The sequence below is a fragment of the Vicia villosa genome, linkage group LG7, assembly GCF_029867415.1.
Source record: "Vicia villosa cultivar HV-30 ecotype Madison, WI linkage group LG7, Vvil1.0, whole genome shotgun sequence".
Classification (NCBI taxonomy): domain Eukaryota; kingdom Viridiplantae; phylum Streptophyta; class Magnoliopsida; order Fabales; family Fabaceae; genus Vicia; species Vicia villosa.
The window spans coordinates 118,583,533-118,655,621 of record NC_081186.1 but is presented as its reverse complement, the minus strand read 5'-3'; the positions used below and the strand labels follow the sequence as shown (position 1 = coordinate 118,655,621).

Genomic DNA, 72,089 nt, shown 5'->3' with positions numbered 1-72,089 from the left:
TCACCTTCAGGTTTAGGATGATTAAATAGGGGCATCTATTGCACCCCAAAATTTGTCCACCCCTCATGTATTTGCAAATATCATTTTATTTAGAATAAGTGCAATGGTCTAGTGGTTAGTGAGGTTGAGCGTAAGGCTGACAAGTACAAGGTATTGGGTTCAAATCTCACTTCTAACATTTTTTTTTCTTTTATTTGTTTCTATCTTTAGTTCTAACTTTATTTCCATTTATATTCAAAAACCACAAAATTAGTTTTTTTATAATTTAAATTAAATTTTTCGTTTTTTAAATTAAGCATTTTTTAAAATATTCAATTTTTAACTTTTATTCACTTTTTATTCAAAAAATAACCAAAAATAGTATAAAAAATATATAAGATAATTTTTTATTTAACTTTTGCACCAAGACAATTTTCTTGAACCTTTTGATTTGATTTTTCTAATTTTAGCAAAAATTAAAACAAAATATTTTTGATAATGATTTTGTTAAATAAATTTTGATATTGAATTGTTTTATTTCTTTTTAGTTGACCTAAATTTTTAATATAAATATGACACCCTTTTTCTATAACCACACCCAACAATTTTCCACCAAATAACCTAGTCTCCGTTCAAGTACATACACCACAAAAGAGACCACTTTTGATTCACCAATAACTTTTCCATCATTCTAACTCGGGAAAATAGCTTTTTCGCCTCCTGCCATATAGGCGATATTTGAAAACCCCCCGTAAAATTTTGTTTGCATGGATTGCCCTAACATTTGAAAATTCTCTCATTTTTTACCTTCATCACATTCAGTCATAAAAAAACTGATGTGGCTTGTATATTAATTATTAGTTAATATGAGAAAATATGTTATGGCCTTAAAAATTTAGTAGAGATGGGAATCGATCCCATGCCCTCTACTGCACAAAGCCAACGCCTTTCCACTGGGCTACCTGTTTCCTTTTATAAAATTAGTGCTTGGAATAATATACACAAAATGACTTCTGCAAACAAATCAAATAAAAACCTCTTTAACCTTTAAAAACAGCAAAGCGTGGAATGAAGTAAACCACCACCCATTGTCTCTCTCATCTTATCAATTTAAGATTTCTAGCCAAGTTTCTCTCTCTATTTCAATTTTTCATTTTTCTTTTCACCATTCTCATCTTCTCTCAATACAACAACAATGGCTACAGAAAGAGTTAAAGAAATTAAACTCATTCTTCTCTCTTATTTTTTTCACACCAAACAACAACATCCTTTTATGAATCAAACCACCTGCACCAAAATCAAACTCATGAATAAAGGAAAAACAAAATAGATTATCGAAAAAAGAGATGGCGACAATAGAGGAAACGGCGGTGCGTTTGTGTCGGTGATTCGAGGAATTGCATTTTTGAAACAGGGCTTCTATCTCTTCTTTCTATGGTTTTGTTTGAAACTGCTGATAGAGCTTGTATTATTCATGGACATGGTTTTGATGTAAATCAATTTAGATTAGGGAAGATTGAATGGAGATTGAGATTTGCTCATGTCTTAGTGACCAAGATAATGAAATTGTAAATGAAAATAACAGTGCATGTTATTAATACCATTCTAAGCGTGGAGAAAACAAAATATAGCAGGCAGCATAGTAGGGATGACAACAGATCGGGTCGGGTGCGGGTTTCACACTACCCAAACCCGCACCCGAATCCAAACTCAAATGTTGTTCGGGTGGCAAAATAACACCCACGCCCACACCCGTTGGGTACGGGTTTTTTCACCCAAATCCGAATCCGCAGCAAAATACATAAAATACATTTTTCCTACAATTTTCCTAGAACTTTCCACAATATATATATATATATATATATATATATATATATATGTATAAGCGGGTGTGATTTCGGGTTTCGGGTGCGGGTTTCACACTACCCAACTCGCACCCGAAATATCGGGTGGCACCCGAACCCAAACCTAGTCAACTCGGGTTTTTACCCGTTGACTCGGATTCGGTACGGATGGGCCCCGCAGGTGCGTGTCTACTTGCCATCCATACAACTTAGTGGAAAGGTGTTGGACCTGAGAACAAAAGGGTATGTTAACATTTTGAGTGTTAACATGTTTTCATTTGTTAACAAAAAATTAATATAATATAAAATGTTTACGTGGCATTAAAATTAATAAATAAATAAAATAAAAAGCCACATGGGTCATCCACATCATATGAAGAAAAAAACAAAAAACTATCTGTCACGTCAGCTTTTTGTTGACTGTATGTGATGAAGGTAAAAAATGAGAGAATCTTTAAATGTTAGGGCAATTCATGCAACTTTTTTTTTCCGGAGATTTTTCAAATATCGCCTATATGGGAGGGAGCGAAAAAACTATTTTTCCTTCTAACTCTTTTACTCACAAACCATATTTAAACCATATATTACACAAATCCTGACTCTAACCATCAGCATCATCCTTATTGGTTTTTCACAACAATGCCATAATCAGAAACATTTTAACAAGTACTTGGTATGCAAAAATAATCAAAATAAGTGTCAGCAACAAGGAAAGAAAATAAAAATCTCATTCACCAAGGTTTTCCACCATTGAACCATAAATGACAACAGCCATCGGAAGATAGAAGGAAAAGAGATTGTGCGACCCTGCCGGTACAACATGTTAGCCCTCTTTCTCTCCTTTTAATTTTATGATTTTTTTGCTTCTGTTTGCATATATTTGTTTTGTTTGTATTATGAAAAAGTGATAGAGATAGGAAGAAAAGTTATATAAAAAAAGATGTGAGTATTGTCCCGTTTTTCCTCTTTTGCATAATAATTTCAAGTATTTATTTTTTATTGTTTTTTTAATTCTTTAGCTTGTCACGTGTCATTGTATCAGTGGTTCACATATAAACTTAAAATTTAGATAGTAAAGAGATACTATTACGTGATTAATATTTTTTTGTTTAGATTGTATAATTGTTTTTTTAAGTTAATATTAGTAATAGAAAAAAAATTGGCAGTAGGTAATATTTTTGAAAACGTTTATATTAAAAGAGAAATAACAACAAAATTACCTAAAAAAGATGACGAAGAAGAAAGATATGCTGGAAAAAAAAGATAAACAACGTAAAATAAAGAGAGAAGGGATAGAGAAATTCCATCCGAGATTTATACAAGTTCTCCTTAATCACTTAGCCCATTCATGTCCTACGAGTTTCCTCTTAAGAGCTCAACTAAAATCAAACTTGAGTTTTTACATGATTAGCACATAAAACTTCAACATCACTTGGAGCTTTTACAAAGGATCAACCCACGAACCTTCAACAACTACCACAACTTTTACACAATTTTAACTCAAGAATGTTCAACAACAAGCATGATTTTTACACATGCTTAACTCAAGAATCTTCACCCAACCTTTTTTTTAAGTATAGCTTGCAACCTTCAAATTCTTTACAAATATATTCTACAGAGAATCACATTCATGAATAAAATAGATTAAGCACATCACTAGTACAACGCAACTCTCATAAGGGTTTTTCAATCTTCCAGCACTACAAAAAACTCTAGTGAAAAAGAATTTTAGAACGAAAGAGAGTAGAAGAATAAAAAAAGTTTTCTACTCAAACATCTAGTGTAAAATCAAATGAGGAGAAACCTCCTTTATATAGAAAAAATTGTTTTGAAAAGGAAATAATTCATGGGTCAAATAAATGAGTTAATAAATTAAGACATATTTTAATTAATTAAAACAACCTTAAAAATATGCCATCACTAGAGGTTGTTGGACCATAGCTCATCTAGGAGTTCATGAATATATAGTTTGACCTTAGGTCTTGTTATCATTGAATTTGGCTTCACATTTTGACCTTACAAAGAAACATCTTGATCTTAATAGAACATCTTGATCCTTGATCCTTCTTGAGAGATTAAGACTTCACATATTGTTGTTTGACATACATTGTTTTTATCATCAAAATCATCATGATCATCTAACTGTTGCAGACAGTTGTACTGATTACAATCCGTCATTGCATGTATTTTGTCGAAGAAACAGAGAAAAACAAGTCAAAGTTGATCAATTTTGAAGAATAATGGCCACATATCGATGCAAAAATGACCAATTATGAAGTAATAGGGACTTAGAGAAATTTGGCTGAAAAGGGAGCAAAAAGCAAGCAACTTTTTGGAAAAATCGTGCAGGGCATCACGCACCATCGCTTGCATGACAGGGCTCCAAAAGTTGCATCGCGCGCGATGTAGTCCATGACACGCGGGATGGGCCTTTTTTGGGTAAATTCTGACGCATTCTGGTAGGATTTGAAGGCTTTTAAAGGGGAATTTTGCATCTTTTCAAGGGTCCTACGATTTTAGATTGCAAGTGACAAATTTCAACACTGAAAGTGAGATTTTTAGCGCATTTCAAAGCCATTGGAGGCCAAATCTTCAAGGATTTATTATGCAACTTTCTTCTTATTATTTAGTATTGTAATTTAATTAGTATGAATAGCTAAATTCTCTTAGGTTAGATTTGGTCTAATGAATTTATTTCAAACCTGTTGGGACACATGTTTAATTTGATATTGCATGATTAATCTTTCTTATATTTCTATTTAATTGCCTCTTTTACTTAACGTGTATTACTTGAGATACTCTGTTAATGTGATCATGGACGTATAAGGAATAATGACCCTTAGCCTATGCGTTTGAACTAGGGCAATTATTGTATTTACGTCGGTTGAATAAGGATAAGAGACCTCTAGTAGTGGCATTAGAATTAACGTACTGTATTATTGCCTGATTTCACTTACATCGGTTGAATTGGGATAAATACCTCTAGTAGAAATTAATGAGCTATATACCAAGGGATTGTGTATAGTGGTTTTTTTATTCACCATTTAAATATATCAAAGTTTCATTCATGTAATGAATTAGACATCAATAAGGGAGAAATAAGGGATTCTAGGCAAAACCTGACTGCTTTCTCATAATTATCATAACACTTTTATTTTCTCGTAAATTAAACTCGAAAACCCCTCATTTGTTACTTTGTTAACATTGCACAATATTGTCTAGTTAAATAGAATTCCTTGTGGATACGATCTTATTTATTACTTCAACACTATCGGTACACTTGTCGAGAAGTCATCAAGTTTTTGGCGCCCTTGCTGGGGACTGTTCATAATTTCAACAAGGCAACACTTGTACAATATTTTTGTTTAGTTTTAATTTTTGTTTTTTTTGTTTTTATTGTTTAATTTTAATTTTTTTCCGCACCACTACTAAGGTGTTTTGTGTGTGTATGCGCAGTTGGGAATCCGAGTTGATATCCCTTGGTCTAGAAATTGAAAGAACCACACGAGCAAACCAAAAAGTTGTTAGAGAAGCCACTTTAACACAGGAAATATTAATGGAGGAGAATTTACTTGTTTCTTCAAATAGTGAAATCGACGAAGAAACAACCGTGGCACTCGTACCACCATCTCCCACCATGGGAGACTACTGTAAGTGAACTGATACAGAGCAGATTTCTAAGGATTTTGTGCCCGCTAACCCAACTAACATTGATATTATGAATTATGTGCTTTCAAGTTTAAGGAACAACCCTTTTGATGGAATTACATTTCGAGATCTGTGGGAGCATCTTGCTTGCTTCTACGAAATAACTTCAATGTGCAATCCAAATGATGTTATTGAGATCAGGTGAATCCGAGGTTGTTTAGTTTTTCTGTAACTGGAAGAGCAAAGGATTGGTTACAATGTCCTCCTTAGAACTTGGAAGGAGTTAGAGGATAAATTTCTGGAAATATTCTTCACTACCACACAATTCACGGAAAAATGAGAACCAAAATCACTAATTTCGAGCAACAAGAGACTAGATCTCTTTATAATTCCCGGGAGAGATTTAAATTGTTATTACATAGGTGTCTGAATCATAATCTAAGCAGCATGGATCAAATGCAGTACTTTATAAAAGGGCTCGAGAGTCAGACACATATTTTTTTGGATGCTTCCGCGGGAGGCACAATCAAAACTATGACTGATGCTCAAATAAGAGATTTAGTTGAAAAGATATGCCTGAACGGATATCGTTCAAAGAGAGAAAGGGAGGTAAAGATTGAAAGTGAAGCTACACAGAAAGGTATGATAACTTTAGATGCTCATACAACCTTATTAACTCAAATTGAATTACTAAACAAAAATTTAGTTGAAAGCACCTTAAATCAAGCTAACGTGAGTCAGGTACAAGCACTAAAATGTGATTTGAAAACTTTCAGAGAAATAATTTGTACTCAAACACTTATAATCTAGGTTGCAAAGATAACCCAATTTTCAAATGGAGGAATAATCAACTTTCAAATGCAAACAAGAGTACTCAACAAACTCAACAAGCTCTAGTTCAGAGGAAACCTTCACCCCTAGAAGAGACTCCAAATAAGTTCATTCAAGCAACCCAGAGTAGCTTTTAACAGGTAAGAAAACAACATGAAACCATGAGTAAGAACCATGATTCATCAAGAAAAAATTTAGAGATGCAAATTGTCATCTTTGCCACCAAGTGCCTGCTTTACTTGGTTCTAGCGGAGGATTCATTAGTAATACTGTTGATAATCCTAAGAACGAAATTTGTAAGGCTTTAGAGTAAGGGTTTGAAAAGAACACCCATTTAGATGAGGATGAAATAGTAGAAGAGGTAGAAGTCACAAATGAGAAAGAGGTGAGTGAAAACACTAGTGATTCCTCTGAGAAAGGAGTCACTATTGATAAGCTTATAGATAAAAACTCATCCTTGAGAAGGACTAAGAAACATATCTTAAATGACCCTAGTCCTGAGCTACCCTACTATATGAAACCACCTTATCCCATCCTCAAGAAGAAACCAAAAGAGGAAGACGAAGCAAAGCTATTTCAAAAGTTTAAGGAGATGATTGCTAAACTTCATGTAAGTATTTCTTTTAAAGAAATTTTGGAACTAATGTCTAAATATGCTAAGTTTTTGAAGGAATTTCTATGCGGCAAAAAGAAAGAGTAGGAAGGTGAACAGGTGGATGCACCAGACAAGTACAATTCTATATTGCACAGAAATATCCCTCCTAAGCTGAAAGATCCAGATAAGTTCATTATCCCTTGTAATATAAGGGAATTTAAGTTTCTACATGCTTTATTTGATTTGGGATTGAGCATCAATCTGATGCCTATGAAAATAGCTAAGGTACTAGATTTGAGAGAGCCAGATCCTACTTATATGACTCTCACCATATTGTGTTGCCAATAGAAATTGACACACCCATTTTACAACGCGAGCACTTAAATGAATAATGTAGAATACCCATTGAATTTCTTTACCATATTTATTTCTTAATATACTTTTTAACCCTCCCAGATCACCCCTAATATTTATAAGCATTCTAACTTCTTGTGTTTGTTGATTTTTTTATGAATGAATAAAAGAAAATGAGACATACCTTAAATGCGTTGCATATCTGCTAGACGAAACCCATAAAATGATCCACATCCAAGAGTTCGCAACAAAGCAAAGAGCTACGGGGAGGTACAACTATCGAGTGGTACAAAAAATAAAAAAAGAAGGTGACCTGATACTCAAACAGGTAGTGTCGCTTACTAGGATCAAAAACTATTTTCAAATTGGGAAGGACCTTATAGAGTACATGAGAAGTTATCATGTAGCACTTATACAATACAAGTATTTAATGACGATGAGCCCCTAGATACAACAACTTAGTAGATATGAGAAACTACTACAATTAACATTAATTTTTGAAGTTAATAGGCGACGATGTAAGCCCCTATTACTTATTTTCTTGTTCTTTAAATCCAAAATATTAATAAAGTGGTAGGGTGTCACTCTTTTCCCCTACAAGGGCATACATTTTTGACGAGGATCCCTATTCACTAAATTTTTCTTCTTTACAAGTAAATTATTTATCACATATTAAACTCAATTTATTGCGTCTTGGGGTATCATTGTGCCCTTCAGGCATCGTTGTTCCCTCTGATGTATCATTGCACCGTCAAGGGTATTTCTATGCCCTTCAAGGTATCATTACGCCTTTCGTGGTATCATAACACCCTATAAGTTATTGTTATTCCTAAAGCTCACTTAGATATCGCAAACTAGACTGCCAAAATAATGTTGTACTTGATATGGCTTGCCCAAAACATAAAAATACGAATACATATAAATATGGTGAAACTCTAAAGTAAGTTACTCAACAAGGGTGAAAAGAAAATGATTCATTAATGTTAAAACCCTAAAAAGGTCCTAATTACGAAAGTCAAACAATTACAAAATTATGATACACAAGACACCATTCAGTTTTCTAGAGCAATGGGTGTGGTCTCCTAACTTGGGGTGGGCCTAGTCTCATAAGGAATGGGCATGATCCTAAACTGGAATGAACATGTCATATCCTCTAAAGAGTTGGGTGACCTCATCTTCAACTTCATCTATCAACTTTCCATTCTAAATAACCTTGAATAAAGTGAGCTCGCTCAAGCCAAGATCATGGTACAAAAAGAGAACCCACATCTTCGCCATTTCAAAATATTGGTCAAAAAGAGGATTAACTCATTATGAGACTCTTCTAGGTCGGCTTATATCACACTCTTAGTAGCAACTTAAGTATCAACCTCTTTCTTCAAAGTAATCACTTCCTCCATCGCCCACGACAGTTCATTGCCCAACAAATTTGAAGCTCCTCTTTCTCCTTCTTCTTCGCCTCCAACTTCTCCTTAAAAGGATATGCCTTCTTAGACTTTTTCTTCATGGAAGAGATAATTTCATTAATAGATTCTAGCAGGATCTTGTCCATGTCAATAAGATCGTGTTTAAATTTATTCCCGCTATTTATCACCAAGTAGAATTCCTGAAACATAACCTTGGTTAAAAAAGAACTTATGAGAATATAGGTCCCCGCCGTCTAGAAAAACTTATTTGAACCTATTGAAATTTACTTGGAGCCTCACTGTGGTCATAGATGAATCCGACCTAGAAGAGTTGCGTAGCAAAGAAGGACACCTTTTGACCTTCGAAAGGTTGCGTAGCAAAGACACCTTGAGAAGAACCTGCTACACTGTCATCTATGGAAGCCCTCTTTTGTAGAATTATAGAGATATCTGCCTACAAATTAATATGAACCTTCCCCAATCCAACCTTATGCTTTTTGGCCTTGGATGGGGATATAATTTCATTAACCTGGGGAGGCCTCACAATGGAGATAGGAATGGCTTGGATAACTTTGCTTTCGTCCACTGAATTATTCTTCATAGAGACATAAATCAACATTCCAGAGGGATCACTCTCTTAAATGGAAGCCCATACCTCACTTCTCTTTTCTTTCACCCTCTCCATGTACACTTTTCTCTTTAACATTGATAAAAGGGTCATTCTCTATGCATAAAAGCAATATTAAGAAGTTAGAGAAAAGATACATATGTAGAGATAAAAACAAATAAACAAAACAAAGTTACGCAATTCCTTAAGCACCACCTTGCCCCATTCAAATTACATGAACTACCTAACATTTAAAATGCAAATCTATTCTAAAAAAATCAATTCCATCTTTCTCCACATCATTGAGCTTATCATAATCAAAGCTCAATATTGATAGGGTATTTACCATATAATAAAGAGGAAAAATATGAGCCCTATTGTCCTAAAAATCATCCCAAAACAATCAACACCCCTCGCACTCAAAGAAATTATCTTTCCAATTCTTGTTGTTTTTACGAGAAAAGGGAAAGTAACCCTCTATTAGTAAGGGCATTTATGGAAATCTAAATCCCATTTCCGACTCCCTTCATGTCATTAAATGAGAAAAAGTGCTCACAATAGGCGCAATCTCAAGGGAACCAGAATTTTTTTGAACCCTCTCACAAAGGCCCAATTGTTTGGCTGAAGTTTTGAGGGTGATGTTGACTAATTTCAAAATGGCGACCTGCAAAATGGTAAAGGGAATCCCCATCCTTAGATCAAATATAATGCAGGCATACATGAAGAAATATTTTAACCCTCTTGTGGATGCCTCATGCTAGCTTTCTCGTTCTCAAAGTAGGGCCCAAGCAAGACATATTCTTTGCTTCTAGTTTATGATAGGTACAAATCATTGTGAAACATCTTTACCCCTATTCTGTTACTAAATAGGGAGTCGACATTCACCACCTAGCAAATAAACAAGTAAAGCTTGTGTCCAAAGTCACCATCAGTAGTCTCGTCGGACATGGGTAAGAATAAACCAAAACAACATCATTATCGACGCACTCATCACTATTAGAGGTACTAATAGAACTATTATCATAACTTTCAAACATCTCCATTTTAATGAATCTCTAATTTAATTTACTGTCTACTCGCCTTGAACTCTTAATACACCAGTGCTAAAACTCCCACCTCTACCGTAGGTGTTAGGCTTGATTATGTTACTACAAGCATCACAATCCCTTAGGAATACCATCCTCCAATTATGGAAATACAAATATAGAAAAGGAAAATGTAAATACATGTAGTTAGGCTTCATGAGAGGATGAGTAAAGCTGAGTTTGCAGGAACAAATAAAATAGAAAGATGAAGCGATAACTTAGTGAAATGGTTGTTAGACAAGAGAACGATAAAAATGTGATGAACACATTCTAGTGTTTATAAGAAAAAAGTAACCCTAATAGCCTAATAATGACCATTAGCGTGACAGAACATGAAGGGCTATACTCACAAGCATGTAAATCAATGGATGGCCCAAATTAATTGGTCTTTTCTAAGACATTTAATCATTTCCATAAAAATGTCATACTTTAAGGTTTTTCACAAATCACTTTTTGATCAACCAAGTGTCCACTCAAATCAGACAACCACAATCAAACCCAAACTTATCCATTCTAATGGCATAATCTTTACATACTACACCGCCCTCAACCACTTATCTTTTACATGCCTTGTGCCTGAAGGAACACAGACTATTATGTCTCTTACTTAACAACTTTTTCCCTTAGATGTCTCATGCTTCAGGGAATGTGGATCGTGGAGCTATAATCCAAGCCCAACAAGTATCAATACTTTCAGTCCATTAAAACCCCATCTTGTAATTGAGACGAAAAAAGGAATACAAAGAGGTGGGATGAGGTCAATCACGTGGACTGAGTCATCCATGCTTCCTTTTCTTATAAGGGGTGACTCGCTAAACACGTTCTTGAAGGATAGAAAAACACTTAGAAAGGGGGGGTTTGAATAAGTGTAGCTTTAAAAAACTTGACAGATAAAAATAAGTTGCACAGTTATTTTTATCCTGGTTCGTTGTTAACTAAACTACTCCAGTCCACCCCCGCAGAGATGATTTACCTCAACTGAGGGTTTAATCCACTAATCGCACGGATTACAATGGTTCTCCACTTAGTCAGCAACTAAGTCTTCCAGAGTCTTCTGATCACACACTGATCACTCCAGGAACAACTGCTTAGATACCCTCTAAGACTTTCTAGAGTATTCTGATCCACACGATCACTCTAGTTACAACCTGCTTAGATAACCTCTAAGACTTCCTAGAGTATTCTGATCCACACGATCACTCTAGTTCCTTACAACTTAATGTAATCAATTCTAAGAGTATTACAATTGCTTCTTAAAAGCTATAATCACAAACTGTGATATTTCTCTTAACGTTTAAGCTTAATCTCACTAATATATTACAACAGCAATGTAGTGAGCTTTGATGAAGATGAAGATTCTGAGCTTTGAATAGAACAGAGTTTCAGCAAGTTAATATGAGTTGTTTTGTTCAGAATCGTTAACCTTGCTTCTCATCAGAACTTCATATTTATAGGCGTTGGAGAAGATGACCGTTGAGTGCATTTAATGCTTTGCGTGTTCCGTACAGCATCGCATTTAATGTTATACGCTTTTGTCAACTACCTCGAGCCTTGTTCACGCTGTGTCTACTGACGTTGCCTATAATAGCTTTTAACGTTCCTTTTGTCAGTCAGCGTAGCTTGCCACTTGTACTTCCTTCTGATCTGATGTTTGTGAATACAACGTTTGAATATCATCAGAGTCAAACAGCTTGGTGCAAAGCATCTTCTGATCTTCTGACCTTGAAGTGCTTCTGTGCGTGATACCATCAGAACTTCAGTGCTTCTGATCTCATGTTCTTCTGATGCTTCCATAGACCCATGTTCTGATTCTGCTTCGACCATCTTCTGATGTCTTGCCAGACCATGTTCTGATGTTGCATGCTGAACCCTTTGAGACAAAGCTTCTGAGCGCTGAATTATGCATACTCTTTATATATTTCCTGAAAAGGAAATTGCATTGGATTAGAGTACCATATTATCTTAAGCAAAATTCATATTATTGTTATCATCAAAACTCAGATAATTGATCAGAACAAATCTTGTTCTAACAGTTCTAACAAATAATGAGATTTTCTTGGTCATAACCAAACAATCACGTGTCTCGTTGGTTGACTAACCACATCTCTTATATTGAAGATATGAGTCATCCACCACATTCTCTAATGGGCCAAGGTCAGACTTTACGTGGCCGAATTTATAGAAAAAGTACTAACATCCCTCATGCAAGGACTGAAGCTATACATACTTAACTCAATAGTGGTCAAAGTGTCACTTTTTCACATATCAGAAACCTAAGAGTCTTTGCTTTACCGATTGCATATAGATTGTACTTAACATAAATTCGACCTGAATATCTAGAAAAAGGGGCGGAGCTACATAAGGACATGACCACCCCAATCCAAATATCATTTTTATCACTTTTAATGAATACCCCCACACGAATACAAATATCACTTTTATCCAACATAAGAGATAAAAAGGTGTTTACTAACCCATTTATATATGTTTTATTAGGTGTTTGAAAATTAACCAGTTTTATGATTGAATCTATATCCATATCTAAAATCATATTAAAAAAAAATTAGATTTATGTTCAAATGGTTTAAACCGGGTTATTTAAATTTATTTGGATTACATAGCTTTTACAACCAGTTATAAAATGGATACCCAAACCATGTTCATTGCCAAACATGATTGCCATTTTGCTGTTGGAAACAAGAATTTAATATTTCCCACAAAGAAAAGGAAGGGATACAAAAGAACATAAATTTCATAAGCAAAAAGTATTTTTTTAAAAACACAAATTATTGAAATTAGTATTTTGTGTATAGCCTTTGATGGATGTTGCTCCAATGAAGAAGTTGGATACACGCTAAATTACAATGGCAAAACAAGTTGTGCACGATGCTTCACGGAACAAATATGGAAACACCAACAAATGTAAATCACAATTCCAATGAAGGAAGATGGAAACGCCGATAAATATAGATTGGTATTCCATATCTACGGTTGCAAGGAAATGTTGACACAACCTATGCTCTAAAAAACGACAAAAGAACCTTAATGAACGACGACCGAGCAAATCATTTATGCACAGACGTTGATTTGTAGATCACAAATCTTCTAGATTATAACCACACACTGCAACGACATCAATAAAACCTATGGGGCATGAAGCCATGTTGATTGAACATACAGTTGCGACAAGTGAATCTCCTCCCACAATTATGGTGATGACAAGACAACAAGTGGATTTCGTCCCACGAAGGGGGTGACCGCAAGTGATATTATTTGTTTACTTTGCCAATTTTTATTTTCCCTATTTTTTTTCTTGTATTTTGTTAACCTACAGAGGTAATCATTTTTTGTTTGGTTAATGTTAAAAATTAATTTTTCATATTTTAACCGATTTTAAAATTGGTTTAGTCTTTTTTGTAATTGGTTTTATTATTATGGTTTAATATCCAAACTATTTTAATGGGTTTCATGTGGATATGGATTGGATATTGATAAATCCAAACCATGAACACCCCTACATTTTGCCATCTTAAAATTTTAAATATGTAAAATTATATTTTGTAGAAATATTTAAGTTTTAATAAATAAAAGTGTGTATTGAAAATAAGAAAGTTTCTCAACCAACCCCATGGATCTCTTAAACACCACACGAAATGTTAGAACAAGAAATGTTCTGATCAATATTCTTAGTTTTGATGATAACATTATGCTTGAATTTTGTATAAGACAATGTGGTACTCTAATACTTTACATTTTCCATTTCAGTAAATATTTAAAGAGTATGCACAAATCAGCGCTCAAAAGCACTGACTCAGAAAGTTCTGGATGGCTTCATCAGAACATGCTCTGGAAAGACATCAGAAGATGGTCATGCAGAATCAGAAAATGAACTGGAAAGCATCAGAAGAATGGAAGTCAGAAGTACAAGCTCTGAAGTTCTGATGGTATCACGCTCAAAGCTCTTCAAAGTCAGAAGACAGAAAATGCTCTGCACCAAAGCTGATGACTCTGATACTCAAACATTGTTATTTACAAATCTGAGTCCAGAAGAAAGTACAAGATGAAAGGCTGTAACGTTAAATCTCTGACTGACAAAAGGAACGTTAGAAGCTACAAAAGGCAAAGTCAGTGAAAGCAGCAAAAGCAAGGCTCAAGGTAGTTGACAAAAGTGTGAAACATTAAATGCAGCATTGTAAAGCATTAAATGCATCCCAACGGTCATTTCCTCTCAAGCGCCTATATATAGAAGTTCTGATCAGAAGCTGAATACAACACTTGCGCAAAACTTACAGAAACGCTGTCAAATTCAAAAGCTAAAGAGCTTCATCTTCAACCTCACAAACTCTTTGTAATATTTAGTGAGTGTTAAGTTTAGAACTTAAGAGAAATATCACAGTTGTGATTTCAGCTTTATTAGAAGCATTCAAACTCTTGTAAACTTTATTTTATATTAATTGTAAAAGGATTCCTAGAGTGATCAAGTTGTGATCAGGATACTCTAGAAGACTTAGAGTGTTTCTAAGCGGATAACCATTGTAATCAATTGGATTAGTGGATTAAATCCTCAGTTGAGGTAAATCACCTTGTCAGGGGTGGACTGGAGTAGTTTGGTTAACAACGAACCGGGATAAAAATAATTGTGTTCATTGTTTTTATCTTCAAAGTTTTTGAGTTACACTTATTCAATCCCCCCTTTCTAAGTGTTTTTCACTCCTTCATGAAATTCCATTTTTGCCCCTAGTTTTCGTAGATGCACATCCAAAAGCACCCCATATTTTGAAAAAATTTGATTCCTTTCGTAGATACATCTACAGAAGCGTAATAAACTAGTGTATATGGGGAAAAATACACATAAAATCAGTTCAGGGATGTTTCCGTAGGTGTATCTACGGAATATCTTAGCGTCACATTGTTCCGTAGATGCATCTACGGAAGTATCTGATATAGTTTGAACCAGCATGATCATCCCCTCCATTGTTTCATTTCTTCAAACTTTTCATATTCCACACTCTAAAAACCCTACATCATCAATACCCTATTTCACTCCAACACTCAAACTTTTTGGTGTAACAAATCAAAGGGAGCAAGAAGAGTCTGAATTTCAGGTAAATAATCACTTTCAATCACTACATTGTTCACATTATCAATGATTTTTTCTGCAAAAATGTTACGTAGCTTTCGTAGATCCATCTACGAAACGCGTTGAGGAAGAACACTTTCGTAGGTGCATCTACGGAATAATCCCTGTAGTTTTTTTTCCAGCATTTTGTAATTCTGTGTGATTTTGGTAAAATAGGTATGGTGCACCCCAATAATATTTCAACTTTAGTCGATGTTTGTACAAGTATCGATGGGGTAATTGCAAATGTGGTAGATGTCGGAGGTGACTTTAGTAGCAAGCAAGACTTTGATGATCGTGAAAGCATGCTAACATGGATTCGTAGGAATGCAACTAACTTTAGTTTTGGTGTGGTAATAGGAAGATCAGATAATGGTACGGAAAGAAGAAACCCTTTTGTTCCAATGTTGTGTGAAAGAAGCGGGAAATACCATCCTCCTTTAAAGAATTTTAAAAGAGACGACACGGGTACTAGAAAATGCGAGTGTCCATTTAAAATCGGTTGTTACATGTTGGCTAGCAAGAAGTGGAGATGCTTTATTATTTGTGGTTTGCATAACCATGATTTGTGCGCAAAATCACAAGGCCGCTCAATCCGGTTGAGAAGGCATCTATTAAAGACATGTCCTTGAATTTTGTCCAATCGAAAAATATACTTGCCACATTGAAAAGGAAGGAACCCGACAACATATCAAATATAAGGCACGTGTAGGGGAGATATGAGCGAGATGCAACAATTGTTGAAAATGTTGGATGATAACAAATACGTGTCGCGGTACAGAAATTACGATGACGAGGTTACGGTCTGAGATATTTTTTGGACTCATCCGGATTCGATAAAGTTGTTCAATACTTTATCGACAGTATTCCTTCTCGATTCTACCTACAAGACCAACAAGTATCGACTCCCATTATTTGAGATGGTCGGTGTTACATCTACCGGGAAAAAATTTACCGTTGGTTTTGCTTTTTTGGAGTGTGAAAAAGAAGATAATTTTAGGTGGGCATTGGAGGTGTGTGTCTCACTTTTGAAGAAACAAGTCGGAATACCTAAGGCGATTGTTACGATCGCGTCCCCGCTTTGATGAATGCGGTTGCAATGGTATTTCCTTCTTCTGATGCATTACTTTGTCGATATCACATATCATGTAATGTGAGAAGTAAGGTTAAACCCGCTGTGGGGACGAAACAAGTAGCGATCGGAGGTGGGAAAGCAGTGAAGCCCAGAGTGATTGTTGACCAAATAATTGATGCATGGGCTCGTATTGCAAAATCGTCGACAAAAGAATTATACGCCGATGTCGTATTGCAATTTCGAAAAATATATGAAAAATATTCCGATTTATTGAAATACGTTGAAAGCACCATTCTTGACAAGGTGAAGGAGAAATTTGTTTGTGCGTGGACGGATAAGGTCCGACACCTTGGGAATACAACCACCAATAGAGTTGAGTTGGCACATGCTACTTTGACAAATTGTTGTGTGATAGCAAGGGTGATTTGTGTAAAGCATGGGACACCATAAATCACATGATTTCGAACCAACACAACAAAATACAAACCTCGTTCGGTCGGAGCATTACGGTTTTGGAGCATCGACAATATGTCTCGAGCTGGATTGAATTATATCTTTCACGAGGCGAAACAAGGTGAAACCTTTGGTGGCAATAACGCAAAATGTGGTTGCACTATTACTAGCACGTATAGTCTCATGTGTGCTTGTGTTATTGCTAAAAAAGGTGAGATTAGGTGAGCCAATAAGAATGGATGAAGTCACTCCTCATTGAAAGAGACTTAGTTTTGATGATGATGGTTGTATCGAAGAAGATTCGAATATCTCTATTATTTCCGAATTGGAGGCGTTACAAGAGAGGTTTTCGAAGGCCGATGACAACATGAAATTAAACATCAAAGAATCAATGCATGAGTCTTCTATGCATCTACGAAAGTCTTACGTAAGTACATCTACGGAACAAAACAACGTTAAAAAAAAGGGGTGCTTCTGGAGATGCATCTATGGAAGCACGAGGGCATTTTTGTCAATTCGATGGTGTGTGAGAGATGCATGGAGTGGGTTAAGAAATTCTCGAAAATAATGTGTTGTAATAATTTATTTTGAATATTTAATTAATTTTTTAATCACTTAAAATGTTATAAATTTATAAAAAAATTTAACCCCTTTTTTATATCATATAATCCTCTTAATTTCAACCACGGGATATGTTATCCATCAAGTGGGAGCCTTTTCCTATGAGTTAACTTAAACTTAATACAGACAGAGCGAGAAACATCAATGGTAATGCAGGATGTAGAGGTTTAATTAGAAATCATAAAGGGGATTGGCCAGGTGGCTTTACGAAAAAATTGGTGACTGCTCTGCTATGCATTCATAGCAAAGTTTTGGAGTTTGTTAGAAGGATTGAAGCTCGCGAAAACCATGGGTCTTACAACTGTTGAAGTTAATCTTGATTCACAGTTAGTAGTGAATGCCATCATTATCAACGACAATGATTGTTTAATGGGAAGGAACCCAATGATGAAGATTAAAGGCCTTTTATCGCATGATTGAAATGTTCAAATCAAACATGTTTATCGGGAGGTCAACTACTGTACAAATACTTTAATCTGAAGAGAAATTAATCTCCATGAATTTATATGTACCTTTGATGCTTATCCAACCTCTATCTCTTACTTATTAGAAAATAATCGCGTGAAATCCTCTGTATCCCGACCTTTACCGGTATAACTTTATCTTGCTTGGGCTCTAAGCCCTCCTTGGAAAAAAAAGGTGTTCTAAAATTGTTAAAATCTCACATATCATTTTAAAGTTGACAAAGTATTCATATCTATATCCTAATTTTTCATAAAAATGTCAAGCAATATTAAATAAGACTTATTCTTCAATATTTTTATAGAACTAATTAACAATTTGATTTTCTTTACATAAAACAAAATTTGAACTTTTCAAAACTAAATATTTAATAGTGTGATAGTTAATAAATGTGATATTTATTCAAAAAAATATAGTGATACATTTTCTTTGAGCAACTAGTTATACATTTATTAAAATATATTATCCGGTTTTCCCTCATGTACAAAAAAACTGAAAAACACGAGTTCTACATTTCGCCGGTGATCTGCATTGACGTGAAAACCCATAACTATCCCTAATTTATTCATCATTTTTATCCAGTTAGCGTATCATGTCAAAACGAAGAAAGGGGTTCTTACGTCAATTCACTTCATAACGAGCAAGCAAACCCAAAAAACGCGATCTCAACACCTTTCCCGCAATTCAGATCCCGGAACTTCACTCGCTTCCTCCCAACTCACCGAGTCAACTCGCTTCCATTGTCAAACTACAACAACGAGTTCCACCAGATATCTCTCTGAGCTCATGGCATCAAGATCCTAACGGAAAATTCGCTCGCATTCTGTCTCTCCCAAAGATATCAATATCACCGAGTCACACCTCGCTCTTAACTCGGGAATGGCTTCCTCGGAAGTCGATTCCCGTCTGAGTCAGCTTGTCGTTCCTGCACTCGACAAGATCATCAAGAACGCTTCCTGGCGAAAGCATGCGAAACTCGCTCACGAGTGCAAATCTGTCCTCGAGAGGCTCAGTCTCAACAACCAGCAGTTACATCCCGATTCTCCATCTGACACTGAACCGGAAACGCCCGGTCCACTCCACGACGGAGGTTCGATTGAGTACTCGCTCGCCGAATCGGAATCGATTCTCGTTCCTCTCATCAATGCCGCAGGTTCCGGCTTCCTCAAGATCGCTGAACCTGCCGTCGACGCCATCCAGAAACTTATTGCACACGGATACCTCCGTGGAGAAGCAGATCCTGGTGGGACCGCCGGTGAGGCAAAGTTGCTTTCCAACATGATTGAATCGGTTTGCAAATGCCACGGTTTCGGTGATGACGCGATGGAATTGCAGGTTCTGAAAACGCTCTTATCCGCGGTAACTTCAATTTCGCTACGAATTCACGGTGATTGTTTGCTTCTGATAGTTAGAACGTGTTATGATATATATCTTGTAAGTAAGAATATGGTGAATCAGACTACGGCAAAGGCATCTTTGATTCAAATGTTAGTGATTGTGTTTAGGAGAATGGAAGCTGATTCTTCCACTGTTCCAATTCAGCCAATTGTGGTGGCGGAATTGATGGCTCCTGCTGAAAAATCTGACGTGGATAATTCCATGACTCAGTTTGTGCAAGGGTTTATTACAAAGATAATGCAGGATATTGATGGAGTTTTGAATCCTGTTACACCTAATACTAAGATTTCTATGTTAGGTGGACATGATGGTGCATTTGAAACCACCACAGTGGAGACTACAAACCCTACTGATTTGTTGGATTCTACTGATAAGGATATGTTGGATGCTAAGTATTGGGAGATTAGCATGTACAAGACGGCATTGGAGGGAAGGAAAGGGGAGCTGGTTGATGGGGAGTTGGTGGAAAGGGATGACGATTTGGAAGTTCAGATTGGGAACAAGTTGAGGAGGGATGCTTTTTTGGTGTTTAGAGCGCTTTGTAAATTGTCCATGAAGACACCCCCTAAGGAGGCATCTACGGATCCACAGTTGATGAGGGGGAAGATTATGGCTTTAGAGTTATTGAAGATTTTGTTGGAGAATGCTGGAGCTGTCTTTCGGACTAGTGAAAGGTATCTCATTTTACCGGAGTTTCTTTTTAGGACTTTTAGAGGTGGATATTTTTGTCAGTTAGGGAGAATATGTACCTGTCTTTGTCTAATTTTGCTGAAATTGTAGTTTTTGCATTAAATATAGTAGTAAAGTCGGTAAAGATGACAAACAACATTATATAGGGATTTATAATCTGTTGCAGTTTTATCAAATATCGGCCATGGTAGATCGCGGTGCCTGATTAATCACCATGGTCAATTTGTGAAGAATAGAAGTGGCATGGCATTTTATGACTTTCCACCATGGCCGGCCATCCACTATTGATGACACTGATCTGTTGACACAAATATGAAAATTAAATAAGTACTTACAACATCTAATAACTTATAACTCCCTTGTAGGAAATTATTACAGCCAATTTGGTTATTGAGTTATACCTAGTTATTATGGATATTTTGATTGCTTTGAAATCACTTTATTCCTTAGTATCAATATAAGGTGGCGGATAAAAAACAATCTTGGATTAATACAAAACTTTTTTAGCATATGTGAGAAGTTTACTTTCAATAGGACTGCAGACTACTTAGAGAATTCATCCTATGAAAATCATTTTTGTTGGTTTAGCAACCAGAATAAATATAATTATGTTGACATCAGTGTCAGCACATATTATCGCCAGGTTTATATGAGGATCCTAGCCCTAGGTCTAGGTCTATGAGGGTTCCTAACACTTTCTGTAAGTCTTCACTTACTTACACTTACACTTTTTAATAACCTGTTATACATGATGGATTTAATCAATCTGTCTGTTAAGTTGAAAGTTCTTATAGAGTAGGTCAAGACTAAAAAATTTCATATAGTTCAAAACCTAATTTTGGAATATTATTTTTACTGGGTACTCTACTATATTTTGGGTTGATTGATATGGTCATCAGTAGGGGTGGTGGTCTGTTCAATATAAAATTTGAAGTGATTTGGTAGTTGTCTGTGTAATGGAATCTTTGTTGCTGATGACATCTCGATCCTTTATGAACATTCATTTCTTTAAAGCTTTTTAGTCAGGACCTAATGCAAGCTACTTATCATATTTGAGATCCTATTCCTTTGTGAAAACTGAAAATACTCTGTTAGATTGTCTTTCATTTTCAACTTCAATAAAAATAAAGATAGAATTGCCACTTGTATTCACTCGTAGTATTTCCATCTTAATACACAAGAATGAATACGCATGTCAACATTAAGTAAAATGGAGACTTTGTTGTTATTCTAGTCTTTTCAATTTTATGGAACTTCTGGATTCAGCTGTATCTGAGGTTATTTTATTTATTTATTTTTCTATTTCCTTGCTGTTTGTGGCTTTGGGAACAAGCAATCTGGATTTTTCTGAGCATATGGTAGATGCATATGATGTGCACTAGCAATGTAAAACTTTTTCTCGTCTTTAATCATCGAGAGGTACTTTAACATAAATGATAGTGAAGATTTTTCGCCTTTCCTAGGTATTTGGAATTAATTAATATACATAGACCAACAACAACCAAGTCTTATTCCACTGAGTGAGGTCTGTTATATGGATCAATTTCCGCTATAATCTTGTATTCAAGATTATGTTTCTATCCAAATTGATAGTCTCAAGATCTTTCTTAATGACTTCTCTTATAGTTTTTTTCGGTCTACCTCTACCTTTAGCTGTTTAACTCTTCTCCATATGATCTATTCTCCTTATTACATAATCTACAGGTTTTATCTCTACGTGTCCAAATTACCTAAGTTTATTTTCCACCATCTTTTCTACCATAGGTGCTACTCAAATGTTGTCTTTTCTAATCTTATCATGTCTAGTTTTACCACGCATCCAACGCAACATCTTAATTTCTGCTATACTTACTTTATTCTCGTGTTGATTCTTAAATGTCAAACATTCTGACCCGTACAACATCGCAGGTCTTACCGCAGTCTGATAAAATTCTCTTCAGCTTGAATGGTACTTTTGTGTCACATTAAACCCCTAAAGCCCTCCTCCATCTCAGCCACCTAGTTTGAATTCGATGGTTTACATTCTCTTCTATTTCTTCATCATTTTGTATTACGGACCCAAGATATTTAAACTGCATGGCTTGTTGGATGATATGGTCTCAAACTTTCATCTCTAGGCTATAAATGCTTCTCCTTTTGTTGAACTTACATTCCATATACTCCGTCTTACTTCTAGTTAGGCCAAAGCCACGCGTTTCTAAAACTCATCTCCTAGTCTCCAACCTTTCATAAAAATCTCCCTCCGACTCTACAAATAGGATTGTATCATCTGCAAAAAGCATGCATCTCAGTGCTAGCTCTTGAAAAATATTTTCTACATTGAAATCTAAATGCTATTCAAATTTTCCCGCATGGATATTGATTTTTGGTAACTTTGCTTTACTTGCATCTATCAGTTTTGTGTTACGGTTTTGTTTCTTTTCACAATAGTTTATGCTTTGCATGTCTTGGTTTTTGAATTTCCTGTATCTTAAGCATTATTTTATTGAATATTGACATAAACTGAATAATGGGTTTAAGTGTGAGGTAACCGTCACTTTAAAAATCGATTTTGCAGGGTTTAGTTTGGTCAAACCGTAATTCTAATATGGTATCATCAGAGTCTATCCAAGATTCATTGAGCCACTCATTATTAGACTACTCGGGTCATGCTCCAGATATGTAGTCATAATCATAAGGGGTGCATGTTGAGGGTCCTACAATGTATATTGTCTTGGATAGTCATGATCATAAGGGGTGCAAGTTGAGGGTCCCACAATGTATATTGTCTTGGCCTGGATAGTGGTTGTACGAGGAAGTCACCTTACATTAAAAGCCAATTTTATGGGGTTAAGTTAGGCCAAACCCAAATTCTAGGAACTATGAGGCATTGTTACCATGGTCAGGCAAAATGTGTTAATTCGCAATGTAATTTTTATTTCAAGCTACTATTAAAAATAGCTGAAGCTGAACAATTGGATAAATGTGTTAAAAGATTTTTTAATTTTACATCATTTGCTAATTTGGTTAGTTATTCTAGTTGTTTGAATAGTGTCATAGACACCACTGAATACCCCTTTCTGTCCTCATTAGTCATAACTGATTCATCAGAAGTAAGTAGAGAGTAACTGATTAAATTCTTTAAACCTCCTGTTCATTAGTTGCAGGTTTCTTCACATTCTATTATATATTATTCAGTGTGTACTATCACAATTAGAACAGAAGAGAAGGGAATAATTAGAGAAGTTAAAGGAGGTATCTGTTTGGAATAGTTAGAGAAGCAAGTTAGTCAGATTGGACAAGCGAGATAAAATAATTGAGGAATTCTTTGAAGTGACTTGGGGCAAGAAAATGAAAAATATCCGGTGCAGCGAGGAACTGGAGGATTTTCAGCAAATGAATTAACAGAAATTAATTCATTTGCTAGAATGGAATAACTTTCTGTCATTGTGCTGTACAAATTGAGGGAAGATTCAGATTTGTAACTTTGGAAAACAGAGATATGGTTCAGTTGTATAAGGGGAAACCTTTGGAGGAGAATTCTTTTTCCTATCTAGTATTGAATATACTTGAGAATAAGAAATTGATACTGGACGAATTAAGAGATTAGCTTAGTTTGGTCTTATTTATAGAGTATAATACAAGGAAAATCCCTTGATTAAGGGAGATATCATATCAATCCTAATAATTATATATACTAATCATATCATACCTCAAGCTGGAGCATTAGGATTGGAGACATCAAGCTTGTCACATATGTAAGCTATTCTTGGTCCTCGAAGGGCTTTTTGTGAAAATGTTAGCCAATTGATCATTAGAACCAACAAATGAAGTAACAATCTTATCAGGTACAATCTTCTCACGAATAAAATGACAATCAATCTCAATATGCTTAGTTTGCTCATGGAAGATCGGATTAGAGGCAATATGTCAAACTGCTTGATTATCACAAATGATACTCACAGTGCCTATTTTACAAAAGTGCAACTCTTGGAGATGTTTGAGTCATATGAGCTCTTGGGGAGTAAGTGCCATAGCTTGATATTTAGTTTCACTGGATCTGGCGACACCATTTTTCTTCTTACTTTTCCATGAAATTAACTTCCCACCAGTAAGAACTCAATACCCAGATGTGAGTCGCCTATTAGAGGGATATCCAGCCCAATCGGAATCTGTGTAAGCAACAATATCCGAAGTACTTTTGTCTTTGTAAACGAAACCTTTTCCAGGAGCTCCTTTAGTGTACCTCAATATTTGAACCACGACATCCCAATGACTATCACAGGGAGCGTTAAAAAATCAACTCACTACGCTACCAACATATTCGTTATCTGGCCTCATCATGGTCAAAGTAATTTAGCTTCCCAACTAACCTCCTATACCTTCCAGGATCTAAAAAGGACTCTCCATGAGGAGTTTGACATTTAGATCCATAGGTCAATTGGCTTACAATCTAGCATATCAGTTTCTTCCAGGATATCGAAAGCATATTTTCTTTGGGAATAGCAACTCTTGCCTTAGAATGAGCTACCTCAATGCCAAGAAAATACCACAATCTTCCTAGATCTTTGATATTATAATAATTATAAGATATTAGATAATATTCTAACAAATATAATTGTTCATTTTGATTGTTTCTTTCCATTACCCCTTTCTCCGCCCTTGTTATGTTGTGATTGTCTTATCACTTTGAATTTTTCGTATGTAATCATTAATGCAAGTAACATTTTCTTCTCTATTTTTAAAATTAAGTCTTCACTATTTTCTGTACATTATATGACACTGGTCATTTTTCTATTTTACAAAATTGCTTGATGATAGAAATTACTTCTTCTGACGGTTCCAGTTATTTGATTGTGGTTGTGTAGGTTTTTAGGTGCCATCAAGCAGTACTTATGTTTATCATTATTGAAGAACAGTGCTTCAACTCTTTTGATTGTTTTTCAGCTGTCATGCTCCATTTTCATCAGTCTGGTATCAAGATTTAGGCCTGGATTAAAAGCAGAAATTGGAGTTTTTTTCCCTATGATTGTTCTTAGAGTCCTAGAAAATGTTTCTCAACCTAATTTTCAGCAGAAGATGATAGTTCTTCGATTTCTAGAAAAGCTTTGTGTTGATTCACAGATATTGGTTGACATTTTTATCAACTATGACTGTGATGTCAATTCATCAAACATATTTGAGAGGTGTGTTATGTTTTATTATATTTTACTTTTTTGGTACATATTTTAATTTTCCATTTGAATATTTTCATGTTTAGAAAATGATTCTCAAGTTTAATCGCATTTCTACATCCTTGTTTGTTTCATAGCACTGTAAATTTTATATCTTATCATTATGTTCTTCTTAGGATGGTTAATGGACTTCTTAAAACTGCTCAAGGTGTTCCTCCTGGTGTTACAACCACACTTTTGCCACCGCAGGAAGTGGTACTAAAACTTGAAGCCATGAAAAGCTTGGTTGGTGTTCTAAAATCAATGGGAGACTGGATGAACAAACAATTGCGGATTCCAGATGCTCATTCAGCTAAGAAAGTTGAAGCAGCTGATAATGGCAATGATGCTGGAGGCTCCGTGATGACAAATGGAAGTGGAGTAGACCCAGGTGAAGGATCTGATTCTCATTCTGAAACCCCAAATGATGCATCTGATGTTTCAACTATTGAGCAACGCCGGGCTTATAAACTGGAACTTCAGGTAAGAAGTGAATACAATTTTGAGAAGAAGTATATCTTTGTTCTTGCTTTGGCTGTTTATTAAATAATCTAATGCAATTTTATGCCAGGAAGGTATATCACTTTTTAATAGGAAGCCTAAGAAAGGAATTGAGTTCCTTATCAATGCCAACAAGGTGGGTGATTCACCGGAAGATATAGCTACTTTTCTTAAAGATGCATCTGGGTTGGACAAAATTTTGATTGGTGATTATCTGGGTGAAAGAGAAGAGTTATCCTTGAAGGTAATGCATGCTTATGTAGATTCCTTTAACTTTCAAGGAATGGAGTTTGATGAGGCAATCCGGGTCTTTCTTCAAGGATTTAGACTACCTGGTGAGGCACAAAAGATCGATCGGATAATGGAAAAGTTTGCTGAACGTTATTGGAAATGTAATCCTAAGGCTTTTTCCAGTGCTGACACAGCGTATGTCCTTGCGTATTCAGTGATAATGCTCAATACAGATGCTCACAACCCTATGGTGAAGAACAAGGTGGCTCAAATAATTCTCTTGATTTGATGTACAAATAATTATGATAGGCATGATGCCTCATTTTCCTTTTTTGGTTGTTGAGTTATGCAGATGTCTGCTGATGACTTCATCAGAAACAACCGTGGCATTGATGATGGAAAAGATCTGCCTGAGGAATACTTGAAGTCCTTGTTTGATAGAATATCTAGAAATGAAATCAAAATGAAAGAAGATGACATGGCTTCCCAACAAAGGCAGGCTGTGAACCCAAATAAACTTTTAGGCTTGGATAGTATATTGAATATTGTGGTACGTAAGCGTGGGGATGAGAACCATATGGAAACCAGTGATGATCTTATCCGTCATATGCAACAACAATTCAAAGAGAAAGCGCGCAAAACTGAGTATGTTCACTCCTATCCACTCCTCTTCTAGAAGATATTATTTTTCAAATTCTTTTCAGTCCGAGTAATACATTGACCTAAGTTAATTTTTAGCTTGATAAATCTTTAGCTTATTTTATACATCCTACCATCTTTACCAGTATTTATTTGCTTTTAACATGATTCCTTCCGTTTGAAGTATGGTGTGTATCATTTTGAAATGTTCATGGTAGTGTTTTTCCCTTTCTTTTCATTTAGTATTTTAAAGCCAATTGTATAACTCATTTTCTATTTTGAAGTTGACTTGTTCTTTGTTTGATAGAAGTTTATTCTTATAGAAATTATAGAGCATTAAATAATGAAAGAGAGGAGAGAAAACTAAAGACATTGAACTATGACTATGTTTTTGATGATACAAAGGACTAAGCACCAATCCTTATATATATATATTAATATACTAGACTATTAATAAAACAAGGTAACAAATCCAGAAACGTAAAGAAATATCAAAAACTTATTCTAAGAGATAGAAATTATAAATTACTCTAAAATACAACCTAAATATTATGTGATAAAGAGTTGTGGAGATACTAGCATTATATGGAAGATTGTAGTGCTTTGATACAATGTTAGATTATTGGCCAAGGAACAGGGAAGATTAAAGACTTTGAATATGATTGTGGTTTTTTGAGGATATATAAGACTATGGTGTTACCCTCATTTATACTAATACTACTCCCAATTCTGATTAAATAAAGATATAAATCAAGAAATATGTAAAACTAATCTTATAAAATAACCTAAAGTACTCTGAGATGCAATCCAGATATTCTGAACTATTTTTTCTTATTCTCTAACAAATTTTTTTATTGTGATTTCTTCACTTAGTTTTGAGGGAGAAAATAAATTCCCTAGCTTATATTTTTTTTTTCTTCTTGATATGTAGTTGTTTTCATTTCGCAGGTCAGTTTATTATGCAGCGACAGATGCTGTAATCCTCAGATTCATGATAGAGGTGTGTTGGGCACCAATGTTAGCTGCTTTCAGTGTAGCTCTTGATCAAAGTGATGATGAGGTTGTAATATGTCTCTGTCTTGAAGGCTTCCGCTATGCTATTCATGTTACTTCTGTAATGTCTATGAAGACTCATAGAGATGCTTTTGTGACTTCATTAGCAAAGTTTACCTCTCTGCATTCTCCTGCAGATATTAAGCAGAAGAATGTATATGCAATTAAGGTTGGTGAAATCCATGTTCTTTTCTAGATGGCTTATGAACAATATCATAAGCTGAAGTCATAATAAATTAACAACTCTCATTATGTGTTACTGCAATACTTCCTACTCACGAGTGCCAATGCTCCTTTTCAAAATGCACAATTGTTTTTATGTATTCAAATTCATTGCTTTATATTTTATTATTTCAAAATCAAATCCATGTTTTTCTCATTTTCTGTAATGAACGGTGTGCAGGATGAATAATATATTTCAAGTATTAATAATGCACAAGCTCTAATAGGTTTATATAGGCTATTTTAACCTAATGGGCATGACTAATGGACTAATGGGACGAATACACATAACGATTACTAATAATGAAGTACATTGTTTACAACACTCTCCCTCGAGCGGGTGAATGAATATCTATCATTCACAGCTTGGAAATAATCTTTTTAAGACTATTGCTGTGCAGCTCCTTAATTAGAAGATATACAAGGTTGCCTTGGAAAGAGACATAAGGAGTGCAGATTTTGATAAAGTGCCTGTCAATTTCATCAAAGAAAAATACATTATTCACAATAGGCAGTTTTATACTTCTTCATTATTCTCCATTATTTTATTTGTCCTATCTATAGCCCATGCACTCTGGAGACTGGAAGTACATTCATGACAATATGCATTCCAAAAAGGAAAAAATAGTTTGGACTTCCCTTCTTCTGCAAATGTTATAATCACTAAATTTTCGGAGTTTTTGGGGGAATTTTGCCACATTAGCATAAAATGATCACTGCAAAGATATCCGAGGACATTTAAAAGTTATTTTAATAAAGTGGTAATTATTATTGGCATCCAAACCAAATGTTATTATCTTGTTAATAGTCTGACATGGTTTTGAAATTTTCATCTTTATTGTTGATAGGAAATAATTACTATTGCTGATGAGGATGGAAATTATTTGCAAGAAGCTTGGGAGCATATCTTGACTTGTGTTTCCCGATTTGAGCATCTACATCTTCTTGGAGAGGGGGCTCCACCAGATGCTACCTTTTTTGCCTTTCCTCAGAATGATTTGGAAAAAACAAAGCAAGCTAAATCAACCATTCTTCCTGTTTTGAAAAAGAAGGGACTTGGAAGGATGCTGTATGCAGCTAGCACATTGATGCGGGGTTCATACGATAGTGCTGGAATTGGCAATAGTGCTTCTGGGGCAGTCACATCAGAACAGGTGAATAACCTGGTGTCAAATTTGAATATGTTGGAACAAGTTGGAAGCTCTGAAATGAATCGCATATTCACTCGGAGTCAGAAGTTGAACAGTGAGGCCATAATAGATTTTGTTAAGGCCCTATGCAAAGTCTCTATGGAGGAACTAAGATCTCAATCGGATCCACGTGTTTTCAGCCTTACAAAGATGGTTGAGATTGCGTATGTATATTACTTACCTACTTCATTCATGTTACCTCTTTGTTCTCTCTGAATCATATTATTTTTTCTCATGGTTCTTGGGGCTCAAGGGCTGGGGTCTATTTCAAAAGAAGCTAACTTAACCACACTTAGAACATGATCTTTCAAAGGATTGCAATATTTATTCAATGAAAAAATTGTTAAATTAAAAAAAAAAACTAGATATCTGTGGTACTATTGGAAACAGTTTTAAAAAAAAAACAGTTTTGGAGAAAAAAACTGGTAAATTTATTTTTTCCAAACATATTTGGACAGTGTTGGGATGTGGTGGTTCGTTTCAGGCAGCAATGATGGTGGTGAAGGGTGTTGGCCTGTTGGGAAGCAGTCAGCAGCGTCTGATGGTATTGGTAGGCATTGGCTGCAGTTGAAGCTACAGAAAGTTGCTGCTGGTGGCTGTGGAGGATACTGGGCAGTGAGAGGGACTAATGGGGTCAGACGGTGTGAAAGTAAAAAATGTGAACAAAAACAGCATCCTGGTTGATCTTGTTTTAAGAAATAGAAAACAAGAACGAGTTTTGGAAACAAGCAAACATAAAACACTTGCTCAAAGTGGTTTAATTTTAACTTAATTTTTTTTTTTTATATTAAAACTGTAATCAAACAAACCCAAAATCGGGGCATAGCATTAAGCATAAGATTTACTTTCATGGTTGATTGATGTTATTAAACTGCTGCCTAAATTACTTTGTTTTTCACGGTTATTGTGTAACAGGCACTATAATATGAACCGCATCCGGCTTGTGTGGTCAAGCATCTGGCATGTTCTCTCTAATTTTTTTGTAACCATTGGATGTTCTGCAAACCTTTCAATTGCAATTTTTGCAATGGATTCCTTGCGGCAGTTGTCAATGAAATTCCTGGAGCGCGAAGAGTTGGCTAATTATAATTTTCAAAATGAATTTATGAAGCCTTTTGTCATTGTTATGCGAAAGAGTAATGCTGTTGAAATTAGAGAACTAATTATCAGATGTGTATCTCAAATGGTTTTATCTCGTGTCAACAATGTCAAATCGGGGTGGAAGAGCATGTTCATGGTAGAGATGATCAACATTTTTCTATAGAGAGCTTCGTTTAACACTATTATTTTGATTATCTGTTGAAGTTCTTTTCCCCCATTTTGGGTTCCGGCCTCTACTTATTGCTCATAGGCTTGATTTCAGGTATTCACTACAGCAGCTTATGATGACCACAAAAACATTGTACTCTTGGCTTTTGAAATTATTGAGAAGATTATTCGAGATTACTTTCCATACATTACTGAGACTGAAACCACCACCTTCACTGACTGTGTTAATTGTCTAATTGCATTCACCAATAGTAGATTCAACCAAGAGATTAGCCTAAATGCCATTGGTTTTCTTCGTTTCTGTGCAACAAAGCTAGCTGAAGGAGACCTTGGATCATCATCCAGGAATAAAGATAAGGAAGTTTCTGGAAAGATTTCCTCAACTTCACCTCTAGAAAGAAAAGATGGGAATCAAGATAATGGAGAGGTGACCGACAAGGATGATCATCTCAATTTCTGGTTTCCTTTATTGTCAGGTGAGGACATTATATTAAGTTTTGTAGACAAGGATGATGTTTCTTAACTCTGTCAAGTGATCAGTGCTTCATGTTACCATCTTGCTTTATGCTTTAAGAAGCTTAACATATTGCAAATGTACTTATTCATTTTTCTGCAGGTCTATCGGAGCTTAGCTTTGACCCAAGGCCCGAGGTTAGGAAGAGTGCCCTAGATGTCCTGTTTGAAACATTACGCACCCATGGCCATCTCTTTTCACTACCTTTATGGGAAAGAATTTTTGAGTCTGTCCTCTTTCCTATATTTGATTATGTTCGACATGCTATTGATCCTTCAGGGAGTAGTCCACAAGTCAATGAAGTAGAAACTAATGGCGAGCTTGATCAAGATGGTTGGCTTTATGAAACATGCACAGTGGCCCTCCAGCTGGTTGTAGATCTTTTTGTCAACTTTTACAACAATGTCAATCCTCTTTTAAGAAAGGTCCTGATGCTCCTAGTAAGCTTCATAAAGCGCCTTCATCAAAGCCTTGCTGGCATAGGTATTGCTGCATTTGTTCGATTGGTGAGTAATGCTGGAGAGCTATTTTCTGATGACAAGTGGTTAGAAGTGGTTTTGTCGATAAAAGAAGCAGCAAATGCAACACTTCCTGAATTTTCATTGATCGAAAGTGAAGGCTTTGTGGCTGGAAATGAAGAACATGCTTCAACAGTTGATTATGACAGAGATCATGTTGAGTCTGGGTCACCAAATGACTTAGAAAGCCAAAGAGTTCGTCATCTATATGCTTATGTAACTGATGCGAAATGCCGAGCAGCTGTTCAGATTTTATTGATTCAGGTAAAATTGTATTCAACTCCAGATTTTGTTGAAATTCCTTACTGAAAAGAAAATATAAAGGAGCCCATGAGTTGTTTGTGGCTGTGGCATTTCGTTAGTTACCTTCATTTAGGGAGTTAGAGACTCCTTGGTCAAGATCCTTTAATGTAGTTATGATTCGATTTTTAATATTGGATAATAATAGTATTAGGAGTATGCGTTGGAAGGATGACAATGTATCTTTCTCATGCAATACCTCATTCATAGAATATTTTTGCACTGTTATTTACACGTATGGAAACATTTCTGCTTTTGATGTTGAAAAATGATGTTAACTCTTCCTGAACTTGGCAGGCTGTGTTGGAGGTCTACAACATGTTTCGATCTCACCTTTCGGCAAAAACCATGCTACTCCTATTTGATGCTTTGCATGGTGTATCATTACATGCCCACAACATCAACAACAATACTCTATTACGTTCCAAGCTTCAAGAGTTAGGTTCTATGGCCCAAATGCAAGACCCTCCTTTGTTACGTCTTGAAAATGAGTCCTACCAAATATGCCTTACATTTTTACAGAATCTTGTTATTGATAAGCCTCCTAGTTATGAGGAAGTAGAGGTGGAATCTCATCTTGTCCATCTTTGTCAGGAGGTTTTAGAGTTTTATATTGAAGTTGCAGGTTGTGAAGAAAAATCAGAATCTTCTCATAGGAGAAAGCCACATTGGTCAATTCCTTTAGGCTCTGTGAAGCGGAGAGAATTAGCTGCACGCGCGCCTCTTGTTGTGGCTACTCTGCAGGCTATTTGTAGCTTGGATGATATTTCTTTTGAGAAGAGCCTTTCTCATTTTTTCCCTCTTCTCACTAGTTTGGTAAGTTGTGAACATGGGTCAAATGAGGTCCAAGTTGCCCTTTCTGATATGCTTGCTTTATCAGTTGGCCCTGTTTTGTTACGGTCATGTTGATGAGTTGGGCAAGACTCACCCTGCATTTTGAGATGTGTAGGATGTTTTGTTTTAATCCCTTTTGTTCATAGTTTTTTCCATTCCTTTGTTTTCCGTTACATGTCCATAGTATACTTTGCAGTGTGTGGAAAGTTGGTAAAGATTTCGTGCTAACTACACTTTCCTAAGTTTCGCATTTTAGAAGCTTAGTTTTTCCAATTAAAATCAATATATATCACCAAGAGTTTGCATTGTATTGCCAAGAGCTGGGGATTTTTTTTTAATAAAAAAAAGTATTTAAAAAACAGGGGAAATACAAAAAAAGTTTGCATTGTATTTTTAAATAAATGAATGATATTTTATAACCAAGATTAAAATATAAATATAATTTTTTTTTTCCAGAACGAATTAACAAAGAGTAGTCAGTAGTCTATGTTGGAAATGAGACTTATGTAGTTAGATGAATTGACAAAAGAGTATGATAGAGAGTAGAATTATAATATTTAAGTTAATTTAGAATTTATATGCATATTTTTATGTATTGTTATTTAGTGGGCTCTTATTAATAGTTGGGCCTTTTAGTTTACTATCCATTAGAGGTATTATATAATGTAGTCTCATTGAGGCATTATGGGCAATCAAAGAAATGAAATTTTATCTCTATTCCTTTTATTTTATTTACTCATTTTAGTGTTCTTCCCCTTTTCTAGTAGAAACCCTAGATTATTAGTTTGGTAGGAATAACTTCCTATCAATTGGTGCTTTCATTTTCGATCTCACTTCGGCTTAAAGTCATGACGATATTATTGTTTGATGGAGAAGAAGATGCCTATTGGTGGATTCTATGTTTGGAGAAATTTTTCAAGGAGCATGAAACACCAAAGTCATTGAAGGTTTTAAAAGCTGTTGGAGCATTGAGAGGCTCTGCTTTTACATGGTGGATATGGTGGTCTCGTGTTCATCGCAGATATAATTGGGATACTTTTACAACAGCACTGATATGGCGTTTCAAACCAGAGTGGAGACCCATTTTACCGTTGGATGATGAAGAAGAGGAACCACCGTATGATGAAGAAGAGGAGCCACACCAGGAGCTTCAACCCTTACATACGGAACAAGAAGAAGAAGAACATGTTGCTGATGACAAATTTACAGATTCAACTTCTGCAACTATTTCTTCCATTGTTGATAATAATCAAATTATCGGTAATGAGATATCACATAATTTCAAGGATTGGGGTTTTATGGAGATTCTACCAAAACCCCCAGATTCCGGTTCGAAAACGAAAATCTCTTGTTCCAACAAGTTAGGTCGAATCGCCAATTGGACTCACAACTTCAGTAACCCGACACCCAATATGAAGCAACCACAAATTCAAATGCCTTCTCTCGTAGCCCCTTCAACCACTGCTAAAATCACTAAAATGATCCCTCCCATCAAGTCTCATTCCAACGATACTGATGTTTACAACAATGTTGATTTCATGGTTCCTCCAAAGCCGCCAGATCCTAATTTTGACGTCGAAAGAAATGTTACTTGGAATCTCGAACCTAACGTGCCTCCTCCACTTTTGTGCCAAGATGACGAAACACAGTCATCACTGGAGCCACCTCTGGCGATGCTTTCAGATCAACCTCCGGTACCTCCGCCACCCTCAAAACCACCTGATCCTTTTTTTGTTCTGAACGACTTCATCATGCCTTCACCATTTCATTCTAAGGTAAACATTTCTTGTGACTCCAAAAATCCTTTGTTGAATATCTTAGTTAGAAACCCATCTTATACCATCATTAATTCTAAAACCTCAATTGATCCTCAAGTTGTTCATATTCTTGGTCGTGGAAAAAGTGAACTAAATAGATATGCTAACACCCTGTTTTCAGCTTTTGCCCACAAATTGTTTGTTAAAATACCTCTGACACCCATTTATGTGAACACTGCCCTCTTACAACAATTGGAAACAATTTTGACTCAAAGCTTGCATTACAGCATCACTGAATTTAGAATGGCTTGGTCCTTGATTGGTATATATTTTATCAAGAGATTCAGTCCCTTTAATACACTGCCCCAGTACTTGCATCCTCCTCAAATGCTTGCACTTGCTATTGGACAATCGTGGTCGTCCTTACTATGTCATAGTAATGTAACTGTTACATTAGTACAATCACCTGATACATCTATAGATGCAGAATGTTCAGAGAATGGGAACCTTGTAGATATAGGGATTGAATTGTCTACCTCTGTCTTTTCAACTGGTATTATAAATACACACTGTTTTGCTGCCTGCAGCGTTTACAGTTTCAATTCCAACTATTTTACAAGTTCAGTAGAGAAAATTAGTGTTAATGAAAGTGAGAATAATGACATTGATGGATTTGCTGCTAGTTCTTATGCATCAGGATTTGGCGCAATGTATCTATCTGTCAGCGGCATGTTGCTGTCTGTGCTATCATTTGCTCTTGGTGTTGGTCCGGTTCCTTGTCTCCTCATGTCCGAAATATTACTTGGCAAGATCAGAACCGAAGCAATGGTGATTTGCTTGGATGTGCATTGGGTGATAAACTTCTTTGTCGATCTATTCTTTTTGCGTTTGCTGGAACAAATGGGGACACAACTCTTGTACGGTATTTTCGGTGCATTTTGTTTGCTGGCTGTAATTTTTGAATCCAAGAGAAAAAAGGCTGCTAAGGATTTCTGTTTTCGCTGCCAAGAATCAAATTTTCGTTTAGACGATTCTTCGACCGAGGAGGAGGACAAGATTTTCCCGATTTATGTTGCTCTGGCTACTAACCAGAAGAAATATAGTCTTGTTACCTTATTCAGGTTCTCTACATTGGCTGATGTATCACATAAACATGCTCCTGAAGTTGATCTTTTGTCTTTTATAGAATCTTCTTTGGATGAACTTGAAGGCACCCATCATTATTGGTTAAACAGATCTATTAAAAATAAACAATTTTTTTGCATTGATGGAATTCATGGAACTGTTTTGGTTCTTGCTGTAAGCAATTTTGAATGTGGCATTATGTTTCAAAAGTTGAAGGCAAGTCATCTCCCTGATGTGGTGTATGCAAACTTGCTTCAAAATTCAGTTGTGTGGCCAGAGTGCTTCAAGAAATTTGGAATATATAATATGAGCATTGGTCTCTATTTCTTTCATGAGAATAAAAGGGTTGTGAGAGATATTATGGTTTCTAATAGATCCATTCCAAATTCGGTAGTTCCTCATGAATTGGAGACTAAAAAAATCTTCTTGTTTGGTATGTCTCAAGGTGCTGGAATATTTGACGGTACAGATCAACAATATAGACAATCGTTACTGTTGGGGAAACAAGTGGAGTATTACTCAAATGTGTATGAGAAGCTATTACTAGAAGTGGGAGCAACTGCTCTACAGAAGCAGCTTCACAGATATTTGTCGACGAAACTTTTTTTATGGTCCTTCAATTTACACGTCTATGAGACAGCTAGTAGCAGCCTGAAGTTAGCAATTAACTTTTCATTTTGGAAGGGATGCTGAGCATGGACTTAATATAATTGAAATAAACTCTGTCAGTGAGAAACTCCAGCAACCATATGACAAACCCCTTGAGTTCAAGTTTGTACTACAATGTTGTTTTCTTATTTCAAATCATGGAGATGTTATGTTTAGAAGGTTGTGTAATATTTCTTTCAACAATTATTTTACAACCTTGAGGACAAGGTTGATTTTAAAGGGGTGAGTAATGATAGAGAGTAGAATTATAATATTTAAGTTAATTTAGAATTTATATGCATATTTTTATGTATTGTTATTTAGTGGGCTCTTATTAATAGTTGGGCCTTTTAGTTTACTATCCATTAGAGGTATTATATAATGTAGTCTCATTGAGGCATTATGGGCAATCAAAGAAATGAAATTTTATCTCTATTCCTTTTATTTTATTTACTCATTTTAGTGTTCTTCCCCTTTTCTAGTAGAAACCCTAGATTATTAGTTTGGTAGGAATAACTTCCTATCAGAGTAGTCTATGTTAGAAATGATACTTATGTAGTTAGATGATGCATGGTTAAAACACTCATAGCATACGCTTTGATTCAGTTTTTTTTTTGTTTTAAAATAAATTCGGGAATGGCTAATCTTATCTATGTATTGGAAAAACATTTCATGAAAAATTGAAAAAATTATCTCATTGATTTCAGAGATGTATATCCAGACGCATCATATATATTTTTCAAAGACAGCCAAATTGAGTAGCACCTCAATGTTTTTAAAATTGTCTCAAAAGATGTATCGCCGTATTAACGCAATGTACACCACAAAAAATCCCTAGTAGAACGTCTTATGACAAAAATTATTTTAAAGATACATCTTCGTGATCATACCAGACAAATTTAGGAGATGCATCTCCATAACAATACCAGATAGCAATTTTCGCATTTTTGTTCTAATGAATTTCACGATACATGACTTTTTTATATAATTTAAATCACACACTTTCAGAATAATATCAAAATGACATATATAAGTTAATAAATCCATAGTACACAATAAAGTCAAATCCAGAATACAAAATAAAACACAACAGAAAATAGTGTCAAAATAATATAAAAACTATAAACTACTGCATATGAAGAACTACGACCCTACTCTTACGCTGACTCCTGTACTGTAGTGCCTCCCACATTATGGCATGTATAACATCCCTCGCTACAGAGCCATTCGAAAATAATCTGCTGCCTATACTCGCCTGCCCAATCTCCAAAATATAACGATATCTAGGCAACACATCAACAACATGATCAGCCATAGTCTGCTCTTCCTCAAGTATCTCTTGATGAGCTGACCTAACTCGATCTCCCGGGACATCTTGTATCACAAGGATGTGACACTCTAAAATACCATCATATGTAACTGTTGTTAAAACAAGATTGAGATCTATGTTCAGAATCTGGTTTTGATGATAACAAGCATATATTTTGTGAGTAACAATTTTATTACTAATAATTTCATTGAGTGTGCAGATGTTATTCTAAAAGGCCTTATACGACATTCATAAAAAACAAGCATAATGAGTATATCAGAAACATGCTTAAAGACTGAGGAATGAAACAAATCAGAAAAAGTATCAGACAAGCTCAAAAGGATAAACCAGAAATATCAGATGCATGAAGTCTCAAAACAACAAGAAGGTCTCAAAAATGAAACATCATTAAAGAATCAGATGTTCTGATTGAAAGCAAGTTCAAACAATTAAAGTCAGAAGATCATAAGTCATCAAAGAAACGAAAGCTCGATATCACAAAGAAAATAAGCTTCGTCAGAAAACAAGCAATGCCAACAAAAGATGTTCTGACCCAGTGATCAGAAACTTCTAAGAACATAAAAAATTGCTAAAATTAAGTCACATGCAAGAAATCACCGTACTCAAAGTAAAGACAAAATTATGACATCTATTTTGGTCTTTATCTCAGTGAAAGAAGACACGCCACCTAAAGTAATTATCTTGGAAGAAGGAAATTAGAGAAGACACGCCACCAACACCAATGATAAAGTCACATGTGAACCTTGGAATCACGCGAAAGTAGATACAAGCTCAGCTTGCAAGTTATCTCTATATTCAAGATAATATATGACCTTAAAAACATCTCCTTGCAGTACACATGTTACAATGCATTTATTGAAACATCCAATGGTACTATTCAATTAACTATAAAAGAACAAAAGCTTCAAATCAAAAGGTGTGTAATACATGCATACATGCACCAAGCTACTAAAAGAAATCCACAAATACATAAAGAAGAAAAAGAAAGCAAGAGTGTGTTTGAGTACTACAACATGTCCATCTAAAGAAAACTAAGTGAAGAAAAGAAGACTCTTCATGTTATGCAGTATGCTCCAGTAGAGTAATGAATATATCTGAAGGAAACCCACAAATACTTGATCAAAATATAAAATCTTCACATTTGACGGCTAAAGAAACTAAATACACTGAGTTGTTGCTCTACAGTGTAGTAAGTTTGCTTAGGTTCATTAATATGGTTCCATGATCAGATAAACAGTGAAAAGAAAGATCATTGCACAGGAAGAAATTTACAACAAGAGTTTTTGCCCTTAATCAACTTCCAAGCAAATGAAGACGAAGATCAAATTGAAGAAGCACTCAATACAAAGAGCTAATGTTCTTACTCTACTTATTAACAATGAAGTGAAGATCTCGTCCTAAAGATAAAGACAAGAAGACTACAAGATAATTCTTGTAAGAATACATGTGACACAAGAGTTGTTACTCATATTGTGTTATCTCTTAAGAATATTCTAATCATGTGTTTAGACACCAGAAGTAGTTACTTGACAGTGTGTCAAAACAATATGTACCTAGATAACTAGAAAATCTGCTTACTGAGAAGCACTATATTGTAATCAAACTTAATGATGATTATTCCTTAAGCGACCAGGAAAAGGTCAAAAGCTTGAGATGATAGTGACTGTGGTCATTATAGAAATCCTCTTAGAAGACCAGGTAAAGGTCAGAAGTTCAGCGAGGTCAATGAATGTTATATCTGCGAATCAGATCACTGCACAGTTCATTGGAGTTAGTCACGACAGTTGGTTGTGCAGTGTATGGTTTGTCACTTGCGGGTAGCTTGTGCAGGAGTTTCTAGGTTGATGAACGTTATATCTTGCTAAGATCACTGAACGATTCATCATCTAGGGTTAGTCACTCGCTGATAGCTTGTGCGGATGGTTAGTCACAAGAAGGTTGCTTATGCAGTTATAATCAAGATTGATTATAGTGGATTAAGTCCTCTATGGAGAGAGGCAAAATCACCTGAGGAGGGTGGACTGGAGGTAGCCTTATTGAGAAGGTGAACTAGGATAAAAATGAATGTGTTTTTTACTTTCTGAACCTTCTTTTAAATCAGAATTTCTATGCAATTCCTATTCAGAAGTTTTGCTTAACTAAGTCAGAAGTTCTGATAAAGAAATGAAACTAAATGAATGTATGTCTAGTTGGTTATGCATTATCATGCTTCCGTAATATTATCCAAAGCATATCCAAAAGAGATGAGATATCATAAGAAAGGAAAGATTTATCAAAAAGGGAAATAAATATCGAAGAACACAATTCAAACCCCCCTTTCTCGTGTTTTTCTCCACTTTCAATTGTGTACAACACTTCAGTTCTTAGTGATGTAAAAATGGAGGTATATTTTAAATATAACGAAAATGACACAAAATGGTACAAAAATGTTATCGTCAAAAGTGTGATGCTGCATGTAACATGTCTCGTCTTCCACATATAACCTTCGCCTTACTTAGAGTTCATGTATAGAAAACAAGTGCTCCCCAATTGTACTCTTGGACTCGCTCTAAGTCACCAAAGTATCGCAGGTATACCACATCAACATATGTGACACTCTCGTCCACCAAGATGGTTGTGCCAACCAACTACATCAGGTGTGCTCTAAGAGCGCATACTCTATGGTGCGTAAACTGCTCAGCATCCCCAACAGCTTGCATTGCATTAAGCAACTGTTGTCTATACACCTTCTCCAAGTATCGAAATCTTGCATAAGCCCATCGGGTGGCTTCTAACTCCATCATAGTTTCCTTTAGGTCAACTCCCAAATAGTCTACCAGCATCACCGATGCCTTATCTTTGTTGATATTGCTGTGATATAAGAATCTTCTCTTGATCAGAAGACGTAGCAGTCCAATGTGATAAACATCTCACCATGTGGGAGATGAAATGTGACATCTCCGAGTGCCATCTCTCTACAAATGCAGACAACATACCATGTTTAAGAGTAGGATAACCAATCCTGCTCAAATCTTTCATCCTGGATGCCTGCAATACATCCATAAACCATAGCTCATTAGGAACCTCTAGACTCGTAATCTTCTGGCCATGGTTTATGAATTTTAATGCACCTCGGTCGTGAAACAAAAATAAACCATCATCAGAGCTGTCTTTTCAAGTTAAGGTCAAGAAGATATATTTTTCATTTAATTTTCATGGTTTACCTCTCCGTCCCAAACATGTATGGCAGTATGGTCAGGGTATAAAGGCAATAATGATAAGTCAGACGGTCCTCCTCCAAAACCCTGCAGGACCTCGGGTGTCGAGGCCTCAGATGCCTCCTGCGGAGCCTCAGGTGTCTCTTGTGCATTAGTAGGTAACACTTGTCTCCTACACGATGACGTAGCCAGAGATGCATGAGCCCTATATGTCGACTCCCTAGAAGTTGACGCTTTAGAAGTTGACGCCTCTGCAATGAGCGGGCTAGAAGTAACGAACGAGTTAGAACCAATAGATGCATGAGAGGCTTGGGATCTTTCTCTCCGAACCGATGCATGCTGCGCAACTTTGTCGTGCCTTAATCTATCTTGCCTATCATCAATAATGCCTACAACAAAAACACTCAATTATTATACAGATGAAACATATCAGACCAAGCAAAAAATTGAAGACAAACAATTTCTAGAGATGTATCTCCAATTTCTGAAAAATACGTTGCAACTTTACGAAGATGCATCTCTGTAAGGATTTGCAACTCAACAAAACGTTAATGGTGGACATGCACTTCGACCCAACCTCCAAAATAATGCATTTTTCAATAAAATAACCTATCAAACATATTGTTAATGTAAATGACCTATATAAACTACCTATTACATAACCTAATGCTCAATTTCTACTCATGTTGATGGAAAATAAAAAAAAAAGTTTAGAAAAATAAAAAACTTACCAAATGTGACTAGAGTTTGATGTTGAATGAACTCTTTGATCATTCTTATGTTGATGGAAGAAGATTTAGAACTGTCTTGAATGATTTTGAGTGAATGTGAGTTGAGAGATTTTGTGAGATGAAAGTTGAAGAGTTTGAGGGTATTATGAGAAGTGAGGAAGGAGAAAGGGTTTTGAAGCCCTTTTGATTAAATACTGTCTGGATATGCATCTTAGTAAGTAGGAGAAGTAATCTATACGTTAAAATTTTACGAAAATGCATCTCCAGAATATAAGCGTCTGAATTTGAAAAATTTGTGTTTTACGTGCGTTTGGAGATGTATCTCCAGAATCTAAAAGTATTTTAATTTTTCGATAGGATGTGGTAGCAATTCATAGGGTGCCTTTAGAAATTTCCTAATTTTTATACTGTCACATATTTTTGTTATAATTTTTTTTTTAAATACAAAATTAATTTAAGTCATTCTTTTTAAAATGTTATCTTAAAAAATTAGATGATTATTAAAAAAATTGCATGGTTAAATTTTTATTGAATATTAAAATTTTAAAGTTTATTTAAATTTGAAGCTATTTTAAACAAACAATTTTTATAAAATTCATTTAGATTTTTTTTTTTAAATTTGTGATTTCAACTATATTTTAAAATTTAAGAATGTATATTTATGTTACTTGATATTAAAATTAATCTTTTGATTTATCATAATTGAGAATTTTTTTTAATATTTAAAAATATTTTTGTAAAAATTATTTTTGAAATATAAAATAAATCTAATTCTTTAATTTTAAAATTGTTTTCTTAAACCTAATGGACAACAGATTTTTTTGCCGGCAGACACGTGTAATCAATCTATAAAACCATCCTTTTAACGTTGCGTAACTTATTTGATTTATTAGAATTTCAAAATCTGTGGGTGGATCAGCCATTGGAATAATCATTGGATCAAGACATGTTTTCTGTGTATATGATCCTCATCCATAAAAATATTGATGTTATCTATAAAGTTACACCGAAACATGAATACCATTAAAATGTAGCAAATTAATCTCTATTTATTATTAAATGAGTAACATATAATCAAATTTAATATCTTTAATTTTTATAATTTTTATAATATTGTTTGTTGGAAAAATAATCTTTTAAAATTATTTGTCTGAGTTGTCTATTTGCATATATTAAAAGCGTTGAAGCATAAAAAAATTATTTTTTTAGAGAAGTATTTGTCCTTTTAAAATATTATTATTCAAAACCTTTTTAACTAGTTGAATATCTAAGAGTTGGGAATATAATTTTTTTTCTTCAAAATTTCCCACACATCATTCTTAACAATATCAATTTAAAAATATATAAAATAGGCCTGTGTGATTTAGCAGTAAAATGCTTGGGTTCTAAGAGTTTGCTCCGCTCAAGGTCTCAAGTTTCAAATAGCTGGTAAATCATTATTTTTTCTAACAATATTTCCATACTTTATTTTCCATTTTTATCCTTTTAAACCATTCATATACTTTCAATACTTTCCTTTTTCCTCTAATCATTTCATTTATGTATCCATCTTTCCAACCACTCTTACTCTCATTTCCCTCTCAATTATGTTCCAACATTTCACTACTTGTTTTCCCTTCCTTCACAACACCAAACCTCTCTTCAACAAACCAAAAACACAATCCAACAACAAACTATCTTCCACTTCCGACATATCAATCTCATCATTCATCCACAACGAAGTCTCCGGCCAATTCAGACAAGTTTTCAAACTCATAGACACAAACAACGACGGAAAGATCTCAACAACCGAACTCACTCAACTCCTTTCATGTCTAGGATACAACACCTACACAGCCGCCAAAGAAGCCGAAAGCATGATACGAGTTTTGGACTTCAATGGAGATGGATTTGTAGACATTGATGAGTTCATGTTTGTGATGAGAGAAGAGAATTATGGCAAAGGAAAAGAGTGTGATGTTGATGAGTATTTAATGGATGCTTTTCTTGTGTTTGATAGTGATAAGAATGGATTGATATCACCTAAGGAGTTGAGGAGAGTTTTGGTTAATCTTGGATGTGAGAATTGTAGTTTGAGGGAGTGTAAACGGATGATTAAAGGGGTTGATAAAAATGGAGATGGGTTTGTTGATTTTGAAGAGTTTAAATCTATGATGAAAATTGGACTTCAAATTTAGAACTTGAAAATATAGGGTTATGATGTTTTTTCTACTTTGTAAATATTTTAGTTTCTTTTTATTTTTTATTTATGTTATATTTTGTTTTTGTCCATTGTTAAAAATATACAGGTTATTTGATACATCTTATATTTTAGGGTTAATAGGCATTTACACCCCGGTAATGTTAGCGAATTTTGCTTTTCCCCCCTCCGTTGCCAAAGGCAGGTTTTGGCAACGGTTTTTTCAAAAAAATCGTTGCCAAAACCTGCCTTTGGCAACAGAGGGGGGAAAAGCAAAATTCGCTAACATTACAGGGGTGTAAATGCCTATTAACCCTATATTTTATTTATTTATACAGGATTTTCTACTTTAATTTGTATATTATGTAACAAATTCTATAGCACTGACACCTTTAAATAAAAATATATTCGTGTTAATGTAGGAGTCTGAAACTAATAACAATATTCAAAAGATATTGTCAACATGTGAGTGTCGTGTTTCATATCTGCGTTTCTTACGCCGATTAGCAACTCTCAAAAAGATAGTGTCAATTTGGTAGCCTGTCTTTGTGCCTTGATAGAGAAACCAAGAGCAATGATAGGTACCATTCATTTAACAATATGCCAAGAAAACTTAGAAATTTAGTGAAAGCCCACAATAGTTCAATGGCAAACGAAATTGGTTTTTGTTTTTCTTATCATGGGTTTATTTTCTTATTTACCCATGAATGATTTTTTGTTTGTTTGTTGTTATTTGTTAATATTTAATAGTTCATAGTCAATATGTTTTTCTTGCCTCGTGTCAATTGTTTATGCTTGATATCAAATTTGCGCTTGAGATTTTTGAACGGTAAAGTAATCATAATGTTTGGCCTTGTTGGAAAGTTGAGATTATAAAAAACATTTTTTTAAGGTGAAACATATCATCTTCAATCGTCACTTACTTGGACCTTAGGCAACATGGAATAGATTATGTGAATTGTACATCTCATATACTTATCCGTTTAGACATTGGAATTTAATGTTGTATAATTAATTAGGTTGTTTTCTAATACAACATGTACTAGTAGTGTAAACATTAAATTATTGACATTGGGGTGGACAAATTTTATTCAAACCGACCGACTCATTAGTTATTTTGTACAATCGGATCGGGTTGAATCGGGTGTCGGGTTGAATCAGTTGTTTAATTTGGATATTATAAAGTTGTTTCGGTCGGACTCAGATAATTATTTTGGATAAATCCGACCGAACTCAATTAATATATATTTTTTTAGGGTTAAATAAGTTTTTGGTCCCTATAAATATCGCAATTTCAATTTTAGTCTCTTTTGAGTTTTGGCAACAGTTTTAGCTGATTATGGCAACGGTTTTTTTTGTAAAGACCGTTGCCTAAAGGTAGGGAGGGACTAAAAATGAAAACTGCAATATAATATGGATCAAAAACTTATTTAACCCTTTTTATTACTATAAGACTAATATATTATAAAAATAAATTGACAATATTATCAAGTTATTATCATTTTTATAGTTTAACAATAACGTTGTATTATCACACTAATATAAGAACTGCACTATAAAATTTTGAAAGTTATTTAATTTGTAGTTTAAAATATGATAATGACCAAAATAATGTCAATAATGTTAAAAGTGTTATCACATAATAATAATAATTAATAAAAAAATAATTATTCTTTAATTATTCTAAAATTTTGTTTATTATTTTATAATTAAAAAATGAATATATGAAATTTTATTAAAAAATAATTATTTTAATGAGTTTATTCAAATAAATATTAAATCGATAAAACCCACCTGACTTATCCGCCTAACCAATTTAACCGAATTCGACGAAAATCAAAATTTTTTCGATCGAAATTGAAACATTAAAATGAAATCGCGGTTTACGTCGGAATTAAGTTTTAGACCCGATACCGATCCAAAATGACCGATTGTCATCCCTAATTGACATAATTGCAAGTACTGTTTTTCTAAAAAAGCTGTGTTCGCCAACAGTGATTTTTGTCGTAATGATTAAGACTCAAGTTTGGCACATAGTATTGCTCCGAAGTCAGGACATTTTTTTCAATTTACTTCCCATAACGTGAGGTTCTCGAAGCAAGTTTCCGTTAGTTTTCTTTCCCTGAAAAATACGTATCAGTTTTTGATTATGTATTTTTGATAGATTTGAGCATGTAAGAGCAACAATTGAAAAACTTTTGCCAGTTACAATGTAGACAGTTAAAAGTTTTAAACAAGAAGCAAAAGGTAATACCATGGCATGGTTGCATAAATAAATTTTAAAATGTGTATGGACACATTAATCTTTAGGTTTTATTAGCTCCAACTATGTGTGCAAATCTGATGCAACTCAGATGACTGAAAATTTATTATCATCTATTTGAGAGTTGATTTTTGGAAAATTTTGGAGGAGAAGATTTTAACTTTTCAGAATATTCTACAGTGAAAAACTTTTTAACTTTTTAGAATATTCTATGGTGAATCTTGTTCTGACAGTTTTAACTTTATCTTCAATGATCAGATCGTTAGATACTTGATTGTTCCTGTCTTTGTCTTTTTCTAGACAGATAGAATCTTCAGAGGATTCTGAAGTTATATCTTCATTAGAAACCTTATTCTTAGAGTTCTGCAATTTTTATTTTTTAGATCTGCGATATCTTTCTGTTTACGGTGATTTCCGGTAAGCAACCGCTAGTCTTCCAAACTATAAAATATACTTTGGTTACTCGCAGGATCGACTAGATTGATCCTAGGACATAGTCAAACAATTGCCTCTCGATATGATTTGATTCATGTTTGTTTGTTCTGACTCCAAGAAAACTTGTTTGTGATGTGATCGAATGAATATTCACTTAAAAACAACACTTGTTACATATGTTAATATGTCTTTCGACAAAAGAAACGTAAACAAAAGCATGTAAATTGCAGGAATGTAAAGTGCAGAAATGTAACGTGCAAGAATGTAAAGTGCAGAAATGTAAAGTGCTTTGAAATGAAAGTTAAACAAAGAAAAAAGGAATTGAAAAGATACTTGAATAAAGAAAGATACAAATGTATTTAAAATGGTGTTGGTGTCATACGTACATTTCTCAGCGAACTCGTTCTCTAAACACTTGATACTTGAGTGATTTGTACAAAATGAACACACGGAATCCTAACATTAAGACCCTTATTTATACTAATTTCGACCCTAACGGTCCTACACTAATCTGATGCCACGTTGCCTACAAGAATCCCTGGGATGCCATCTGTCCTTTTGCAGTTACACAAACTACTTCGAAATTCAAATCCTCCCGCCTGAATCCTTTTTCGACGCGTGGCAACGTGATCAGAACCGAGAATGCCACGAAAACACGTTCAGCCTCAGTACCTTACGTATTTCGCAAAACATTTAAGTCATTAAAGATAACCCTCTTCGAATTAGCTCCAATTCCAACTATCTTCGTTCCAACCCAAACAATCATTCTTGAAACATGGCCATCAGTAGCCATTTTTAATCTCAGAAATGGTCATCAGTAACCATCTTCCTTCGAACTCTAACTCTTCAAAGAACATTCTTTCTAAACGAAATCTTCAGCCAACAAATTGCCCCCAATAAATGCCTGTTTCGAAAACAAGAGAAATAGGCGTTTCTTGTCATGATGAGATTTCGTTTTACTCACTTCTTAGAGTTCCAAGACAACTGACTAACGTCATAATCATTTATGACTCCACTTTAAAAAACGTCTTGTCATTTTCAACGATGTCTTCTCAGAACTTACATTCCCACGTACAAGCATTACTTCATGATCATTACTCCTATATACTAGGAGTAAGGCTAATAATTATTCGACCGCCGTTGGATTAAATCAACGCCTGCCACGTGTCTTTTGACTTTTACCCAAAAGATTTGAAAGGGTTTCCGTTAAACCTTTAAATACTTGAACTTCTACCCTCGCATAACTTCCACTCCTAACTTCCTTACCTTCAACATAGACAAGAAAAATCCTCTTTGGCTTAGTTTAACCTATTTCCTAAATCAAATTTACTCATGGCGTCTTCTTCAAATGTTCTTCAACCCATTCAAAAGCTTCAAAATCCTACACAGATAAAGAATCAAGAACATATTCCAGACCCAAATGATGCAGAAGCGAGTGCCATCTATGCTTCTCAGGTAATCATCCCTTTTGAACTTTCTGGAAAAACTCATGCTTTCATGGGTCCTTTACCAGGAGGAAACAACCCCTCTTTGAGTAAATTTTTCCCTGCTTATTATAAAACTAGACCTTTAGTTAGCAAGAATAAGATAGACGAAGAAGGTCATCTAATCTCAGCTGATCCTGATAACACAAAAGAAACCTCAACTGAAACTTCTTTGGTCTTAGAGAAAATTAGGTTAAACTACGTAACCAATTTTGTGAAAGTCTTTAGGTCAATCCCTTTAGAAAAAGATCCTGAATTGTATTATGCTTGGCTAGCGAAGGTGGAAAAACAAAAGGCTTCTTTCTGGAAACAATTAGGGATTTATGACCTAATCCAGTTATCCAAAATAGGCCTAGAATATAACCAAACCATGTTAGTAGCGTCAGTTTATTTCTGGGATGCTTCTCATAATACTTTCCACCTTCCATGTGGAATGGTTACCCCTACCCTCTTCGACGTAACTGCTATAACAGGGCTTCGACCAACTGGGGAAATCTTCGACCCTAATTTCATGGATACTGACACTATCAATTTTAATGAAGCAACATTCACTTATACTGCTTTCATTCAACAATATCATGACGAAACGAACACAGAAGTCTCGGATGAAGAACATATTGCATTCTTAGCACTCTGGCTTTCGAGATGCGTTTTTTGTTCTAGGTCCATACAAGTAGCAAAGAGATGCCTTTGCATGGCTAACCAGCTAAATGCTGGGAAAAAGTTAAACCTAAGCCAGTTAATTCTAGGATTTCTCTACGAGAATCTTGGTGAAGCAACAGACCTTGTTAAGAACTACAAAACAGGATATCTTCTTTTTGCTGGTCCTTTCTGGTTGTTGCAACTATGGCTTAATGCCACTTTTGAGGCTCACCTCCCATACAAAAGTGTTGTGGATGAGGAAAGTGCAGCTATAAAGAACCGAACAATGGAAGGAACCAGACTAGCTTACCTAACCCTAAAAGAAGAAACTGGCAAACTTCGTGAAACCTTCTTGGCGTACATAATAATGTTCGCTAAACGTTATCAATTCAGTCCCTCGATGGCTCCATTCGTACAACGGAAGGTGGGTCCCGAATGGTTTACTCGAGAATTTCTAGCAACTTCTTCCGAGAAACAAGCTGAATCCATGGCTATCTGGGAAGCTTTCCTCACCCCAAAGTTGTTATATCACCGACTTCGATCTTCAAAGAGTCACTGCTGTCTTCTTTGTTATCAACCGAATCTGGTTTCGAGACAATTTGGGTTGGTTCAACTCAAACCAAAATGCTTATATGACAAAAGGAATCACATGTGTCTACACATTTCGCATCTGGCAGAAGATGAGTATGAGTCAAAAATCTCCAAATATGTTGGCATCACCACTTTGTCTCCCGTCTCTTTCGAACCTGCTTTTTACTCTAGCTGAAAGCCTTACTCGGGAACTAACTGAAGCTTTTGCTGATGTGCAGGAGAATTTCCATAAAGGTACTTCGACTCATATTAAAGAAATCCAAGCATTTCAAAAATTCTTTGAAACTATCTACAGGCCTGATGATCTAAGTCGGACCGTTCGTGAGGCTGCGGTCACTTTACGTGAAATGTTTTCTGCTAAACTGGATAAGTTGAAATTGCCCATGTCTGTTCGACCTGAACTACGTTATAAAGTGGCTTTCGAACTTCATCCTCCAAAATTTCCTCCACTACCTAGTGCTGATTTTGGTGTGGCTTTAAGCCCTCCTTTTCTAGACTGGTTTGTGTGTGGGAATCTCATAAAATCCTTCAGGAACAATCTAAAAAACGCGCTGAACGAGTGGTCCCAACTAAGCATACCTTGGATACTTTCAAAGGACATCTTCATATAGGTCTTGAGCACGTTCGCGTCTTGACTCCAATACCCGAAGGTTGGGGTTTAGACAATCTTTCGACTAACTTTTCTTTCTTTACTGAAGTACTGATTTACATTTTGTTCACAGCCGTTACTCGAAAGAGACAAATCAAGGAAGCCCCTATACATAAGGGTTCTGGAGCTTCGAGGAATACCAAGGCGAGTGGGAGTGATTCTGTCACCACTGGCAAGAAACCCACGGTACATACATACCTTATATTTTAACTTGTGAAATGTTATGAATATTACTCACTTGGTTTTAATATGTATTTTAGAGCTCGAAACCTCCAGCGTCTTTGAAGCGAAAAGTTCCTCAAACAGCTGCTTCAGATGACGAAGATAAATCTCCTCCTCGTACTAGACAAGCAGTAAAGAAAAGACAGAAAGCTGCCACCCCTTCAGCCAAAGGAAAGGGATCTGGGACTTCGAAGCTCACTTCATCGAGTGACAAGGTATCTTCTGATGAATCACCCTTGAAGGCTGCTAGTACTATCCCCATCGTGGAGAGTCACAACTCAAGCCCAGACAACATTCCAACCAAGGTATTTGGATTTCACAATTTAATCATTTTTTCAAACTCTAATTCCAATGATCAAGTTCACATCTTACCTTGTAAATGTAGGATGATGCTGGCACAACTACTTCTGATCTCAAAACCTCAAGTCTAAACATTGATCTTGACAATCTTCGAGGTAAATGTCTGCCTTTTCGAATGACAGACGAATTTCTTGCAACTTTCCATTTTTATCAATTCTAACTATTCAATACAGGTGTTTCTCGACACAAATCTCCCGTGCTTTCTCCGGTTCTCGAAGACGCTCAACCCCTTGCAACTATCATTCCAACTGTGCCTGCTGAAGAAAGCCATTCAAATGATGAGTCTCCACCTATTCATCAAGATGAAAATATGGAGGAGAACCCTCAATGTTCGAATAGTGATAATGCAGCCGGACAACCAACTGGCAGCGAAGATACTATATCTGAGCAAGATGCTACAGAGGAAAATTCAAAACAGCCTACACCTGGTCTTCATGAAACTTCGACCTTCGGAACTATAGTCACTCCTGTGACTACTTCAAAGCAGGCCTCCCCAATACTTACTCCTTCAGAACTGGAGCAACTCAAGAAAACTGATCCCGTAAGCTTCCTCAAGACCATGATGAGTGTTGATAACGTTTCCCCTATTGGACTTGGAACTTCTTCTAATGTCCTGGCGGGTACTGGTGACAAGGATGATATTCCTAATCTCCTTCGTTAAATAAGGGAAAAGTTCTTCGAAACCAACCTCGTCGAAGCTCTAAGCAGGGATTCCACCAAATGTTATAGCTTAAACAATCTTTTGAAGAAAGTAGACTTACTTCTGGTCTCAGAGGAAGTCTCAGAAGTGATTGTTTTACTGGGTTCTCTGATTGATCAACTCCAATCTAATCTTCTTCGAAAATGGAATATCGACGAACAACTCACAACAAAGGCGACTTCTCATAGTTCTTCTTGGAAACCTGCAAATGATGCAACAAAAAAGGCTGACGCCCTTAAGCTTGAACGTTCGAAGAACCAGCAGGAATATGAAGATTGTGAAACGAATATCAAATCCTGGAAGCAAGAAATTGAACTCCTCGAAGAGAAAATAAAGAATGCCCAATCTCGTCAAGTAGAAATCCAACAAACCAATCAGGAAAAATTGACTGAAGTGGCGCAGTTAGGGATTCAACACTTCGAGACGGCACATAAGCTAGTGGCAGAGATCGAAGAACTGAAAAGACAACAGGCAATAATCGAACGTCATATGTCCTTATGGGAGACTCAATATTCGAAGATGAAAGATAATCTTCCCAAGGTTTTTAATTAGCCACTTTGGCCCTTGTACTATTTTTTGTGTTTCGTACTTAGTTTTTTCCTTTATTGTAATCAAACTTCCCCAGGAATATATAAGCAATTTGTCTTTCAATCTTCTATACATCTAATTCTATGGTTGTCACGAGTAGCATTTTAACAATTCCTAAAAATTGTAAAAATTATTTTTATTATCATAATGACTTTAATAATGCCCCCACGTGACATGATTACTCTTTGCAGCCTCTCACGCCTAGACTTGACGTTTCCACTTCCCTTAGCCGTAACCATCATTAAATGATAACATCACCTTTTTCAAAACGTCTATTTGAGACGTGCGTGTATCAGTTTTCAACATGATTACACTTCAACTTCCAAGGCGGGAAACGGCGGAGGCCATAACTTCTCTTGGGGATACCAAACGCAGTCCAATCAACACTAAAAAATGAATGGTTCCTTTATGGCCAACGTATTCTATATAAAGCTTTAGCATTCTACTCCTTTATTCATACTTTCCCCAAACTCTTATCAACATTTTCTCTCTTCCCCTTACCTTCTTTCAAACACAGAGTTTGACAAAATCTTTTGCATTCTCCTTCTCCAAATGGCGCAACCCTTGACTTATACTACCATTAAATCCTGCATTAAAAAGGAATTCAAACTTTCTGAGGAAGAGTTTGATGAGAACCACATCAGTATGAGCGCACTCTTTGCCAACCAAAAACTCCAGTTCTATCACGAAATCCTGGAGGGGTCTGTTTATCCTAATATGTTAGCAGATTTCTAGATGTTTGCGTCTCTGCCCATAGATCCAGAAGGGAGAACCACCATCGTGTCTGAGGTTCGAAGGGTTCACATTACCATCACTCCTTCAACCATTTCTGACCTCCTGAGATGTAACAATTTTGGAGAAGTGTTTGATGACAACACTATCAACATGACTACCTACGTTACGTTGAGGGCCCTCATGGACGATGATCCTTTCAGTGCTAAAGTCATTAGGATTTGGCACCAGCTTTTAGTGGGCAACTTTCGTCCACGAAACCATGATCTAGACAACATCATGATGGAGGATCTGGAGTTCATACTCTGTGCCCTCCGGGGAAAGAAAATCAACTTTCCACTATTGATCTTCAAACAGCTTGTCGAAGCTGTTTCTATGGCTGCCGCTCGTCAAGGTGCAGTGACATGTCTTCCCTATGGAATATTGTTGTCCTACATGTTTCTGAAAAAGGGTATAGTGAGAAGAATGCGTAGGTCAGGATCCCTAGACATGTTCGAAGCAGAAAGCTTGCCCCTGCTATCCTTGGAGGGTTTAGAACAAAGGATTAACTAGAGGGTGCGTTGTCTGAGGCTTTTGATGGAGGTGTTATAGGTTTTAGTTTTATTGTTACTAGTTTTGAATGCTCCTTTTGTTAGCCTCTAGAATGTTTTTATTTCTGTAGTTGATGGAAACGCAATCCCCAAAATGAATGTACTCTCCTACTCTTAATGAAAAATATTTTGGCATTGCTTTGTCTTTTTGCTTTATTTGCCAAATATCTTGCTTGAACACGAAGCTATTTTGGTGTTTGTTCAACCATTTTGGCCTACGTAGTATACTCTGAATATCTTTGTTTTTGCAATTTTTACTTCGTGCATGCTTGGTTTGTATCTTTTCAGATACTTCCCATTTACTCTTAAGATCCTACGATCTTCTGCCAACTCTTCTATCTCGTAAGCGTTATTCGAGAATACTTTTAAAATTCGAAAGGGTCCTTCCCAATGTGGGGACCATTTACCTAGTGCTTGATTCTTTCGATCTATAGGTAAAATAACTTTTCAAACTAAGTCATTGTTAATAAATGTTTTACCTTTCACCTTTTTATTGTATGCTCTAGACACCCTTTCTTTTTGTCTTTTTATCATCTCCAGCGCTCGAAGTCTGTCTTCGTCTAAATCTACCAATTCGTTCATCATTAATTCCCAATATATGTTTGGAGGAATTTCTTCCTGTCTTTGGATTCGGACTGATTGCAAGTATATCTCAACTAGAAGCACTGCATCGTGTCCGAACGTCAATTGGAAAGGTGTAGTGTTTGTAGCTTCTTTTGGCGACGTTCGACAGGCCCAGAGTGCTTGGTCTAAAGTTTTATGCCAACTCTTGGGTTTTTTCCTTACGTGTTTCTTTATGAGACCAATTATTATCTTATTTGCTGCTTCAACTTGTCCATTTGCCTGAGCATAGTAAGGTGTAGAAGTAAAAAACTTGAACCCCATTTCCTTGGCGAAATCTTGCATCTTCCGCCCAGTAAACACTGATCCTTGATATGTAGTTATACTTTCTGGGATTCCGAATCTGTATATAATGTGTCTTTGAATAAACTCAATCACAGCCTCCTGATCCACATTTGCAAGTGGTATCACTTCGACCCATTTTGTGAAATAGTCTATTCCCACTAATATATATCTTTGACCTTTAGAAAATTTGGGGTGTGTCGCACGCTCGCGAAAAATGAACAGAGTCGCCACCAATATATTTATCCCATAAGGGAAAGGAATATCAGAAAACCTAACAAAGGGTAAGAACAAGGTCTTGCGACCAGAGAATCAAGGTACGGGAGTCGGTTACGCAAGGGGAAGGTATTAGCACCCCTCGCGCCCATCGTACTCGATGGTATCCACCTATGTTTGTTTCTATCTAAAGGGTGTATACTATGTCTATGTCTAAATGCGAAATGAATGCAAAATGTAGGGAAAACAAAGAATTGTACTCGCACGGGCCCTACCCCGCTGCCTACGTATCCTTTTCAGGAATCAGAGTTACCGTAGCTCGGCTCACGATTTTCTGTTTGTTTTTGTGTTTTTTAGTTGGGCGGAGTCAACGTTCGCACTCTTGCATAAGGGATCGACCTACGATGCGTACGAGTGGAAATGACATTGCCCTTAGGTGCCAACAAGGCAAAAAAGAAATGATTGGTTTGTGTCTTTTAGGGTAATTCCATGATGACGAGAACCCACTACAAGGTCTCGCATCACTTCCTTACTTTGTTTTAAATCTGACCATTTATTAGTGTTTTCAAGTGTTTTTGGTTGGTGATTTTTAAGGGGATTTAATTGTGACTTAGATCATACCAAAAGAGTTTTTTTGAATATTTAGAGAACGCACATCGAGGCCTACGCCACAATCGTTTCTCTAAATAGCGGTTAAGAAATACATCGAGGCTTCACACCTCAATCATTTCTTCTCCACTAAGTAAAGGAAATACAAAAAGGAGTTCTTTTGTGAGTACTTAGAGAACGCACACCGAGGCCTACGCCACAATCGTTTCTCTAAATAACGGTTAAGAAATACATCGAGGCTTCACACCTCAATCATTTCTTCTCCGCTAAGTAGGAAAGAACATACATCGAGGCCTACGCCTCAATCATTTCTTTCCTACCATGAAATATAGCAACGGTATGATCTTCATCGATTTTTATTAAGTATTTTAAAAGTTGAAAAGAGAAAGGAAAATGATGAGGGAACTATTCCTAAATTCTAGTCTAAGTTGTCTATACAAGGGAATTCTACATCTAATGGAATCGGTACAAATTGCATAAATGCATCAAAAATAATAGACAAAAACTATACGATTCATCAAGGAACATATAAAGCAAACAAAAGGGATTCAATCAAAATTCTATCCAAAATTATTTACAAAAATAATCAAAGCAAAAAGATACAAGTACTATGAAAAATGATTTATTAAAGGCATTGAAAACAATAAAAAAAGTCGACAAAAATTATGACAATTATTTACGCAATCTAAAATACCTAAAAACAAATTTTTATGTGTTTTATACTTGAATTAAAAGGGATCATGAATTAAATGTAAAAGAGAAACAATTTTTAACAAAAGAAAATAAATCTGTCAACTAGGGGTGAGAAAGTAACACTCAGAAGAACTGGGATTATGTTACAATGGCGTTTGGGCCTGAGATTGGGGGTGGAGAAAGTAAAGGCGCTAGGCCCATCGTTGCTTTGTTATCCAGAAAAACACAAGGGGTATGCTGGGCTACAGTGGGGTGAGATTAGCGGTTCGGTGGCAGGCCCTAGCAACCTGTGATCCATGGATTCAGAATTTCTTGTGGTTCAATTGCATCAGATTTTCTTGTTAATCTCAATTAACAGCAGTTAATATCCATTAACTCTAATTAAACCAATTAACAAAAAAGGAAAAAAAATTGAAATAAGGAAAGGGATTAGGTCAAAATGTGTGACCTTTGGAGTTGTTCTCAGACTAACTCTCCCTCTCGATCTCACCGGCGCCGAATACCTTCTTCTCCGATGAGGACCTCGTTGTTCACCGCCGCCTCATAAACAAACGCTTCCACCTCCATTCGAACCTCTTTCTCCGTCTTCTCTCATCTCTCCGGTTCGTGAGAATCTCCTCTCGACTGAATCAACCTTGCTCCCTCTCGATCTCTCTTGATTTCTCTCTCGTTTGAATCGTTGTTATCATGATGATGAAGGTCGAGCGAAGTTGCTGAAGATTGTTGAATGTTGGTGAATCGTGATGGAAGAAGGTTCAGTTGGAGGTTTGTTGCGTGAACGATTATAGATGAAGATGACGAAGCCTTCAGTGAGTTCTTGAGGTTGAGGTAGAATTGAAGATCCGCTCAAGTTCTTTTGCTACAGGTTTTTTCTCTTTCTATTATCGTCTCTCTTTCTCATTTCCTTGTTATCCTTTGTTCTGATAATTTTCCGTTGGTTGATTTTGATGATTGAAGGATCGAGGATTGGCTGTGGAGATCGAAGGAGATGGAAGAATTGAGGAATGTGATTGGAGAGAGTGGAGATGAAGAAGATCCGTTTCTGGTTTTTGTTATAGGTTGAAGATTGAGAGAAAGTGAGGATTCGGTAGATTGAAGTTGCAGTGTGAAGATGATTGAGAGTGAGGATGATGAAGAGATGCAAGGTGAAGAATCGTGGGGTTGGTGAAAATGGTGGATGAATGGTGTGTGATGAATGGAAGTGTGTAGGTGGTCCCGAGTGAAAGTGAAGGTGTTCTGTTATATAGAGAGATGGAGAGCAGAAGATTGAGAGTGAGATTGAGGTAAGTTCCCTCCTTTTTCAGTTTGTTATTTCTGTTGGAATCTGTCACATTCAGTTATAGAATCGGTTAGAAACAGTTACTCTTCTCCTCCTCTTTTCTGTTATATTCTGTTATAAGTGACTGATAGGTAGTTAGGAATTGGTTAGACTTGCTAGGAAATTCTGTCTTGAATTCTGTTAGTTAGTAGCTGATTCTGTTGGTTAGGGATTGTAACTGTTTTTTGTGGTTAGGTTATGTTTGGGAATTAGTTATAGAAGTTAGGTTGTTGGAAGTTTAGTTGGGATGGAAAATTAGTAAGAGGATTGGTTATGGACTGTTAAGCTGGTTAGCAGGTATGCAGAGCTGAATTTAGTAGGCAATTGGTTAGTGATAAGTTTTGAAAAGTTGCTGTTGGAAATCTATTTTCCACTACTGTTAGTAATTTTGGAAAAGCTTGACAGTTGGTTTAGGGAGTGTTGTGAAAGGGTTCTGTTAATGGTTTGAAAGTAGTAAACTGTTTTGGTTTATGTAGGTTTCTCCTTGATGTATGCAGGGCTGTTTGTGAATAGAGTTGATATGTATGTGTGTATGCTGTTTTTGGTTTTCTTTGGATATTTGCAGCATAGCAAGGTTTTGAATTGTTTCCCTTTTTGAATTTGCAGGTTCTATCAAGTATGAAATGGAGGCTTGGAGTTGATGTTTGCACATGAGGGACTTGTAGGAGCGTAGGCAAAATTGAGGCGACTTGTATCTAGACTGGGACATGAAGTTCAACAACATAAGATCTCTCATGTTTATATCTCTGTTTGTAATGTGACAACATGATATTTGGACTCTTGGATAAGTATATTTTGTAAAGGATTTTCTTTTCTATTCATGTTGTAATAGCTTTTGAACAAGAATATTAAACATGTAATATATTGGATGTTGAATGGAATTGGAGTCAAGATGATTGTCTCAATTTTTCTATGCCTTGCCTTCCAAAACGGAATGAATCCTTATAGACTTTGAATGAACTTGAATTGACGTCATTGAATTCAAAATTGAATCACTCTTACATGATGCGCAATGCGTATGCATAAGATCAAGTGATACCAAAATAGAACCACAAACTCGAACCATGTTGAAAGCTTATCGGATATTCCAAGAAAAGCATATGAATCTTTTTTGTTTCCAGCGAACTAGAATTAATTTTTGATGAATGAACATGCTGTCCATGATGCTTAAATATCCTTATACATGCCATTTTCCTTTAGTTCCAAGTACCATGTTTCTTAAGGACTCACCCACAAATACTTAAGAACTTTAATCATCCCTGAACTCAAATCCACTCCACATATCAATGAATAATTCCAGTCAACTTGGTCTTCAATGAACCCTTTAACTCTATGTAATTCGCCAATTCAAACCAACTTGCATATCAAGCAACAAGCGTTAGCACGAATGATACCTTGAGTACAATGCGATCTTCAAGTTCATCCTCTTGCACCATGGTTCATCAATGATCTCAGAACAAAAATCACAATGCCATGAGGAAACCACGGATGAGAGAACCTAATTTGACGATCCTCAGTTGGAGGCTTCCTCAAGCCCAAACACAGCAGGTGAAAACCTTACCTTTGGTCAACCATAGGGAAATAAACCCTGATCCCCCACTTTACCGCTGGAAGCATGAGAAGAATCAGACTTCAGTTGCCATGAACGCCTCAAACTTAATATGAAGCTCTAGGATTTCAAAATCCTTGATCCCGATGCCAAGTTATTGATTAATGAATGCATGAGTTATGTAAATGACCTAATGGGAGGTATGTACATGAGACTATGAAATGCATGAGCCTAAGCCAGATAAAATTGAAAGGGTAGGACAAATTTGGGGTATGACAGCTGCCCCTATTTAATCGTCTTAACCTGGATGTGAGATTGGCGCCAGCCTTTCGAACATTCGAGGTAGAAGAAGATTAAATATCAAAGTACCAGAAATTTGTCCTGAAGAGAATATGGTATGAGTGTTATCTTTATTTTCATGCTTTGATATTTGCTGGGGAAAGAGAATTTTGTTTTTTCTGGAAGGATTTATGGATGTAATGGTTGAATGGGGAAAGAGAATAATGACTTGCTGGGGATTGAGAATTGGTTTTACGGTAAGAAATTATGGATGAATGGTGGTTGTCAGACGAGAACTGACTTCACCATAAGATATCAGACGAGGACTGAAAATGAAAGAAATGATTTGCCAGGGCGAGGACTGGACTTTGAAAAAGGGTTTGCCAAGGCGAGAATTGGACTTTGAAGGAAGTTTGCCAAGGCGAGAATTGGGCTTTGAAAAAAAGTTTGCCAAGGCGGGAATTGGACTTGGAAAGATGACTACCAGGACGGGAACTGGATTTTGAAAATGATTACCAGGACGGGAACTGGATTTGGAAAAATGATTACCAGGACGGGAACTGGATTTTGAAAATGATTACCAGGACGGGAACTGGATTTTGAAAATGATTACCAGGACGGGAACTGGATTTTGACTTGATTCGCCAGGGCGAGAACTGGGCTTTGAAATTGTTCGAAAGTTGGAAGGTAAATGGTTCACAACACGGGGGTTGGATCTAAAAAGTTTTTCCGTACGGGGGAAGGGACCACGGAGACTAGTGACGACTAGACTCGATCAAAAGACATCGGTAAGCATTGGAGATTCCCGAAGATGTTGATGCTGGCGAAGCATAAGAATTACATTAATCCCTTAGGCCAAAGGCGGGGTGTAACTCATCAAGAGTGGCAATCGTTCGAATTTCCACACACCAAGTATGGTTATTCAAACGGTTAAAAAATGAGATGGGTTGAATGCCCACCCTCATTCGCACTCTAATCTTCACGCAGCACGCGGGAAATAACCTCGGAGACAACGATTCTGACAAAGAAAGACCTTGTGTCTGATCCACACTGGAGAGAGAAGAGGACACTTCTTCTGAGGGTATATATGTTACTTCGTACCTTTTGGGCACACACAAACTGGCTTATGCATTGATGTATGTTTGAATTTTTGTATGGCGTAATGATCCACCTTAATGGAAATGCTACGCTTTTGAAGATGCAATGTTATATGCAATGGATTCTATATGCAAAGTGCCAAATAAAGGCGTTAGCCTGATTATTGGGGTCCGCTGCTTGTGGTCTTGAGCTATCAATATGAATCGGTGTTGGAAAACCTACAGTACCAAAGATTATTGGCAACTACCTTGAGGGTTGAAATGTAGCTTCGTTGGGGAGGAATTGACTTCATCTGACTTTCCCTACATCTTGAATTGCTTGGGGATGGTGAGCTTGAGGAGATTCCCTCGATTCACCATGTTGAGGAGGAGAACTTCAGAAGAGGAGACCAGGTCGGGGGAATGGGACAACTCCCATGAGAAATAAACTCATGTGCTTGGGGAGAAACCATGGTTCCAGGAGAAATAAACTCCTATGATCGGGGACAAGGCAATAAAACTCAGAAGATTGTGCCCCAAGCTTCGTGAACTACGAGGGAATTTGCCCCAAAGGATCCTTGGAGAGATTTGTCAAATCTTGACGTAACTGCCCCAGATTGGTTGAACCCAAGAGAGATTCCTCGACTTGATTGCCCCAGATATGCTGAATTTGAGAGGTCGAACCTCGATTCAATTTCCCCAGATTGACCAACAGTGAATGGATGCTTCAGTTGACAGAGTTTTCACACAACTCGCCCCTTGGAGTAATCAGTCTTTGAAGTGAATGGCTCATGGAATCGATCAACTTTTTCTGCAGTTGTTCATTGTTGGATCTTCCTTGATGTCAAGTGTCTATTCACAAGTAAAAGATATTTGTTTTGAAGATGCTAATATTAATGCAATGCTTATGCTAGCTTCAAAATCAAAGTTATTAAAACAAAGTTGTGACATTCAGTGTTTGAATTATTTGTCATATCGATATCAACATAAATGGTAAGCAAACATCTAGGAGTCAGTTTTACGCGAATTGAATGTAGTATGCTTTCGAAATAAACCCTGCTTCAATTAGGTCTTTTAAGGGTTGTAACGTGGTCTGGTTCACGGTTTTAGAAAGAAAGGATTTAAGGCTCAAAGTCTAACCTAACCCACCCCTTCTTCGTGATGTTCTTCAGTCCTAAGTTCAACTTAACCTGATACGAGCGCCCATCCTTCGAGAGGAGTTTGAGATGATTGAGGAATCAATGAAGTCTTCTCGGACATGGCAGTCACTCACTTTCTTTTGTTTTTGGCGTTTGATCACACGACTTTGTTCTTTTGATGAGGATCTTTATTTTATAATCCTTGCTTTTCGCTTTTGCTTTGCTTTTTTGTATCCCTAACTTTTGCCTGGACAAATTCTTTTGAATTTTATTTTGGAGTCCAGCGGGATGCCCTAATTTTTGCCTAAGTCACTTGTTTTCAAGTTGTTGACTTAGCGGGCTTTTTTTTTCATTCACTTTTTCGATAAGTCGTGTGATCCTGAATCTTTGATTTGTGGGAGGTAATTGTGACTGCCTGATTATCTGATTGACGAGGGATTACCATTGTGATATTGACTTTTCTCAACCTTTTGAAAGATAACCATTGTTGTATCCTTGGACGGACACTCCTGATGAATTTTGATTGCTCGATCAGATTAATTGAATGCTACCCTGCCCCTGGGTTAAATGTGAGGGTTTTTTCTTTGGTATAGAAAAGAAACTCCTACTTCAAGGCTCAAAGGGGTTAACGAGGGTCTATCTCCCTTATATCTCCAGTGTTTGGGGATTTGAAAAAATGCCTGTACATCCTCAGCGGGGTTTTATTCAAAAGCACATGATTAAAGATTTTTGCAATTATTATTTTTTCATCATTCTCCTTTTGATATTTTTTGCTTAAACCAGAGTTTGATATCGATAGACAGAAATATGTGAGTGAACACGAATGGATTGATTCGAAACTAGCATATGCAATGTATTTTTATTTTCATTAAAAACAAACAGGTTTTACATGGAAGAAACATTTAACAAAACAAGGAAAATTACAAATGAAATGCAAAAATGATTTGATGATTGCCATAGTTGAGGAGGCTTGACTCCGTCTGGGCTTGTTGATCTTGAATACTTCCTGTAGTTCCTTCCAAACACTTCAGATTACTTCAAAAGAAAACTCCAACAAAGTCACCCAAGAGTTGTAAATTTTGTGTTACTTTAGGGATTCGAGCAATGCGAGCGATGCAATGCTCAAGATAAGAGTACGTCTTGCTTATCCCTCGTGCGGGAGCCCCAAATATAGATGTTGGAGAAGTATTTGCCTTCATAAACGGAAATGATCTTGTATGGTCATCAAACTCGAGAGAGCTATTTATGGTGAAGAAGACCCAATATTCGTGTCTTAACCAATTGAAGTTCTGACAAACGAGGACGCAACTGGGCACAAGGCAATCAATTTGTTTCTTATATTTTTCCCTCTGTTAACAAGCAAGGGCCACTGAGAAGGAAATCATAAGAAAAGGCAACTGAGATATGAAGTAGAACCTTGAGGATGAGAAGCATTATGAAGAACACTCTTGATTACCACACGGAAGAAGATTCTGACGGAGTCACATAGGAATTTGTAATGCTTTTAGGGATTTGAGCAATGCAAATGGCACAATGCTCAAGATAAGAGTATGTCTTGCTTATCCCTCGTGCGGGAGCCCCAAGCATATTCATTGAAGAAGTATTTGCCATCAAACATGGAGGAACCTTGCATGGTCACCAAACTTAGAGAAGCTACTTGTTGCAAGGAGAGCTCAAACACCCATTGAAACACCAACCTCCACGGATACAACTGAGCACAAGAACCTTGAGAATGAGAGATGCTTCTACATAACATCTTGATTACCACTTGAAAGAGATTCTGACAAAGTTGCTCGAGAATTTGTGGTGCTTTTATTGTTATCATACCAACAAGTTCAATCATGGAAGTAGCCTTCAACAAAACAGGAAATACTCAAATGAGAATACAAAAATCAAATGATGATTGCCATCGTTGAGGAGCCTTAACTCCATCTGGGCTTATTATTATTATTTTTTGTGATGCTTTATGGAATACGGATATTCATGACTCCTCAATTTATGTGCGGGCCATTTGGAGTGAATGATATTGCTTTAGAGTCAATGAGATCTTGGACTTTGTGTTTCAAAATATTACAATCCTCAATTGAATGTCCAGATGTCCCAGAATGGTACTCACACCTTGCATTTAAGTCATATCCTTGAGGAATCGGTGTTGGAGGGGGCTTAAACTCCCTTAGTTGGACCAAAGAATCCTTGAGCAAATGAGAAAGCAGCTGACTGTAGGTCATAGGAATTGGGTCAATTCTTCTTGGTGGTCTCCTTGGCATTTGTGGACCCTGTTGATGACAATGATTCAAGTACCCATTCTGTTCAGATGTCTTCCTCTTTTGATCTGGCTGTGAAACAAACGGAGACTGATGAAGTGGGAAATCTGGAACCCAAGATGGTGCATTATGCTTCTGATTTGAAGTAGATCCTTCATAGAAGTATGAATCAACCTTTTCCTCCACCACATATGGAATCTTATTTCCTTGAACAATCATACCCTCGGGGGTGAACAAAATCACTTTTGAATCAATGAGATCTTGAACTTGATGTTTCATCGCCTTACAATTCTCAATGTCATGGCCAAGTGCCCCAGAATGGAACTCGCATCGAGCATTGACATCAAAGTTGGGAGGAAGCTTTTCAGGCGTAGCCAAATCTCGTAGCTCAATCAACTGACGTTCCAGCAAGCGAGGAAGTAACTGAGCATAAGGCAACGTGATAGGATTGAGAACTCTCTGAGGTATCTTAGGCTTTTTCCCACGCATTTGGCCCCCTTGATTCATTCTAGGGACATGAACAGATTGACGTGGAGATAATGGCACTTGAAATTGAGGGAGAGCTCCCTGAGGCATTCCATGAGTGGAAAGGAATCCTATTGGGAAGAAGGAATCAACAACTTCTGTTGCAGCAGCAGGAACAACATCACCTTCCTTCCTTAATACCGTCTTCAGAACTTCCATGACCAAGCTCAATTGAGTCTTCAACTGACTATTCTCCTCTTTTAGTGCATCCTGATTATGGATCAATTCTTGCATCTCCAACATAAGATGACCCATTTGTTCCATCATCTCATCCATTTCCTCACGGAGTTGTTCCATAGTTGATCTTGGAGTTGTGGCAGTGAGAAGTCAAATCTGTTGTTGATCTTGGAATCTGAATAGAAATGGTCCCCTAAGTCTTTGAAAGAACCATGAAATGCATGATAGTATGAATGCATGTTTCATTTATGAGAGATCCTAAAGTCTTTTCACACACTTTCATTCTTCTTTTTTTGGAATTAAAGCTTCTTTTTTTGTATAGAATATCCTTTCTTTTCTTTTTTGCCTTTCTATTTCCTTTTCTTTTACATATCTTTTCTTTTCTTTTCTTTTCTTTTCTCTTTTTTTTTTTTGAAATAGACTTTAGGATCTTTCCTAAATGGAGTGGGCAAAGCAATGATGTTATGCAATGCAAAAGCATGGGATCCACGGTCCATACAATCTTAGTAACCACTGTACAATCCTCGGAATAACTGATATAGGTCAGATGTCATGAGATCAAAGGTCCGACATAGGTACCACACAGCCATAGGAACAATAGTCACCATCAGAACAGAATAGTCACCAACGGTACCTGTCATGTATATCCCACCCCACTCACAGGTGAATCTAGGTCAAGGTAGGTCAAAAATGGCAACCAGCGTTATCAGTCCTCCTGAGGCACCAATGTTGTTGCATCTACATGCCAACAATGATACCCCATTTGGACCTCGGCTGGGCGTGGGTCTCATGATCGCACTAGACAAGACCTGACATCTCATCGGCATCATGACTATCCACTCTATCCTAGGTATCCTATGTGTCACTCTGGCCTGGGTATTGGGCCTTTTACCTCATAGAACATCCCAACCAACCTGCAAAACAGAACAGAAGACCCCAAGGAACACAGAATATAATCCATATGCATGATGTGCAAACAGAAATAAACATGATATGCAAGCAGAAGAATAAACATGCAAACATATATACAAGGTATAGACATAAAAACAAATAAACACCCAGTAAATAAACAAACAAACGCAGGCTAGGATCGACTCACTAAGGATGGACCAGCAACAGGTCTAGCAACGTCCCCAGCAGAGTCGCCAGCTGTCGCACGCTCGCGAAAAATGAACAGAGTCGCCACCAATATATTTATCCCATAAGGGAAAGGAATATCAGAAAACCTAACAAAGGGTAAGAACAAGGTCTTGCCCAGAGAATCAAGGTACGGGAGTCGGTTACGCAAGGGGAAGGTATTAGCACCCCTCGCGCCCATCGTACTCGATGGTATCCACCTATGTTTGTTTCTATCTAAAGGGTGTATACTATGTCTATGTCTAAATGCGAAATGAATGCAAAATGTAGGGAAAACAAAGAATTGTACTCGCACGGGCCCTACCCCGCTGCCTACGTATCCTTTTCAGGAATCAGAGTTACCGTAGCTCGGCTCACGATTTTCTGTTTGTTTTTGTGTTTTTTAGTTGGGCGGAGTCAACGTTCGCACTCTTGCATAAGGGATCGACCTACGATGCGTACGAGTGGAAATGACATTGCCCTTAGGTGCCAACAAGGCAAAAAAGAAATGATTGGTTTGTGTCTTTTAGGGTAATTCCATGATGACGAGAACCCACTACAAGGTCTCGCATCACTTCCTTACTTTGTTTTAAATCTGACCATTTATTAGTGTTTTCAAGTGTTTTTGGTTGGTGATTTTTAAGGGGATTTAATTGTGACTTAGATCATACCAAAAGAGTTTTTTTGAATATTTAGAGAACGCACATTGAGGCCTACGCCACAATCGTTTCTCTAAATAGCGGTTAAGAAATACATCGAGGCTTCACACCTCAATCATTTCTTCTCCACTAAGTAAAGGAAATACAAAAAGGAGTTCTTTTGTGAGTACTTAGAGAACGCACACCGAGGCCTACGCCACAATCGTTTCTCTAAATAACGGTTAAGAAATACATCGAGGCTTCACACCTCAATCATTTCTTCTCCGCTAAGTAGGAAAGAACATACATCGAGGCCTACGCCTCAATCATTTCTTTCCTACCATGAAATATAGCAACGGTATGATCTTCATCGATTTTTATTAAATATTTTAAAAGTTGAAAAGAGAAAGGAAAATGATGAGGGAACTATTCCTAAATTCTAGTCTAAGTTGTCTATACAAGGGAATTCTACATCTAATGGAATCGGTACAAATTGCATAAATGCATCAAAAATAATAGACAAAAACTATACGATTCATCAAGGAACATATAAAGCAAACAAAAGGGATTCAATCAAAATTCTATCCAAAATTATTTACAAAAATAATCAAAGCAAAAAGATACAAGTACTATGAAAAATGATTTATTAAAGGCATTGAAAACAATAAAAAAAGTCGACAAAAATTATGACAATTATTTACGCAATCTAAAATACCTAAAAACAAATTTTTATGTGTTTTATACTTGAATTAAAAGGGATCATGAATTAAATGTAAAAGAGAAACAATTTTTAACAAAAGAAAATAAATCTGTCAACTAGGGGTGAGAAAGTAACACTCAGAAGAACTGGGATTATGTTACAATGGCGTTTGGGCCTGAGATTGGGGGTGGAGAAAGTAAAGGCGCTAGGCCCATCGTTGCTTTGTTATCCAGAAAAACACAAGGGGTATGCTGGGCTACAGTGGGGTGAGATTAGCGGTTCGGTGGCAGGCCCTAGCAACCTGTGATCCATGGATTCAGAATTTCTTGTGGTTCAATTGCATCAGATTTTCTTGTTAATCTCAATTAACAGCAGTTAATATCCATTAACTCTAATTAAACCAATTAACAAAAAAGGAAAAAAAATTGAAATAAGGAAAGGGATTAGGTCAAAATGTGTGACCTTTGGAGTTGTTCTCAGACTAACTCTCCCTCTCGATCTCACCGGCGCCGAATACCTTCTTCTCCGATGAGGACCTCGTTGTTCACCACCGCCTCATAAACAAACGCTTCCACCTCCATTCGAACCTCTTTCTCCGTCTTCTCTCATCTCTCCGGTTCGTGAGAATCTCCTCTCGACTGAATCAACCTTGCTCCCTCTCGATCTCTCTTGATTTCTCTCTCGTTTGAATCGTTGTTATCATGATGATGAAGGTCGAGCGAAGTTGCTGAAGATTGTTGAATGTTGGTGAATTGTGATGGAAGAAGGTTCAGTTGGAGGTTTGTTGCGTGAACGATTATAGATGAAGATGACGAAGCCTTCAGTGAGTTCTTGAGGTTGAGGTAGAATTGAAGATCCGCTCAAGTTCTTTTGCTACAGGTTTTTTCTCTTTCTATTATCGACTCTCTTTCTCATTTCCTTGTTATCCTTTGTTCTGATAATTTTCCGTTGGTTGATTTTGATGATTGAAGGATCGAGGATTGGCTGTGGAGATCGAAGGAGATGGAAGAATTGAGGAATGTGATTGGAGAGAGTGGAGATGAAGAAGATCCGTTTCTGGTTTTTGTTATAGGTTGAAGATTGAGAGAAAGTGAGGATTCGGTAGATTGAAGTTGCAGTGTGAAGATGATTGAGAGTGAGGATGATGAAGATGATGCAAGGTGAAGAATCGTGGGGTTGGTGAAAATGGTGGATGAATGGTGTGTGATGAATGGAAGTGTGTAGGTGGTCCCGAGTGAAAGTGAAGGTGTTCTGTTATATAGAGAGATGGAGAGCAGAAGATTGAGAGTGAGATTGAGGTAAGTTCCCTCCTTTTTCAGTTTGTTATTTCTGTTGGAACCTGTCACATTCAGTTATAGAATCGGTTAGAAACAGTTACTCTTCTCCTCCTCTTTTCTGTTATATTCTGTTATAAGTGACTGATAGGTAGTTAGGAATTGGTTAGACTTGCTAGGAAATTCTGTCTTGAATTCTGTTAGTTAGTAACTGATTCTGTTGGTTAGGAATTGTAACTGTTTTTTGTGGTTAGGTTATGTTAGGGAATTAGTTATAGAAGTTAGGTTGTTGGAAGTTTAGTTGGGATGGAAAATTAGTAAGAGGATTGGTTATGGACTGTTAAGCTGGTTAGCAGGTATGCAGAGCTAAATTTAGTAGGCAATTGGTTAGTGATAAGTTTTGAAAAGTTGCTGTTGGAAATCTATTTTCCACTACTGTTAGTAATTTTGGAAAAGCTTGACAGTTGGTTTAGGGAGTGTTGTGAAAGGGTTCTGTTAATGGTTTGAAAGTAGTAAACTGTTTTGGTTTATGTAGGTTTCTCCTTGATGTATGCAGGGCTGTTTGTGAATAGAGTTGATATGTATGTGTGTATGCTGTTTTTGGTTTTCTTTGGATATTTGCAGCATAGCAAGGTTTTGAATTGTTTCCCTTTTTGAATTTGCAGGTTCTATCAAGTATGAAATGGAGGCTTGGAGTTGATGTTTGCACATGAGGGACTTGTAGGAGCGTAGGCGAAATTGAGGCGACTTGTATCTAGACTGGGACATGAAGTTCAACAACATAAGATCTCTCATGTTTATATCTCTGTTTGTAATGTGACAACATGATATTTGGACTCTTGGATAAGTATATTTTGTAAAGGATTTTCTTTTCTATTCATGTTGTAATAGCTTTTGAACAAGAATATTAAACATGTAATATATTGGATGTTGAATGGAATTGGAGTCAAGATGATTGTCTCAATTTTTCTATGCCTTGCCTTCCAAAACGGAATGAATCCTTATAGACTTTGAATGAACTTGAATTGACGTCATTGAATTCAAAATTGAATCACTCTTACATGATGCGCAATGCGTATGCATAAGATCAAGTGATACCAAAATAGAACCACAAACTCGAACCATGTTGAAAGCTTATCGGATATTCCAAGAAAAGCATATGAATCTTTTTTGTTTCCAGTGAACTAGAATTAATTTTTGATGAATGAACATGCTGTCCATGATGCTTAAATATCCTTATACATGCCATTTTCCTTTAGTTCCAAGTACCATGTTTCTTAAGGACTCACCCACAAATACTTAAGAACTTTAATCATCCCTGAACTCAAATCCACTCCACATATCAATGAATAATTCCAGTCAACTTGGTCTTCAATGAACCCTTTAACTCTATGTAATTCGCCAATTCAAACCAACTTGCATATCAAGCAACAAGCGTTAGCACGAATGATACCTTGAGTACAATGCGATCTTCAAGTTCATCCTCTTGTACCATGGTTCATCAATGATCTCAGAACAAAAATCACAATGCCATGAGGAAACCACGGATGAGAGAACCTAATTTGACGATCCTCAGTTGGAGGCTTCCTCAAGCCCAAACACAGCAGGTGAAAACCTTACCTTTGGTCAACCATAGGGAAATAAACCCTGATCCCCCACTTTACCGCTGGAAGCATGAGAAGAATCAGACTTCAGTTGCCATGAACGCCTCAAACTTAATATGAAGCTCTAGGATTTCAAAATCCTTGATCCCGATGCCAAGTTATTGATTAATGAATGCATGAGTTATGTAAATGACCTAATGGGAGGTATGTACATGAGACTATGAAATGCATGAGCCTAAGCCAGATAAAATTGAAAGGGTAGGACAAATTTGGGGTATGACAGGGTGAATTTACCCAATTAAATCTAGTACCCAACCTCTGAAAGGCCATGGCTTTATTATTGAACTTAATTCATTTGCAGGAGCGTGTTGAATACCTGCATGTTCTTGACACTCTTGACATCCTATAGCGAATTCTATGCAATCTTTTAACATAGAGGGCCAATACATTCCGTACCTAAACAAAAGCCATTTCATTTTGTGCCCCGCTTGGTGTGCACCACATGCTCCACTATGTACATTCGAGAGAGCCAAATATGCTTCAGCTTCACCCAGACACTTTAGCAAAACTCCTTCAGGAGTCTTCTTAAACAATTCATTTCCCATCAAGAAATATGATAAGGCTCGATACTTTACCTTTCTATCTGTGTCTGTCGAAGGATCCTTTAAATAGTTCACAATTGGACTCCTCCAATCTGTGTCTGCTAAAGAGTCTATATTTAAAACTTCAAACTCCTCTTTGTTAGCAAAACCTAATTGTGAATTCTCCAGATCACTTGGGGAGAGCTTGGTGGCCATTGCTTTGCCTCTTACTTCGATCAGCTCTTCTAGTTTTTCTTTTGATACTCTGTATCCTGAGGCTAACTGTGCCAAATCATTTGCTTCTTGATTATTCAATCTTGAAACGTAACTTAAATCCACGTACTCGAATTTTTTAAGCAGCCTGTTTGCTATGACAAAATACATGATCAAATTCTCTTTGATACATTTGTATTCCTTTGTCAATTGCTTAATCACTAGTTCGGAGTCTCCTTTAATTTCAACTCTGGTTGCCCCCAATTCTAACAAAGCTTCAAGTCCAGCGATCAGTGCTTCGTATTCAGCTTCGTTGTTGGAGCATAAGGGACCTTCAATCTTGTACTTGAGCTTTGTTGGAATTCCATCAGGAGAAATTATCAGTATTCCAACGCCGGTTCCTTCTTTATGAGTCGAACCATCAAAGTATAACTTCCAAGGCTTCAAGTCTACATATTGTTGAGGATTCTCAACCACAGCATGGTCAACAATGAAATCTGACACGATCTGACCTTTCATTGCTTTAAGAGGTTGAAATATCAAAGAGTACTCCGTAAGGGCTAAAGCCCATTTGCCAATTCGACTATGCAATATTGGTTTTAATAACATATGTTTAATAACATCACAATGAGACGAAACATAAACTAGCTTTATATAATACTTGAGTTTGATACAAGAGAAATATAAACAAAGGCAGAGTTTTTCTATTGCGCTATACCTAGTCTCTGCATCAATGAGTACTCTACTTAAATAATAAATAGCTCTTTCGACACCATTGTCATCTTCTTGTGCTAACATGCTGCCTATTGTATTATCTGAAGCTGAGATATACAGGCGCATGTGTTTCTTCCCATATGGGGGAGACAATATTAGTGGATGCACCAAGTATTGCTTGATTTTTTCAAAATATTCTTGATGTTCAGCATGCCATTCGAACTTTCCTTGCTTGAGTCGAAGTAAGGGGGAAAAGGCTTGCATGCGTCCACTCAAGTTTGAGATAAATCTTCTCAAGAAGTTTATCTTTCCTAGTAATGACTGTAGTTCTTTCTTCGTGGATGGAAGCTTTGTTTCCATAATAGCCTTTGTTTTATTTTGATTAATTTATATTCCCTTTTTGTGGACTACGAAGCCCAGGAAATCTCCAGCCTGCACAAAGAAAGCACATTTAAGGGGATTCATCTTTAAGCCATGTTTTCTCATTCTCTCGAATGATTGGATCAGATGGTCAAGATGAATGTTATCTGAAACAGATTTTACAACAATGTCATCTATGTATACTTGCATGAAATTTTCTATAAAATCATGGAATATAGAATTCATTGCTCTTTGATAAGTTGCCCCAGCATTTTTTAGACCGAAAGGCATTACAACCCATTCGTAGGTGCCTATTGCCTCTGGGCAACGAAAAGCTGTTTTGGACACATCTTCTTCTGCAATGAAGATCTGGTTATACCTAGAATATCCATCCAACATACTTAGATATTCGAAGCCTACGGCTGAATCTACTAGCATTTCTGCCACATGCATGGGATATTCATCCTTAGGCGTGGCTGCATTCAAATCACACAAATCTATGCATACTCTTAATGAACCGTTCTTTTTAATAACCGGCACAATATTAGCAATCCATTCAACATACCTTGTGGTTCTGATGAACTTGCACCGTAGAAGTCTCTCGACCTCTGCTTTGATCTTCGAATGAATTTCTGGTGCGAACCTCCTAGGAGTCTGCTTGATGGGCTCTTTTCCTTCTTTTATGGGCAGCTTTAATTCGACCAAATCTTGCCCTAAACTAGGCATTTCATCATAATCTCAAGCAAAACAATCTTTGTTTTCTTTTAATAACTTAATGACTCTTGATTTCAATGCTGGCTCTAATTTCGCGCTGACATATGTTACCCTTTTCTGTTCTCCGTCTCCAAGATTTACTTCTTCGATTGGATCTTGGGCTAACATTTTTATATTTGCCCCCATTGGGTCTTTCTCGAATCCCAAGGGTTCTTCGTCGTAGATTGCATCCAGCCTTTGACTCAACTCTTCACCTGAGATCTTTTCGGCTTGAACTGTGTTTTCAAGGAATTGAGGGATCGAATGTGTACCAGAATCTGTCGTTTCTTCCTTTCTTGGAATTGCACCTACAATCATGTTTGATAATTCGGTTTCGAGAGCCGTTTTTGTTTTGTTCTCGGCTATGTAAGCCGAAAGCTTTTCGAAGAAGGATGATTCAGACATCATCAACGTCGTCGTCCTAGCCTGTTGGCCGTATTGTTGGAAAATGCTCTATTGGTGCGGTATCTTCTGGACCGTCCATTATTTCTCTATTCCATTGGAACCCATTTGGGTGTAAAGATAAATAGTATAA

The 72,089-nt window shown here is 36.4% G+C and overlaps 3 protein-coding genes across 3 annotated transcripts; 2 read left to right on the top strand and 1 right to left on the bottom strand.

Annotated features, from left to right (window-relative positions):
- The first annotated feature begins 18,567 nt into the window (after positions 1–18,567).
- Positions 18,568–32,861, top strand: LOC131616717 (brefeldin A-inhibited guanine nucleotide-exchange protein 2-like). The gene is made up of 11 exons (XM_058888140.1): positions 18,568–20,151; positions 25,015–25,332; positions 25,497–25,842; positions 25,931–26,353; positions 26,444–26,736; positions 27,679–27,952; positions 28,854–29,359; positions 30,111–30,432; positions 30,559–30,940; positions 31,081–31,760; positions 32,094–32,861. Exons 1-11 carry the CDS (start codon positions 18,959–18,961, stop codon positions 32,703–32,705), a joined length of 5,349 nt encoding a protein of 1,782 aa, XP_058744123.1. The 5' UTR covers positions 18,568–18,958; the 3' UTR covers positions 32,706–32,861.
- Positions 32,862–39,757: 6,896 nt separating this feature from the next.
- On the bottom strand, positions 39,758–41,585 carry LOC131618414 (uncharacterized). The gene is made up of 2 exons (XM_058889641.1): positions 41,419–41,585; positions 39,758–41,076 (listed from the first exon to the last, which is right to left on the bottom strand). The coding sequence occupies exons 1-2, from the start codon at positions 41,459–41,461 to the stop codon at positions 40,676–40,678; spliced, it is 444 nt and encodes a 147-aa protein (XP_058745624.1). The 5' UTR covers positions 41,462–41,585; the 3' UTR covers positions 39,758–40,675.
- A 1,122-nt stretch (positions 41,586–42,707) lies between these two features.
- LOC131618413 (probable calcium-binding protein CML23) lies at positions 42,708–43,699 on the top strand. Its single transcript, XM_058889640.1, has one exon. It carries the CDS (start codon positions 43,005–43,007, stop codon positions 43,593–43,595), a length of 591 nt encoding a protein of 196 aa, XP_058745623.1. The 5' UTR covers positions 42,708–43,004; the 3' UTR covers positions 43,596–43,699.
- The last annotated feature ends 28,390 nt before the right edge of the window (positions 43,700–72,089 follow it).

Excerpts from the sequence above, each read along its gene's own strand:
- LOC131616717 (XM_058888140.1), top strand. The coding sequence starts at position 18,959 with ATGGCTTCCTCGGAAGTCGATTCCCGTCTGAGTCAGCTTGTCGTTCCT. Across the intron at positions 26,737-27,678 it reads GAGAAAGCGCGCAAAACTGA|GTCAGTTTATTATGCAGCGA; the intron begins GTATGTTCACTC and ends TTCATTTCGCAG. Across the intron at positions 29,360-30,110 it reads ACAAAGATGGTTGAGATTGC|GCACTATAATATGAACCGCA; the intron begins GTATGTATATTA and ends ATTGTGTAACAG.
- LOC131618414 (XM_058889641.1), bottom strand. The coding sequence starts at position 41,461 with ATGATCAAAGAGTTCATTCAACATCAAACTCTAGTCACATTTG. Across the intron at positions 41,077-41,418 it reads TCAAACTCTAGTCACATTTG|GCATTATTGATGATAGGCAA; the intron begins GTAAGTTTTTTA and ends TTTTTGTTGTAG.
- LOC131618413 (XM_058889640.1), top strand. The coding sequence starts at position 43,005 with ATGTTCCAACATTTCACTACTTGTTTTCCCTTCCTTCACAACACCAAA.